At 44.0% G+C, this 72,089-nt stretch overlaps 1 protein-coding gene across 1 annotated transcript; it reads right to left on the bottom strand.

Moving 5' to 3' along the window:
* Positions 1 to 18,543: 18,543 nt before the first annotated feature.
* On the bottom strand, positions 18,544 to 57,147 carry WNT3A (Wnt family member 3A). Its single transcript, XM_042477272.1, has 3 exons — positions 57,006 to 57,147; positions 20,223 to 20,488; positions 18,544 to 19,023 (listed from the first exon to the last, which is right to left on the bottom strand). The coding sequence occupies exons 1-3, from the start codon at positions 57,130 to 57,132 to the stop codon at positions 18,544 to 18,546; spliced, it is 873 nt and encodes a 290-aa protein (XP_042333206.1). The 5' UTR covers positions 57,133 to 57,147.
* Between the last annotated feature and the right edge of the window lie 14,942 nt (positions 57,148 to 72,089).

The raw sequence follows: 72,089 nt of genomic DNA, 5'->3' as shown, positions 1-72,089 counted from the left end.
TGTAAGAGCTGTTCAACGGCGGAATAGATTGTCTCAGAGGATGGTGCTTTGATACTTTGGCCATATCATAAGATGGCATGACTCATTTGAGTAAAGTGGAAGGCAGTAGGAAAAGAGGGAGACCACCCTATGGGTGGAGAGACTGTGTCAGGAAAGCCATGGCCCTGAGTCTGCAAGATCTGAGCAGGGCTGTTGAGGGGGGACTTGGAGATCCCTCATTCATGAGGTCACCATAAATTGAAGCTGACCTGATGACAATTAACAGCAAAGGACTGTGGTATGTTGAAGCTAACTTGACAGCACATAAACACAGTGACAAGTAGGGCTTAGTGGTAGGCCATAGATCAGGCAGTCACAGTTAGTGGCAAACTAATGGTGCTAATTAAAAAATTGGCATGTCAAGACTGGCCAGAACCTTGTGAGGAGAAGCCACCAGTGAGATGTGGAAAGAGCCAGAAATTTGTAGACATCTAGTGATGAAACAATGGTCTGAATCCTGTTGTCATGGCCAGCCAAGAGCAGGTCTCGGAGGATGAGGAGGAGGATGGGGCTCCTCCTGAGCAAGAGGTAATTGAGGCTACACAGGTGCTAATCCTGCTCTGCCAGAATCCAGCCCTGATCTCCCAGCCCCAGAGGAGGAGGCTCAGCCAGGTCCTAGAGCTGATGGGATTCCTCTGGTGGCACAGCAGCCTAGTGGTGACTCTGGGGAGGAACCAGGCCTGGAGGTTCCCTCCTTTAAACAACGCAGGGCTGAGAGTGCTGGCAGATGCAGGTCTATGAGGATTGCTGAGAGACAATTGGCAAACAAGCCTCAGCTGGCACCGAGGAGAGAATCTCCTACTTAAGAAGCAGGGAGACTCCAATTCCATGCCAGAGTTTATTGCATGATCCTTTGGTGTGATTGCTGCTTGCACTGGCTTCCTGTATCTTGACTTAACCTTGGAATGGACTGGACTCTTGCTACTTCTGGCTGCCCTGACCCTGGACTGGACTGACTACTCTGACCTCTGTTTTCCTGACTTCAGCTCTGGCTTTCGGCTTGCTCCTTAACTATCGCTCCTTGCAGGTTTGCAGACTATTCCCAGTTGCTTGCTAATTACCTAGCTGAGCCATCCTTATCGGTGTTGTTTGTGTGTGCTGGCTGCAGTCCAGGACACCTGTTAGTCAAGTGTGTGAACCATGCAACCTTCCAGATGTTGTTGAACTGCACCTCCCAGCATCCCTCACCATTGGCTCTGCTGGAAAAAGCTACTGGGTCTTGCAGTCCACCAACATCTGGAGGACTACATGAATCCCACCACAGCAGTTTGGTAGACCCATTGAATTCACTGCAAAATGGTGACTTGTATTCAGCAGAAGCAGCAAGGGATGACCTGGAAGGGTCTTCACTGGAACCCAAGGGCATACACTTTCCATGGATCAATATTTATGTAAATTCCATTGATCCAGTGGGTTTACTCTGGTTGGGATTATTAAAAGGATTCAGTGCAATGAAGCATTTGGCCTCTCTTTTGGTTGACAAAACAAACATGATGCAGGACCATGACTCTGACATCATCCCTTTTCTTCTCATGCATGATTATTTACATCTTTCCCTGAAGAAGAAGCTTTGAAAGCTAGTGGGCAGGGAACCGTCCAATTAAAAAGATTGTATGTACAGTGCTGTGTAAATTTACAGCGCTTTATAAATAAAGGATAATAATAATAATAATAATAATAATAATAATAATAATAATAATAATAATAGTGTAAGGTATTGTCCACTTTTTGTTTGGTCTCATAAAGGTGTTACCACAAGGTGTGTTTGGGGTTTGGATGTATTTTGTCTTGCCTTGGGTCACCGGAGGAAGTTCTCTAGGTGAAAATCTTTCTCATTCATCCTCCCCTCCTGCCCACAACCTGCCAAACCCACAAAAGAAGTTGGGAATTGCAAATGACCAGGCGGCACCAACTGCTGTCTTACACCCTTTGAAAGGAATTTTATGGCTTTAGGTTTCAATGAAGCCCCCCAGTTCCATCTCCTCTGCCCCCTTCCCCTCCTACATTCTCTATTCTTCAAGAATATGGACCCTGGGGCGTGACATTTTGGCCAAAGGGAAATGGAGGTGTTAGCAGGTACTTGAGAAGGAGTGAAGTGGAGAAGGAGGGCACAGAGGTGGAGGAGGAGATGCCTGAGAAATGTAGGCCTGAGCAGTCTTCGCTCAATGAAGAAAGCACCGTAACACCATTAAAAAAAATGCCTCGAGCCCCACTTTTTGCTACTCTAACCTTTTAGCTTCTTCCCTACCTGATAAGATGACTTCCACCCTCCCAAAATGTTAACAAGGCCAGAGAGCTACATTTTGCATTGCTTTAATTCTCCCCATCCTCTAACAGCATTTATTTGGTGCAATATTGGCTCCTGGCCCTGTCTTCCCACTCCCACCCCCCCAAGCCAAACCAAATATCACACAGTCGAGTGAATCCAGTGGGTGTTCTTTCCTTAGAGCCTTTGATGTGCATCCTTTACAGCTCTTGGGAATCTCCAGACAATGGTCCATGGGTAGCGTTTGTCATATTGAAGGGCTCCAGCTCCAGCCTACATCTTGTGACCATGAGACAGAAACAAGGTCTCCCAAACTAGTGGCCTCCAGACTCCCAGTCCCATCAACCCCAACCAAGATGGTGGCCCCAAATAGCCAGGAGATGTCAGGTTGCAAGATGTGGGATAGAACAGTTCAATATTCAAGTATGAGGCCCTTTCAAACTGCTGAATTAGAGCACTATGATTCTGCTTCAACTGCCATGTCAACATGCCATGAAATCTTGGGATTTGTAGTTTAGGGAGGAAAATGTTACAGAGCCTAAATAACCTAAAGTCACCAGATTCCATCTGAGCTTGGAAGCTAATCAGGATCAGTCATGGTTAGTACTTGGATGGGAGATTGCCAATGAATAGCAGGTGCTGTAGCCTATATTTCAGAGAAAGCTACTCGCAACTGAGAGTTCCTTGCCTGAGAAAACCCTATGAAATGCATGAGGTCACAATAAGTCAACAGGTGACATGAAAGCACATAAAACACATTTAGAATTGTTAGCCACAGAGCTCTAGTGCTTCCCTAAACTACAGGACCCAGGATTCCATGGGATTTTGCCATGGCAGTTGGTGGAAGCACAGTACTGTAATTCAGTAGTGTGAAAGGACCCCATATTTGCACCCATTTACTACAGTGATGTTTTTCTTTCCTGAAAACTCTTCATGGACCAGCACCACCTTTGAACACCACTCAACCACCACGTTGAGTCGAGCTGGTGTTCTATTTGTATTCTACAAATATTGTATTGTAGTCTACAAATATGAACGAGAATGCTAGTGTAGCTACAAAAAGGAAGTAAAGGGGGAGGCAAAGGAAGGGTCTTGGAGATTTTCCATCTGGATCACGTGTCCCATCACTGATCAACTAATGTATGAATTGCTGGGTGCATCACTACATGAGGTCCATTCAACCCAAAAATGGACATCAACAAGTAAACAGTCAGATCATAATGGAGATCACTGTACCTGCAGGGTTTCTCCATCAGTATCTGGAAGTGACTAGTAACTTCCAGGTGGGATTTAAGCCAAGAACCTAGCCAAGAGCTGAACTCTATCGCAACCTAAATTTGTTATTATCTGCCTTTAGGTCAACCTGGATTTATGGCAAATCTATCTTGGCAAGAGTTCTTCAGAAGAGGTTTACTATTGCCTTCCTATAAGGCTGAGATAGTGCGAATTACAGAAGGGCACCCAGTGGGTTTCCATGATTGACCAGAAATTCAAACCCTGGTTTCCTGGAAGCCTACTACACCATAAAAGCTGGTACACCATGCAGGATTCCTACTCAGAACCTGAGTAGAGGTTCGATGGCCATCTGTTGGGAGTGTTTTGTGTCTTTCTGTATGGCAGAAGGGGTTGAATTGGATGATCCTTGGGATCTCTTCCAAGTGTATGATTCTAGTTTATGAATTGACCTGCTCAGTTCTTGCAAACTCAGGGCTGTGGCTTGCTTGTGCAATTCAGTCTAGTGTGGTGCAATCTTCCTCTCTGCAGTAGATCCATTGAGCTGATGGGCTTTACAAAAATCTTGATTAACCTTGACTAGCTCCTTTAAACGTCAGGCCAAAGCATGGAACGGATTCACCATCCCACTGGCATGCAGTTCACCAGCTACCACTGGGATCCATTAACCAAATGTAACATTGGAGGGCTGGGGGGAAATAGTGGCTCTAGTTTTAGCTATACACCGATGGCTTTTGTGAGTTTTCTGCCTGCTGTTTGAAAGGCATCTATGCTCACTATCACCACCACATCCAAGCCCTAAATTAAAGAACATGTCACGGAGAATTTAGAAATGTTCTTCTTTTAGATGATGATTCTGAGAATCGCCCAGCCAGCATAGCAACCGGGTCAGCCATATTATCTTGCAGATCCTGGGAGATGTGGTCCAAAAAAGTAACCGCCCCACTTTTTTTTGAAGATGCTTTTTATTAATACAAACAATTATGCATATTTAAAAGCAACCCTGAAAGAAACCCACACATTAATAAGCTACATCAGTCACAATTGTAACTTCTTTTTTCTTGAATATTTATATATATATATGTGTGTGTGTGTGTGCGTGTGCGTGCGCACACACACACACATATGGACATGCCATTTACCTGTTGCTTCTAACATTTTAAAATACACTTTCTCCCGGATGTTCTCTCTAATTTTATTTGAACTTCTACGTACTTCCCATCTAGCCTTGTTGCATTCTACTTAATTCCCTTGTTCTTCATACAACCTTTTCCAAGCTGTCAATGTATGGCATTAAAAGACATGATTTTTCCTGTTATTTGGTTTATATCTTACTGGCAGCCAGTTTCATCTTGCTGGACTGGTTTATGTAGTGAGAAAGAAATCTCATTCCTCTGGAATCTCTTCTTCTCAGAACAATCAGAATTGTATGAACTGCTATACGGTTCCCTCTTTCTTTCTTCCCCTTTAAAGGCTCAGGTCTGTTAGCTTTTCAGCTCTTTTGAAATGTGGAGCTACAGGAGAATTCTGCAGATACGGTGGACTGCCAAAAAGACAAATGAACAAGTCTTGGAGCAAACCAAACCTAAACTCTCACTAGAAGCAAAGCTGACTCAACTGATGCTGCTGTATTTTGGCTATATCACGAGACAACATCATGACTCATTGGACAAGAAGATCCTGTGATAATGCAAAGTAGAAAGCAGGAGGAAAAGACAATTTCCTAGACAATGAGGGAGTTGAGATAGTAAAAGAGTTCCCATACCTTGGATCAAACATTGATCAGAATGGGGACTCCAGTCAAGAAATCAGAAGAAGACTAATAATGGGGAAGGCAGCTATGGAAGAACTAGACATGATCCCAAAGAGTAAAGATATACAGCTGAGCACTAAAGTTAGAATCGTCAGAGCCATTTGATTTCTCCATCACCATGGATGAATGTGAGAGCTGGACAGTGAAGAAAGTGGATAGGAAGAAAATAAATTCATTTGGGAAGTGGTGCTGGAGCAGAGTGCTGAGGATCCCATGGATGGCCACAAAGACAAGCAAATGGGTCCTTTAACAGATCAAGCCAGAAATCTTCCAGGAAGCCAAGATGATAAATTTGAGGTTATTGCACTTTGGTCACATCATGAGAAAGCAGGGCTCACTGGAAAAGGCAATAATGCTAGGAAAGGCAGTAGAAAGTTATGAAAACTGAATGCCAGATGGATAGGCTTAATTAGAGAAGTCACAGGTAGGAATTTCCATGGCTGAAGCAGAGCAGTGGAGGACAGAGGGACTTTGAGGTTGATTTGAAGGCAACAACAAAGTTGGAAAAGAGGAAGACTGCAGTACAGGTGGATTGATTCAATCTACGCAGCCATGGCTGTTCTGAGTTTGCAAGACCTGAGCAAGACAATGGTTGACTTGGAGGTCTCTCATTTATAGGGTTGCCATAAATCGACTTGACAGCAATAATGACAACAAAATGTTCCCTAAAAGTCCTTATACACTTTAATAGCTTCCTCTGAGAGCTTGAAAAATTACTTTTGAGGGACTGTATATTTCTGTCCAGAGAATTCTGGGAGTTGTAACCAAAAAGTGACTTTTCCAACTCTTGCTCTCCCCCTGTATCCCTCCAATGGTCTGGGTTCAGTCTAAGGTGGCCTTCTCTTTCCTCCCCCTGTTGAAAATGACTTGAAGACACACTACAAGTACAAAATACAAAGTAAAATAGACACCAGCACAACACTCTTCATGTCTGAACCAGTTTTCAGTCCTACAATCTCAGTTAGACCAACATCTGGATCCCTTCCATGTTTACTCATGTATGTGACTGATGAGAACAGAAATATTGGGGGAGTCAGGAAGTGACTGGGGAAGATGTGGAAGCAAGACACACCATCTTCCTTCCACACTGGAGCAACTGAACCATTGATAATCTGGTCCTGAGTAGACCAGAAACTGCCATTTTCTTGCTGCTACCCTAAAATATCAAGCTCTCAACCTGTATATGAAGACTTGACACTTCTTTGCCCAGTTTTTGCCCATCACTTCTTCATGGGCCACAAATCAGTACTGTCAGCCCCCCATATTTGTGGCTTTGACTTTTGCAGATTTGATTATTTGTGGATTTTATTAATGTGTTCTCTCTAGGAATCTCTAAATCCCCCAGCATGACTCTATGGCCAACTTTTTCCAGACGTTGCACTGGAGGACCTCAAGAGAACACTTTTCTAGGCATTTGTAGGTCTTCCAGCACAATTCTATGGTCAACCTCTGGTGATCCACCTCTGGTGGATGTTGACCACAGAGTTGCGCTGAAGGGCCTAGAGAGGCATTCTCTCAAGTTAAAAATAATAACTTTTTTCGGGGCAGTTTTTCCACTTTCATGGGGATCCTGAGTTCCTAACCCCAGCGAATGTGGAGGGCCCACTGTACTAGTCTTTTCCAAGAGGGAAAGTCTCTGGACATCTCTTCAACCACTTGGAAGAAGACTGAGATGCCAATATAACATCCCGATATGATCACAGAATCATAGAATCATAGAGTTGGAAGAGACCACAAGGGCCATCCAATCCAACCCTATTCTGCCATGCAGGAAATATCACTCAAAACATCCCCAACAGATGGCCATCCAGCCTCTGCTTAAAGACCTCCAAGGAAGGGGACTCCCCCACACTCCGAGGAAGGAGTGTGTTCCACTGTCGAACAGCCCTTACTGTCAGGAAGGTCCTCCTAATGTTGAGCTGGGATCTCTTTTCCTGGAGCTTGGATCCATTGTTCCAGGTCCTAGTCTCTGGAGCAGCAGAAAACAAACTTACTCCCTCCTCAATATGACATCCCTTCAAATGTTTAAAGAGGGCTAGCATAGCACCTCTTAATCTTCTTTTCTCCAGGCTAAACATCCCCAGCTCCCTAAGTCTTTTCTCATAGGGCATGGTTTCCAGACCCTTCACCATTTTAGTCGCCCTCCTTTGGACACATGGCTCCAGTTTCTCAATGTCCTTTTTAAATTGTGGTGCCCAGAACTGGGCACAATATTCCAGGTGGGGCCTGACCAGAGCAGAATAGAGTGGCACCATTACTTCCCTTCATCTAGACACTATACTTCTATTGATGCAGCCTAAAATTGCATTGGCCTTTTTAGCTGCTGCATTGCACTGTTGACTCACATTCAACTTGTGGTCTACTTGGACTCCTAGATCCCTTTCACATGTAGTTTCATTCAGCCAGGTGTCCCCCATCCTATATCTGTGCATTTCATTTTTCTGCCCTAAGTGCAGTACCTTACATTTCTCTGTGTTGAATTTCATCTTGTTAGCTTTGGCCCAGCTTTCCAGTCTATTCAGGTCATTTTGAATGTTGATCCTGTCCTCTGGAGTATTAGCTATTCCTCCTAATTTGGTGTCATCTGCAAGTTTGATGAGTATGCCCCCAATTCTCTCATCCAAGTCATTGATAAAGATGTTGAATAGCACTAGGCCCAGGACAGAGCCCTGTGGGACCCCACTGGTCACTTCTCTCCAGGCTGAAAAAGAGCCATTGTTGAGCACCCTTTGGTGCGAGAAGGCTGGACAATTTCAGACTGCCAACTTTATCTCAGGTGGTGATCTCAGGTGATGGTCAACCTGAAACAGACGATTACCAGCTCTGGGAAAGAACTGAGGCTTTGCCCACCCATGTGTGGGTCAAGAAGGCCACTTAAGGGACGTGTCAACACTCCAATCTTGTTGTGACTGTTTTCGCCTGGAAGCAGGAGTCTCCTTCCCTCTTGACCCCTTGCTTTGAGCTCATCTTCTGATGGATGCTGTTGACCTTTCCTTCACTCCCACCAGAGAGTTCATTGCTTCATACTACCCCCCATCCGGCTGACGCACTTCATGTGCAGCCCGGCACACACAGGTAAGCCTCTGAGTGGCTTGATGAAGCTCCAAGGAATGCATTCCTGCTGAATGCCTGCGAGTGCATTTACAATGGAACACACACAGAGAATTCCCCACCTGCCGGCAAGGTGAGGCGTCCTGAGCGAGTAAATTCCAAAACCAGAAGGAGACGTCCAGCCTCTGCTGACTGTCTGTGGTTACCTTCACACAGACAAAGTCCAATGAGGTTTGGGGATCCTGCAGGGGATGGCGTTAGACAGGCCAACAGCATGCTAGGGCTGGAAAGAAGTGGCACTGCTGTTCATTTTCTAACTGAGGAAAGGCATTCCTAGCACACACACTGAGGAGAATAACACAGCAGATTTTGAGAGAATCAGTGTGGTGCAATGGCTTGAATGGAGGACCAGGAGACCAGGGATCAAAACCCCACTTGGCCATGGAAACCTACCAGGTGACATTGGACAAGTCACATTTGCTTAGCCTCAGAGAAAAGGCAGTGGCAACCCTCCCTCTCAAGAAATCATGCCAAGAGAACCCCATATTAGGTTTGCTTTAGGGTTGCCATAAAAATCAGCAATGACTTGATGGCACACAAGGACAACAAAGATGCTTTGCAGAGTTCTTGCCTGAATTATGATGTGCAGAAATGCCCATGTTTTTTGTGCTGTGTGTGTGTGTGTGTGTGTGTGTGTTTGGGGGCTTATAACCTGTGTTAAAGGCTGGCTTGGAAGTTTGCTGATTCAGTCAAGTGGCTGCTACACACCTTCAGGGGACCTTGTATGCACTAGTGTGTGTCTTTCTCTTCCCAGGCTGTGCATGGATTGCTCAGTGAGTGCACATTAAAAACATAAATCCTTGCTCATCTCATTCACACTCACTTGTGAGAATAAAGACACCACAACATTTCTTTCTTTGCCTATGAAAAAGCAAGAACTTCATGCATTCATGAGAGCTGTTTTTGTGCAATGTTTGGTGCGAAACTGCAATAAAGGACAGTAGCTGCTACCTTGTTGCATGGGCTTTTTAAAAATTAGAAGCATGAGATGTGTTGTTTGTTTCCTTTTGGTTCATCAGCCAATCTTCCTATGCCCCATGATAGGATTGCCTTAGGGTTGCCATAAAGGTACACAACAATGTGTGCTGAAATATTCTGAAAGCACCAGATCCTATCTGATCTTGGACACTAGGCAGGGTCAGGCGCCATTAATACTTGGAAGAGGGACTGTAAAGGAATACCAGGTACTGTAGGCTGTATTTCAGAGGAAGGCAACAGTGAACCACCTCTGAGTGCAGAATTTATGCAGTTTGACACCGCTTTAACTGTTGTGGGTCAATGCAATGGAATGTTGAAATTTGTAGTTTTGTGAGGTATTTAGTCTTCTCTGTCAGAGAGCTCTGGTGCCACAACAAACTACAAAGCCCAGTAGTCAAACTGCATTAATTTTGCAGTGTGGCAGCAGACTAAGAAAAGCCTATAAAATTCATGGGGTTGCCTTAAGTTGACAGGCAACTTGAAGGTGCGCACACACACACACACACACACACACGACACCAACTAGAATGTGGCCTTTGTGTCCAGCTGCATGGTAAACACAACCCTCCTTGGGCTGCCTGTTAGCAGTAGGAAGAAAGTTGAATGCAAACAGAGTGCCACCTATATCTGTATCAGTATGCCAATGTCTAATTCCCAAAGTATTTACTTTTTCTTACAATCGTATTTTTATTAAGATTTCATAGAAAACAAAAACAGCCAAACATACCTCTCCAAACAATCCTATCTGTGATGTAGGCAGAATCCTGTTAAGTGACATAAACAGAGGAATGTTGTGCTATACATGCAGAGTAAATTTTGTGGACAATCTGCAAAATATCCAGCTGATGGTGGTGGGAGCAGAGTTGTACGCATGGCACATGGAGATGTACAATAACATACACAGAGTAGCAGGCAATCTGCACATTGCATTTGACCAACAGATGTTGGCCGTGTGCGTTGATCACTTAGCCGCACAGAATCATAGACTTGGAGGAGACCCCCAGGGCCATCCATTCCAATCCCATTCTGCCATGTAGAAGACACAATCCAAGCACTACCTATGACAGATGGCCACCCAATCTCTGTTTAAAAACTTCCAAAGATGGAGGCTCCACCACACTCCAAGGCAGCATTTTTCACTTTCCAACAACTCTTACCATCAGGAGGTTCTTCCTAATGTTTAGGTGCAATCTCTTTTCTTGTAGATTGAATCCATTGCTTTGTGTCCTAGTCTCTAGAACAGCAGGAAATAAGTTTGCTCCATCCACAATAGGGCAGCCCTTCAAATATTAAACATGGCTAACTTGTCACCTCTCAACCTTCTCTTCTCCAGGCTAAACCCAACCAGTTCCATTAAGCCACTCCTCATGGGGCTTGGTAGTTTCCAGACCGTTCACCATTTTGGTCGCCCTCCTCTGGACACTCTCCAGCTTCTCAACATACTCTGTGCTACCTTGATATTCTGTTTCGGGATTGTGTCATCACCAGTGTAATGCTGTCAATGGATATTTATGCCATGTTGAAGCAACTGGAGAGTCTCAGCCAATAACTGAAAGCAACCAGCTTAAAATTAATGCATATTTTTAATTTTCATTATAAAGTTAAACACATCTATGAAACATAAGGGGTACCAAAAACAAAACAATAATAATAACAATAATAATAATAATTACAAGACATTTCTAGCAGGTTGTCAGTAGAAAACAGGATAACAGGGCCACAATTCAGAGTTATACAGGATTCCGGCACACATATGGAAAGACTCCCCAAGAACATGGAACATCTGAGTTATGACAACAAAGCCACTCCAAAACTTGGGCAGGGAATGTCCAAATACAGAGGAGAACTCAACAGATCCTCGTTCTTGTCTAGTTCCACATGTGCACATGAACCTCTGGATCACTGCCTACCCAGATGACAACGACAGTGGCACATTGACAACACTGTTACCAAGGAGTTACTTCTGCAAATATATACTCTTACTAATATATACATTTATTCATAAAATAAATAAGCATAAAAAACCCATCAGACTTAACAAAATACCAAAACAACAACAACAACAACAATAACAGAAGGTCAAAGTAAAAAGTGACAACTCTACTTTATATAATAGCTTTGGAATTTTAGGGCTTTTTTCTTGTTCATTTTAATCCAGAAATGCATTTCAAGATAAAGGGAGTTGAGCAGGAAGTAAGGACAGCCACTAAGATGTTCTCAAGAGGACTTAATGTGCACCACAAAAGTATCATTGGCTGGGGCAGAGGATTTGAGATGTCGGGGTGGCTTTTCTCCAATATTGAGGCATGTTCATGTTGAATGCTGCTTCTTGCACCATGGCTAGGGTTAGCACTGCTCAGAGAGGTGAGATGTAGACCAAAAACATCATGCTAAATTCATTAGTAGTTGGTGTGTCTTCCACTGAGATGGCCACCAGCTGCCACTGGGCAGGACTGGCAACCTGATATTTTTCTGCTTGAGGTGAAAAACCAATATGACTCCCTCCTTGTGCCAGTGATCACAAGGCACAGTCCATCATGTGGACCTTTCCATGTACAGGTTTCTCTTCAGGACAATTGGGTCTGCTTAGGAGGATGTTCTGGTGGATTGAGCACTACAGGTCAAACTCACTTGTATTCCTCAGTTGTCTGATATAACTAGGAGACATTCTAAGATTCAGTTCTGGAATTTGTGCATGCTCAGCTTCCCACAGTTTTCCAATCATATCAATTCACACACAGGGGTGTCATCAGGGGTGTGTGGGGAGTATGAACCACACCGGGTGACACCTCAAAGGGGGTTGTCACTCGGCCTATTGTTGGGAAGGGAGTGACTTTCGGGGCTTCTGGCTGGGCAGAAAAGTTATTCTCCTCCCTTTCCCACCTGGCCAGCAGCTCTGCCAGATCCAGAAAAGGAGTATTAAAAAATTATCTGCATTGGGCATCAAATATACTACATATGCCACTGTTCATACATACCTCCTATCATTATTAAGGATGTTTGCATGTGCATGTGTTGCCTGCCAATGGATGGCACACTAGAAAATCCATCTGGTTTCATAGATATCATGTTACAAAGAGTCTTGCCTCTGTTTGTCATTTTATGTGGCTAGGTAGCCCTACAAACTGGTTGAACTGGGGAGAAAAAGAACCGTAGTCCAGAGAGTTGTACATCACAGCAAGATGGTGTTTTTATGTGTGTATATGTGTGGGTGTCAACACATGACTGCTTAACAGTTATGCCAGAAAGGAAACAGATATGAACTGTGTATGCAAGTGCTTTTAATTTTTCCAGCTCATATTGTATTGCAGGTGAAATTTACCTTAAAGTTTCTGTCTGATCAGAGAGAGGAGTTACTTTTGAACGATAGCAGTTTCAGAAGAGCTTGAACTCAGCATAGGGGGAAAACGTTAAACTCTGGGGGCAACAAGTTAGGCAGGACACAGGCTCAGCTTATGAAGTCCGCAGATCAAGACAATTATCTGTATCCTTGCTTGGTGGGAATATGGAAAGTGGGACCCTTCCTTGGAGCTCCCCTTCATCTGTGAAGGAATGCTTCAAGGACAATACTACAGTCAGAAACCCTCTTCCAGGGATCCTTTTGCACTGCATTATTATAACACTGATTCCATTTTAACTGCCATGGCTCCATCCTATGACATTCTGGTATTTGCAGTTTAGGAAAGCACAGTTAGAATTCTCAGCCAGAGTCCTTGAACGTCTCAACCAACTACAGACCCCAGAATTCCCTAGGATGCTGCCATGACAGTTAAAGCATGGAATCATAGCACTGTAAGTATGTAGTGTGAAAGGGCCCCAGGTGATGCTCACTGTACTTTCTTGAACATGGGAGTAAGGAAACGCCGTTTCTCTCCATCACCGCTTTTTTAATGGCTGGGGCTTCTCTGTCAATAGGCTGGGAAATCCTTCTCTGGGTTTTAGCCTAAGCTTGAAAGGAGCTATCCAAAATGCTGAAATAATCTGGGAGGAAAGGCCTCAGTGCCTTGGATATCTGTTCTGAATTTCAGCCTAAAATGTGGAATGCATTCACCGCCCGACTGACAGGGAAGATACCAGCCACTGCTGGTGAGAAGTGTTAATTCTGAAGATCTCCACAAGATTAAGAATTCTGGACAATCAGGGATCTTGCTCGCATTGATAGGCTCCACATGTGTATTTTTAGTTGCATTAATTTCCATGTGAGGTAAATGACAATGGAGAGGGACGCAGATAGCCAATATGGGGTGATAGTTTGAGTCTTGGGCCAGGGCTTTGGGAGACTAAGATCTGAACGTTTGTTCAGCCATGAAAACCTATGGGGTGACTTTGGTCAAGCCCCATTCTCTCAGCTTAAGAGGAAGGGCAATGACAAACCTCATATGAAGAAAAGTTTTGTTTTAGCCCTCCCATCAGAGTACAGTTTGGAAAAGTTATTTTTGAGGAGTCTACAACTCCCAGGATCTCCAACCAGCATGGTCAAAGCCTCCCCAGGATTCCAGAAGACCATCTTTATAGGTTGAGCTATCCTGCATCATCTCCTTGTCTACTTCTTTGTAGGTTTTTAAACAGAGGCTGGATGGCCACCTGTCCAGAGTACTTTGATTGTGGATTCCTGCATGTCAGGAGGTTGGACTGGATGGTCCTTGTGGTCTCTTCCAACTCTTCTATGATTCTATGATCTCTTGGCAGGGGAAGGAAAGCGCAAACCCCACTCTTAATAAATCTTTGCTTTCCAAATCCTTAGAATAGGGTCTCTATAGTCTGGAGTTGACTTAAAAGTCCCATATCAACAACAGAGGGCAAAGCACATCTCTACTCGAGTGTTCAAGAAAGCACTGGGAGGAACTGAATAGGGCTACAGTCACTTCAGTCAATGAACAAAAAGCTACAGGTCGAGTTTCCCTTATCCAGAATTCCAAAATCTGAAATATTCCTAAACCCCAAATGTTTTTCATGGGTGAAAAAGAAATCAGATAGTGACACCTTTGCTGTCTGACAGTTCAGTGTATACAAACTCTGTTTCATGCTCCAAATTATTAAAAAATGCTGTATAAAATGACTTCATGTTATGCGTAGAAGGTGTATATGAAACATACATGAATTTAGACCTGAGGCCCATCTCCAAGATATCTCATTATGTGCGGATATGGAAATACAGGTATTCTGACATCCAAAACTCTTCTGGTCTCATGCATTTCAAATAAGAGAGACCCAATCTGTATTGGTTGTTCTAGGCTGTTCCCTGTGTGAAAGCTATGATTCTGAGACAGTAGCTCCTAGCAAACAAATACTAATAAATAAATAACTGACAAACATGGCCAAATGGGAGTATGGAAGAGAAATCTTCCCGAGTGTGGCTTTGTGGGGCTTTTCAAAGTCTCCCCAGATGCAGGAAAATGGAAGAAAGAGAAAGAGAGATTGAGATCTGATCAAAAGTGAAAGAAGAGAAAAGGCCACACTTAACCAGCCCATTCCTTTTGAAACTTGACAGATCATATTCCTGCAGCTGCGTTTCTGCCTCGGGGTGAATATGCAAGGATTCCTAAGCTTTCCATCATTCAAACACATATCTGACATCACTGGGGGAAGGGAGGTTGGGGAGGAAAAACCTACCATCACTGTGTGATCCCCACAATGCCATCTCTAAGGTTGGCATTTGCTGACTGCATACTCTGGCAGAAGTGCCATGACATCAGGGCACAATCCTGCCAGCACTAAGCACTCATAAATCCCATTTCCATGGTAGAAAGCTAAGTGTTCACTTATGTTTTCCCCCCCTCTCTGATGTAATGCTGACTGGATTCAACTTGCCCTGAGTATTATTCCTCTGGTTGTATATCCAACCGGTAGTTGTACTTTTGGGTAGCTGTGGAGCAACTCCATCGCCTGATAATTTTTACACCTGGTTGATATTTTAGGCTTCCAATCACAACTGGAAGGAGTCAGGGTGATGCAGTGGTTTAAATGTTAGAAGCTCCAGGATACCAGGGTCTGAATCATAGTAAACCTCCTGCAAATGAACGGTGTCAAGGCAACTCTATTATATTGGAGTTGTGGTGGTCTTGTGGTTTAGTGCCACTTTAGTTACCATGATTCCATCCTACAGAATCCTGGGATTTGTTGTTTCGTGCAGCAACGGCACTCTTCCCCACAGAAGGTTAAAAACCTTGTAAAACTGCAAATCCCAGGGTTTCATAGGATGGAGCTACAGCACTTAAATTGGAGTCAAACTGCATTTATTATTATTATTATTATTATTATTATTATTATTATTATTATTATTTCTACCTTGTAGATGCACCGTTTGAGAGGATGTGGGATTGTGGCCATTGTGTGAAGGCCGGAGGAGCTGGTGCTGGCATTTTAACACCTTTTCTGTAGAGTCTAGAGATTAGAGAGTCTACGCTAATATTGATACATGTTGAGAAGAGGAGTTTAAAGCTGGGAGTTATAGGGCTTTCAACTTCTGTTTTGGTTGTCACCTTTTGACTCAGAGGATGCCCTTTGACTTGTGATGTATTCTCTCATTCAAGGGAAACTTAGAAAGAATGCATATGTCCACTTCTCAAGGGATAATGTGCCACACTTTGCTTGGAATCCCTTGTCGTTCTGGCAAGGAGACATGGATGGCCCTTCTGTGACTGACATGTGGAGAAGCAAGAGACCAACAGGTGAATTCAATAATTATATAAATCAGGTTGGTAATTAAATGGTCGCTCACCTTTTTAGCTCACCTATGGTGAGCTGCAACAAATGAATCTCATAGTCCCCATAGATCATGATAAGACAGGGTTGTCATAAAAAAAGATCCTTCCCAAGCTCTGGTGGTGAATGAGAATTACCTCTGAATAATCAAAGCAAAAAGAACATTCAATAAGTGGAAAGCAATTGGTCCCTTCCTGACACAACTCTTTTGGGGGTTTAATATATCATTAATTTAGGATTCTGTGGACTTCTTTGGAAGGATAAGGTCAAATGTCATTGGTATTTACCCTCAAGTGCATCCTTATTGCAAACATATCCTGCATCTTGAAACATTTTTAAGGGTCTTCAGGTTCTGTAGGCTTGGTGACTCCCAACCTTTGGTCTTTCAGATGTTTTGGATATCAAGCATGGCCAATAATCAAGAGTCTAAAATAATCAGAAGGCCAAAGGTTGACCCACTGATGAAGCACACACTAGGAACTTGGTTCACAGCAGCTCTGCTGAGAGGAGCTAGAACCCGTAAAGTTCTCTACATTTGAAAAACTATTTCCAGTGCCTATACTTTCAGCTGCTTGGCACCCAATGATCATTTCAATAACCAACCAAAGAAAGAAAGGTCTTTGTCTGGGAAGATGAATCTCCCTAGATCTGAAATATTTTCTTCTAAAGATGTGGATTGACCAGAAAAAACAACACCTTTGCCTTGTTGCAAAGGTTTTGATTTTACTGGCAGCGAGGGCATGCCAGTAGGGGGTTTCTCATGGGAAAGCAGCTAATTCAGGGGTACTGTGTGGGCAGCAGCTTTGAGAATCTGGCTTGAGGGTGGACCACTGGGCAATAGAGTGTCCACACTACACAATTAATAGCAATGCGATACTATGAACTGCAATGGCTCCATCCTATGAACTCTTGAGAGGTATAGGCTCATGAATCAAATGGTTTTGTTCAAAGGAATGGTTTAGAGCAGCGGTTCTCAACCTGTGAGTCACAACCTCTTTGGGGTCGAATGACCCTTTTTCAGGGGTCGCCTAAGACCATCGGAAAACACATATTTCCATTGGAAAACACTTTAATTTTATGGTTGGGGGTCACCATAACATGAGGAACTGTATTAAAAGATTGTGGCATTAGGAAGGTTGATAACCATTGGTCTAGAGAGTTCTAAGTACCACCACTCTAATCCCCCCCAAGATTCTGGAGAATGGAGCTATGGCAGTTAAAGTGATGTTGAACTGTTAAAACAGTGTAGTGTGGGTACACTCCAGAAGTCTCCCTGAGCAGTGGTGATGGTGGACACCAAGAAGTGTGCATTCAACATTTTATTTCACATATTGTATGGGCTTGGTTGAAGATTCAGGACTCCTGTGCTACAATGTTGTTCAAACAATCTTTCCAATCTAATAAGGAATGGCAGCCATTTTGTCCCAAGGAAGTATCATATTGAAATCTCAATGTCATATACTTAGCTGAGTAGCCCACAGCTGTGGAATTACTTTCTGTGATGTGAAACTCACTTCCTGTGGGCTGCTCATTACAAATTGGGCCAATGAATCTTACCTTCATAACCCAATTGACTTTGCGTAGATTTGCCTGCATGCGTGTGCATGCATGCATGCACCCACATGCATGATCTGATAAGCATGCCATACAAGAATGACCATGATACTTCACTTTCTGTCCCCTTTTCTCATGGCAGAAATATGGTTTCCATCGTCACTTCCTATGCATATGTTACAAACCGCTATGCCAACCTGATCCGGGGTGGGGAAGGGGGAAGACATTTGGCAGTTCCACTGAATGCAGTTTGCAAGTTCATCCTGCTCCTGTAAGAAGTTGAAATGAGGGCGTCAGAAAAACACCAGCACACCACCGTGTTAATTCTATACACAGAAACTTAGCAGTTGAGATAACAGCCCTGCAGGATGGGCTGGATCACTCAAGAGTCATTGAGCAGAGAAGCTTCTTCCATGCTCGTAATGCACAAGAATCAGGCCATGTTTCAGGAAGATCCACAACTTTCAAAAGGACACTTAACAGCATAAGTCTTGCCGTACGCTTTGAGAGAGGAAAGAGCAGAGATTGAAGGCGTCTCAGGAAACCTGCTAGTCATCCATTATCCAACTCTATGTTGTGGACTAGTTACCAAAAAACAAAAAAAACCCTTCCATAGTCCTGTGTTGGTTCCAACAGTCCAGTTGGTTGGTTGCTCAGTTTGCCTGGAGTGGTGTGGCTAGCCTCCAGAACTGACAGTCAAGGAGAAAAATATATATGTATCGCTCCACCAATTTTCGAATCTGGATATGCGTATGTGTGTGTTTGCTTCCAGTTTCCATTCGATCTCAAGGTTGACTTTCCCCACAGAAAGAAGGTGTTTTCCACAAACGGAGGACCTCCTCTTTTACTTGCATGTGTGAACATCATAGATCCGTATGCACTCCTGACAGCTAACGTAGCAGCACCAGTGGAAGATGCAATGGCACTTCTCTTTCCTCTTCTCAGTCCGTGTATTGTGGCCCCGGCCACAGCACAAGAGGTCACAACCGTCAATCCCGTGAGAGGTGACGTTGCAGATCCGGTCACGGGTGCCAAAGGAGCCGGTCTCGGGGTTCGGCTCACAGAAGTTGGGCGAGTTCTCATAGTAGACCAGGTCTCTCTCGGTTGGGGCTTTGAAGAAGTTATATTTAGGCCGCAGCGTCTCTACCCAGCCGCGGGACTCTCGGTGTTTCTCCACCACCATTTCTGAAGCGCTGTCGTATTTGTCCTTGAGATAGTCGCCAATGACCCGGAAGTCAGGTTGCGACCACCAACAGGTCTTCACTTCACAGCTGCCCGACAAGCCGTGGCACTTGCATTTCAGGTGCAAGTGCTCCATGATGGACTGAAAATGAAGGTGGAAGGAGGGAAGGTAGAAGACAGAGAGACAGTATTAGGTTGCTGTGTGAGAAAACATAACCATTGAGCATTTAGAAATAGAGTTGAGGCATCCAGACAAAAGTGGCAGGCAAAGTAACAAAGGGAATGCAAAGTAGAGGAGTTTAAAGTGTGAACAATTTTCATTGTCTCACTCTCTGCAATGCTAGAAATTTGGAGATTGAAGGAAATTTGAGGGGCACAATTCTTATTTGGCCTCCCAATAAAAGGTACATAGGGAGTGATTGCTTCCAACTTGTTTTATTTCTGTCATCAAGTGAAGTCTTTTTTCCCCCATTTTGACAACCTTTTAGAAACTGACTTTTTACATGTTGTGCTGTTTTTCCTGATTTTTTAAAAAATATATTTTAAATGGTTTTGTTTTGAAATGTTTTAAACATATGGGTAGTTTAATTGCATTTTTAAAATTTCATCATAATATAATAATTTCAATTAAATAATTAAACTATTTTAAAAAATTTTGTGAGCTGCTTTGAGTCCCAGGAGTTGTACACACATTTCAAGCACTCATTCTAGTGGATTAGAATGCAATCTGGCCACATGCAATTCACAGGAGTTCAGGGTTTTTGTTCCCCTCACCTCATAAAATCTCTTTAAACTCTGGAGAAAAAGGTTTCATGGTTGTGATGTGCATGTTTGTGATGTGCGTGGTTGTGGTGGTGATTTCTTTGTGATAACACCTGGCTTCCTCCTGAATTAGGACTGAATCCAGGAAAGGTAAAATGGGGTTTTAATCCCAAGCGATAGGGTCCCAAGGCTGCACCTGCACTGCAGAAATAATGCACTTTGATTCCACTTTGACTCCCATGGCTCCATCCTATGAAATCCTGGGGTTTGTAACTTCTCATGGCACCAGAGGTGTCTGGCAGAGAAGGCTAAATATCTTACAAAACAAATCCCAAAATTCCATAATAATGAGCCATGGCAGTCAAAGCAATATCAAACTGCATTATTTCTGCACTGTAGATGCAGCTCAATTGAAATGCATTGAAGTTTTCCCAATTGGGCAATTCGGCATCAGGTTTTGTTTTGCAAGGGAATGGATAAATTGTTCCAAGGGGTTACAATCTCTCATGAAAGCAGGCATCACAAGCATTCAGATGGTATAAGGAAATCGCACAAAACACAACTAGTTTGTTTTCTTACCGTCCTTCCAGCTTCATTGTTGTGTCTGTTCATGGCGGACCGAGCATCTGGCCTGTTCTCCCGTGCATCCGCAAACTCCCGTGATACCATGCTCCCGAATTCGACATCCTCACTGCAGCCACCCCATTTCCATCCTTCACCTGGAGGGCCCTTGTGACGGTTGTCACAGCCACAGATGGTGGCTGAACCTTCTGCGCAGGATCTGGTCACTGCAAAAGCTACACCGGCAGAGGCAATGGCATGGACGAAGGCTGACTCCCTGGTTGCTGTGGGGTGGAGAGGAGAAGAGAGATAGTGAGAGGTTAAGCATCCATGGCATGCCCTCCAACATTTCACAAATAAGAACCAGAGCACATGTAGCCAAGCTACATCTGAGTGTGGTCAAGATGGGAAAAGCCTATTGGGAAGGATTGACCCTGTCAAATTGGGACAGTTGGATTGTATACCATGGTTTAAGAAACAAATTGGATTATGTTGACAAGTGCAAGCTGGATGGAAAGGTTGGAGAAAAACAAGAAAGAAGGGGGGGAAAGGAAGAGAGGCAGTGTGGTGTGGTGGTCTCGGAGTATGACTCTGGAGATCAGGGTTTACTTCTCCACTCAACCATGGAAAGCCACTGGGTGACCTTGGGCAAGTCACACACTCTCAGCCCCAGAAAGCACCAGCATAGGGTCATGATAAGTTAGAAACAACTTGGCACACAACAAGAAGCCAAAATAAACAGGCAATAAAATTGATTTTAGTGTCTATTTCTAAAGGAAGAGCCAGTGTGGCATAATAGTTTGAGCATTGGACGTTGACTCTGGAGACCAGAGAGGGAATTCACCGCTGAAGTGGTTCAAAAAGTCAGCGGATGTTAATGGCTGCATCTGCACTGCAGAAATAATCCAGATTGACACCATTTTAAATCCCATGGACCTATGCTGTGGAATCCTGGGATTTGGCATTTTGTGAAATATTTCACCTTCTCTGTCACATAACCCTGGTATCACAGCAAATTACAAATCCCACAATTCCATAGCATGGAGCCCCAGGTAGTTAAAGTGGTGTCTAATTGGATTATTTCTGCAGTGCAGATGCAGCCTGTGTCAAATACATCCCCCCTAGAGATGTTCATGTTCCACCAATGGGTTTTCCAGAAGCTTCAGAATGAACTCTGGGTGAAAGGGAGAGCTTCAAGACAAGTGGAGCACGTTGAACCTGGGGAAGGTTGGGGATTTTTGGACTATGATGTCCAGAATCCCCAGGTGGCTGGGGGATTCTTGGCGCTGTAGTAAAAAAAAAGCACCCAACCTTTTTCTTTCTCTGGCAAGGTGGTGGTTTTGCCTTCCTCTGCCAGGAATGCTCTGTGTACCCTCTAGGTAAAAAGCCTTCCTCTTGCTCCTCCGCGACCCAGCTGATTTTCCACAAGGCCTCCACCTCTCAAGTCACGACCTGCTGCCTGTCTCTTCTGCGGCTACCAAGAAAGAACCACCCAAGCTGGCTGACAAATAAGCTCTCCACACATACCCCAACCTCCAGCAACACACACACACACACACACACACACACACACAGAGCCCTGGGGCAGTCACCCTGTTCCACTCTCCTCTTATCTAAGGCTCTTACATTTTTATATGGCACCTTAATAACCCCTCATTTCCATTACAAGTGCGTGCTTTTCCTCCTGTTTATCTCCAACTCAGAAAGTGAGGCTGAGATGGGAGAGAGAAAAAGAGGCCATTTTTGGGCTCCCTCCAGCAGACCACTCTGCCTCGGGCAAGCTTTGGGAAGCTAAGAAGAGGGTCAGAAAAAGCTGGCCTTAGCAAAGGACTGGAGAAGGAACCAGACCTCTTTTCTCAGGGAAGGAACACCTTCCTAAATATCCCTGGAAACCCATCCTTGCCCTCCATCCATCACTTTCTTCTCCTCTGAGCTTAAACCTTCTACCTCCAGCTGTTGTTGGACTGCAACTCTCAGCATCCCCCAGCCAATTTAGCCAATGGTGAGTAATGATGGGACTTGTAGTTTAGCAACAACCAAAGGGATCCAGTTCCCATCTCTGGTCTAATTCCAACTGTTGCAGTTGACCCATTGAATCAAATGAACCAATTCACATGTTGATTTACATGTTCAATGAGAATTTATCATTGGAACTAAGAATTAAATTTAAGTCATGGTTGCCATTTTTGTGTGTGTTGTGTGCCTTCAAGTCATTTCCGACTTATGGGGACCCTAAAGCGAACCTGTCATGGGGTTTTCTTGGTAAAATTTGTTCAGAGGGGATTTTCTCTTGCCTCTGAGGCTGAGAGAATGTGACTTGCCCAAGGTCACTCTGAAATATCATTGACTGTATTTCTTTTAAAAGAAAAATCAACAGAAGTCCCCCCACATTTTTTTCTCCTTATTACAGGCATTCAAAATATTTACTCCTGTTTCATAGCCATCAGTTCCCAGCTATAAAACAGGAGTAACTACAGCACTAGTCAGCTGCTGGCTGTTACCATAAATACTGAAATTCCCCAGAAGAAAGTTTATTCTACTGTTGTTTGCCACTGGTTTATTGAATCACACTTTGAGAGAGTAAACTAAGGCGCTGGGACAGACGGTCCCAAAGTGCCTTGGACAGTTCCCAACTCTAGTATGTGCCGGCGGCATTTTGATGGCGGCCCCCCATCCACACAGGGGCCACCATCTTTACGTAAGCGATGCACAGTGTCTGTATGTCGCTGCGTGTCGCTTACGTATCAAGTGCGCCATTGGCACACTAGTGACATCTGCCCGGCAGCACAAAAAGAACCAGGTTTTTCTGGGTTCTTTTTACTCCGGAGGGACGCCGCACAGTCCAGCGGCTGCAGTGTCCCGCTGGAGGGAAATAGGCCGCCAGCAGGCCGCCCTTTTGAGGTGGTCTGTCCCCATGCCTTTATCTGATAAGGACTGGAATTTTGTATCAGCTCATACTTAACCAAGTATTATTATTATTATTAACCTTTATTTATGAAGCACTGTAAATTTACACAGCACTGTACATGCAATCTTTTTAGTTAGATGGTTCCCTGCCCTTGGTACTAAACTAAGTAACTTCTCCTGCCAAACTTGATGGAAACATCACTGAACCTTTCTTTGATTGTGGGTAGAATTGACTTCCTTCTTTCAATGCCACTGATGCTGGTAAAATAGGTTTAGGGGGCGAGTTACAATTGGGGCAATAGTGTCAAAAACAAGACTTAAGTAGCAATTGTGAACATGAAACAGTTATGGTTAGGTAATTGTTTTATATTCAATGACCACTACTTAGGGCTCATCTCCACTGTAGAGTGATGCAGTTTGACACTACTTCAACTGCCATACCTCCATTTTACAAGAACTTGGGATTTGTAGTTTGGTGAGGCCTTAACTAGCCTTAACTGAGAAGGCTAAAGACCTTGTAAAACCACAAAACCCAGGATTCCATAGGATGGAGCTACAGCACTTAAAGTGCTGTCAAACTGCACCCTATGTCATGATTTTGACACTATTGGGCAAGGAGAAGTTAGTTAAATATATGAATTGATACATGATTCCTGGTGTAATTTTTAATTTCCCCATGCTGCTTCCAAATACAGAATATTAGTGGAGTGTTGGAACTAGTAAAACCACCTTGGAGTATTTCCTTGCTTAACAAAGCCCTATGAAACACAGGGATTGGTATAAGTAGACAAGTGACTTTAAGGCACAGATATAATATCTCACATTGGTCCCTTTTCTCCAAATGCTGCAGGTTGGAACTTCCAGAGTATGAGAAAAGGTGTCTTTTGGGGCTGTAACTCCCAGAATCCCACACTGGCTGGGAGATTCAGGGGGTAACTGTCCAAAAAGGAGAACCTTCCCCAAGCCCAGAGGGACTGCCAATGAATCCCAGGTTCTGTAGGCAAAACCACTTCTGAGGATTCCTTGTCTAAGAAAACCCTATGAAATGCATGGGGTCACCAAGTCTAACATGTGACTTGGAAGGAACATGTGTTGCCATAAGACTGACAAGTGACTTGGAAGACACCTAGAGTGACCATAAGGTCAACAGGTGACTTGGAAGTCACATGGGTTGCCATACATCTGACAGGTGATTTGGAAGGCACATGGGTCACCATAGGTCTGACAGGCAACTTGGAAGGCACATGGGGTCACCATAGGTCTGACAGGTGACTTAGAAGACACACAGGGTTGCCATAAGTCTGACAGGTGACTTGGAAGGCATATGGGGTTTCCATAAGTCCAATGGGTGACTTAGAAGGCACATGGGGTCAGAAGGCACATGGAGACAAACACAGAGGACACACATACACAGAGGTATCCCGATGAAACCTCCCATCTGCAACTCTTCCGTGTTCTGCCATTACGTTTTCCATCCTTTTCCTAACCAGACAGTGGGAGAATTGGGTAGGAGGAAATCCCTGGAAGTGGTGGTAGCTCCCATGTCAGTGCGGGGGATTTTCGCTTTATTTTCCATGTCAAAGCGATGATTCAGTGCCTTTCCCTCAAATAACTCCAGGGATGTGGGGGAGAGGAGCTACTTCTCTGAAGCGATGCTCCTTGAACAACACCCTCTGCACTCTGTGTGGCCTCACATGCCTCTGCACCTTTGCCTCTTTCCTATTAGGAGACATGCCCTGAAGAACGTCTCACACCCAAGAAGTCCTATCATTTAAAAAAACAAAACAAAAACCTCTTAACTCAGTTGATCTGGGTCTCTTTCCTACTATTATTAAAACTGTATTTCCAAGAAAACATTAAAGAAGAGATCTCTGAAATAGAGCCTAAAATGCCTGGTATTCATTGGCAGTCTCCCATCCAAGTACTAACCAGGGCTGACCCTGCTTAGCTTTGTGTGTACATGTGCTTGAGTGCCTTCAAGTCACTTGTTGACTTATGGCAACCCCATGAATTTCACAGGGTTTTCTTAAGTAAGGAGCACTCAGAAGTGATTTTGCCAGTTCCTTCCTCTGAAACAGAGCCTACGGTGGACGATATCACACAAATGAAATTGGAAGTATAATCCAGTGTCATCATGAAGGCAATCATGCGTATTCACGTTATTGCATGAAAGGTTACCACACGTGATCGCTGGAAGTCTGAACGCACTCTGAATGCAATCACGTGTCAGTCCACAGTTAAGTAAATTTGGTGAACTAGCGAAGTCACAAACCCTGTTCCTAGGCAACTTCGTACTCAGTGCTCTGTTGTTTGGTGTGACATGCATGTCTCCTTTAGTCTTGGTCCCCCCCCCCCAATCCGGAAGGGGAGGTTTCCCATGAAGCCACACTGCAATCCCACTTCCATTTTGCTTCCACTTGTCCTTCAACATTGCTGATGGGGGGGGGGGGGGGGCTGCTGCCTACTAATGAAGAGGCATGGACCCGGAGCTATTGGATAACCATTATATTCACATTTCACATTTTAACATGACAAGAGTGAATATATGCTTGTTTTAATAGAGCATGTTCTTTCAGCCATTCTCCCTGCTTCCCCTCCAACTTCTTTTGTAAATTGTGGGGTTCCTTGGTTCCTCTCTCTCACTCACCTAAATACGCTATGCTCCAGTCATCTGGAGTCTCACTGAGCATGCACAAGGGTGCCCATTCACAATTAAGAACCCACCGATATGATGGCTTACTTTGCACAGGGTCGCGTTCAGGGAGGCCATTACGGCCAATTTAAGCTGTAATAAGTAATCACGTAATTGTGTGAATTTTTGAATTGACCTTGCTATCTTCTCTTTCGAAATTGAGAGCCTCCCGTTGTCATGGCCAGCCAAGAGCATGAGGAGGAGGATGGGGTTCCTCCAGTGCAAGAGGTAATTGAGGCTACACCAGGTGTTAATCCTGCTCTGCCAGAAGCCAGCCCTGATCTCCCAGCCCCAGAGGAGGAGGCTCAGCCAGGTCATAGTGCTGGTGGGATTCCTCTGGTGGTACAGCAGCCTAGTGGTGACTCTGGGGAGGAACCAGGCTTGGAGGTTCCCTCCTTTGGGCAGCGCAGGGCTGAAAGTGCTGGCAGATGCAGATCCCAGAGAATTGCTGCAAGGCAATTAGCTAACCAGCCTCACCTGGTACGGGGAGGGTGTCCCCTATTTAGGAAGCAGAGAGACGCCAACTCAGTGCCAGAGTTTATTGCATGATCCTTTGGTGTGATTGCTGCCGGCACTGGCTTCTTGTATCCTGACTCCTTGTTGCCTTGACTTTGGAATGGACTGGACTTTTGTTACTTTCTGGCTGCCCTGACCCTGGACTGGACTTTTGTTACTTTCTGGCTGCTCTGACCCTGGACTGGACTGACTATCATGATTTCTGTTCTCCTGACTTCGGCTTTGGCTTTCGGTTTGCTCTTTCTCTCATTCCCTGCAAGGTTTGTGGACTGTTTCAGCTGCTTGCTTTGCTAATTACCATCCTTATCAGTGGTATTTGTGTGTGCTGGCTGCAGTCTAGGACACCCGTCCCATTTGATAAACTCCAGTGCCTGGTATTGGTTGGTGGTCTCCCATCCAAGCATAAACCAGGACTGACCCTGCTTAGCATCAAGTTTGTATGTAAGTGCCTTCAAGTTGTCTGTCAACTTATGGCAACCCATTTTATGGGGTTTCCTTAGGCAAGGAACACTCAGAGGGGTTTTTTGCCAGTTCCTTCTTCCGAAATAGAGCCAAGGCAAAAATGCACCTCAGCAAATTTATCCTAAAAAAGCAGCCCAAGAGTCAATGTTTGGTTTCCAACGTTCCCAATATTTTTGCCATCAGCAAAGTCAAATTCCCAGCATCCTGGATTTTCCCTCCGGCTTTTTTTTTTTTTTATGGAAGCAATGCATTACACCTTTCTTCCCGCTTTTGGACCCCCCTCCTTTGCACTCCAGGCATTTGCCATAAATTACACACATGCCAAAGACTTCCAACATGTTTCTAACAATCTCTCCCCCCACATTTCTGGGACGATTTCAATCTCTCAGCCTGGTGACTTGCCAACGTTTAATAGTTTTGATTACTAAACTATCTGTTCCTGTTTAATCATAAACACAGTAAAAAATACATTTATTCGCTACCTTCCCTTTGCTCCAGGGAAAAAAAGGGTGTCTGAGAAAGGGAATTTCCCATGTACTTCCATGACTTTACAGATCAATGGGATACCTACCAGCAGGTTGCTGCCCAAGGCCTGCAAAAACAATCCTTTGCATACCTTCCAACATTTCACAGATGACACATCTGGCCAAGGGATATTAGAGTGTGGTCAAGATGGCAAAAAGTTATTAATAAGGAAGAGCACACAGGCTAGGAGAAGCTGCAGCAGTTTGCCATTCAAATAAAAACAAAACCACACGCAGTGTCTAACAAATGAGGAATATATATACGTTTGCCTATCTTTCAAGATAGTGCTCTCACCCTGAGATTCCTTCCCCTTGCCTGAGATTCAGCCCAGCCCTTAAAATATGGCAACCTTGCTTGTCCTGTCCATATGTATCAAAAACTACATCAGAGAAACTTGCATGGCGTAAAGGCAAGGGTAGGAATGGAGTGGTCCTCCAGATGTTGTGGGACTACAACTCTCTACATTCCTAGCCAGCATAGTCAATACTGAAGAATGTTGGAATTTGTAGTTGCCCACTCTTGGTGTAGCCAATGGGCATCAGTGTTTGGACTTTCAGGGATTTTGGACTTCTAATTCCAGAAGCTTCATTCAGAATGACCAACAATCAAGGCTTTAGGGAGCTGGAGACCCAAACATCTAGAGAACCTCCTGGTGTAGCCCAGTGGTTCTGAAACTGTGGGGTGAGATGCCAGGGGGTGACAAAAGATGTTCAAGCAACTTGAAGGTTTTGATTCATCCTCGCTGGCATCCACCATTATTTGGAACTGCAGCAGGGCCCAAATCAGATAATCCTTCTCGATTGGCAACAACCACCACCATTCAAAAGGGTTTGAACTTATTTGGTACATCACCTGTGCCATCTGTTTTTGATACAGCTAGAACCACTCTAGGCTCCTGGCATGAAATCGTGTTCATGCCAAACTATTAACTGAAGCAGATCAGGCACTGTAGGTGTGCCAGTAACACTAGTGCTGATAACTGGGAACAACCTACCTGCTTGAGGGTGTCACATGCATTGAGTTAAACACTGAATTTACTTAAATGTTAGAATATGAATATACATGAATGTGCGAATGAAAATATGCACACTAAAGAAAATATTTTTATTCATATACTATGTCAAGTAGGGGCAGACGCACAATGTCTGTATGTAGATGTAAGGGGGGGGGGTCCCAAGGGTAAAAAATCTGAGTACCATTGGTATAAACAATACTGTGCTAGATGGACAAATGGCACATTGCAAACAGCCTTCCCTTGTTTCTATATATTTAGCTTGCTACTGTACCTTGCCAAATATATTTTACAGTCAGACCTCCACTTTTGCAATTTGAATATTCACAGGTTTGATTAATATGTTCTCTCTAGGTCCTCCAGCACAGTTCTAGGCCCAACTTTCGCCAGAGGCTGCACTCCCCTCCAGTAGGATGGACTACTGCATTTCAGCAATCTGGAAGTAACACCACATCTCTTCTGCCTGCCATTATGGCCAATTTTCCACTTTTGGGGGCTGGCGTTGGAATCGAGAGTTCCAGATGCAATGTAAAATCATGTATTTATGGCTTGTTTGGGTTGCTGAAAACAAGCACAAAGGGACTTGGTGTTCTCCTAGAATTCAAGAGCAACATTTTGGGGGTCCCAAAGGCTTCATGTGACCCACAGGTCACACTTTGCTCGCTCCTGGTTTCTTATTTCTATGTATAGTTGTGAAAGCCGGACAATGAAGAAAGCTGATAGTATAGCATTGAAATATGGTGCTGGAAGAGAGTTCTGCAGGTATCACGGACCACCAAAACAATATAAATAAATAGATCCAAGAACCAATCAAGCCTGAATTCTCCCAAGAAGCCAAGATGACTAAACTGGAATTGTCATACTTTGGACATATCATGAAAAGATACGACACATTAGAAAAGCCAATAATGTTTAGTAAGGTAGAAGGCAGTAGGAAAAGAGGAAGACCACCATACAGATGGATAGACTCAATCATAGAAGCCATAGTTTGCAAAATCTGAGCAGGGCTGTTGGGGATAGGGGGACATGGAGGTCTGTCATTCATGGGTTTGCCACAAGGCTTGGTGGCAATTAACAACAATGACAACAACAACTGCCTGAATAGCAGGTCTCCTGGGTTGAAGGCACCCACCCCCCAAAGGGCCAAACAACTGGAATCTGGGTCCTCAGGGAAGAACCAAACAAAGGACATTGAATTGTGAAGGTGTGATTAATCTCCCATACTAATATGAGAACTGTTCAACCCGGTTGCTAACAGGAAGAGTTTCTCCGCTGGTCTGTTCCCAGTCTTGAACTACACGCTCAGCTGAAACTTATCTTGCTGAACACAAATTAATCCGTGGAAACTCACTGGGTGACCTTGGCCAAGTCAGACACTTGCAGCCCCAGAAAACCCTACAATAGGCTTGCCCTAGGGCCAGCATAAGGCAGAAGTTACATGAAGGTACAGATACCACTGTGTGGTGTAGTCAACCTGATGCTCATTTCTCCAAATGTATCAACAATATTGAAAGATGCAGCAGGGGACCCTTCTGGTGATTGGAGCAATTTGTTGTTTCTGGGGGAAAATTGTAATTGTTCATGCTCAAGTGCTGTTGTTTTCTTTAAATGGGTTTCCTAACTGTTGGAAAACACCATCAGGAAGAATAATAAACCAGCAAGAATTTTGCACATGAGAGCTAGAGTAGTGTCATTGTTGGAGCGTTGGGCTATAACTCTTGAGACAAAGCCCCAAATTCCCACTTAGCCATGGAAACCAACTGGTGACCTTGAGCCAGTTACACACACTCAGCTTCAGAGGAAGGCAAAGCAAACCTCCTCTAACCATTCTTGCCAAGAAAACCTCATGACAAGTTTGCCTTAGGGCAGCCATAAGTTGGAAATGACTTGAAGGCACACCACCAACACAACTGCCCCTGTGTGACATAGTAGTTTGAGTGTTGGACTACAACTCTGGAGCCCGTGGTTTAATTCCCTACTTGGCCATGAAACCCATTGGGTGTCCTTGTGCAAGTCACACTCTCTCAGCCTCAGGGGAAGGCAATGGCAAATCTCCTCTGAACCAATCTCTCCAAGAAACTCCTGTGATGGGTTTGCCTTAGGGTTGCCATAAGTAGGAAATGACTCGAAGGCACACAACAACAATAACAACAGTGATGCTAAGAGGGACTCTAAAACCTTTCTCCCTGGTAGCAGGTGGCCAAATTTGTTACATGGCCTGATCTTATTACCATGAAAAGTTGTCCTTGTAGGGTCTTCCAAGCATCTTAAGCATGCACACATAAGAAACACACACACACACACACACACACACACACACACACACACACACACCAAGCAACCATACAAATCTCTGTCCCTCCCCTCCTATCGGATGGACCCCCATCTCCCCCTTCCCAGTCCTCTGTGATCAGTAGGCTGTGCTCTGACAAAAGGATCGTCCCCTCTCTTGGCCTACCTGAGAATGGAATGCAAGGCCTCCATCTCCCTTGGCATGATTCCTCTTGACAGCCCGGCTTGGTTGGTATGGCAAGTCGTCCTTATTACCTGCTGGGGGGAATGAATCCCCTTTTGTCCGGAAGGTGTCACGGCGCGTTAGTCCAACAATGGCCCCAGATATTTTATATGAAGTTTGCCCTTGCCACTGATTAGCAGGAACCAACCCAGTCATAGCAACCTAGAACTATGCGTTGGCCGGGCCCCGTCGCCGGCCGAAAGGGAAATCCCTATTCAAATGGTTTAATAAAACAATCTAAAGGGCGTGTGAATGGTGAAAAGCATTTTCACTTTTTTCTCTTTCGCTTAATCTCCTGGTCTCTGGGATATTGTGCTCGGAGCAGACCCCAGCGGGGTACAGGCTAAAGTCCCCCATCAAGTGTTTTTTAAGGGCCCCCTTTTCTCTGCAAGTTAATGATATACTGGTGTCATTGCCTCCCACAGCAAGGAGAAACACGCCTGGGATGAAAAGGATGGACCTCCGAACACATCCTAAAAGGCGACAATTTCTCATCCAAAGGTCACAGGTCGTAACCTGCCTTTTTGGGGGGATGTCTAACCAGTCCGCTTTCAAATGAGGGCTGAAGCTCAGGGTTGTTCCCAAGGGCTTGACTTATACACACAGAAAAAGAGAGAATGAGAGAAAGAAAGAGATAGATAGATATGTAGAGAGAGACATCGTCCTCCTGTAAGTGAGTCCCGACAATTAATTTCTTCATGCTCCTGGAATGAATTGATTCACTTCTAGGTCCATAAAAGTGATGCATATTTACCAGGCTGTACTGAGAGAGGTCACAGATCAGAGGCATGCTCATGGGGAAATGGGATGCAAAGGGGAAAAGCAAGGGAAAGCAAATCCAGGTACTTGTTCTTGGTGGCAAAATTCCATACCAACTGGAACTGAAAGGACCTCATGGCAGAGAGGAGCCAAAAATGGTTGTTTTCTCAACTAAAGAAAGGGCATGGTTCTGTACCCCATCTCTTTTTCATACATTGTCTGATATACCAGGAGTGGTCAAGTTCTGAGCTAGAAATGGCAACATTTTAAAGCTACTCCAAGACTTTGCTACACCAAAACATGACATACAAGACTACTATCATTCAGAGATATAGCATTGTTAGTCTGAAATAAGAGCATGCAAAGGGATCTTTTAGCGCCTTTGAAAGTAACTGTGTGAAAGCAGTTGTAGCATAAACTTTTGTAGACTTGGTTTACTTCCACAGATCTGTGAATTTCCATGCGTAGCTTGTGTCAAAGCTGCTGCAAGATACCTTGCATGACTACTATAAGGGAAACTGTACAGGTGGTAAACTGATTACAGTACTAAGAGGTTAACAGCAAAGGAAGACATCTCTACCCGTTAGTTGACACATTTCAGTATCTTCAGGACAACTGGGGTATCCTGTATTACTTTGTTGTTGCTGTGAGCCTTCAAGTTGTTTCCAACTTACGGTAACTCTAAGGTGGCCCTATCATGGGGTTTTCTTGGCAAGATTTGTTCAGAGGTTATCCATTGCCTTCATCTGAGGCTGAGAGAGTGTGATTTGCCCAAGGTCACTCAGTGGGTTTCATGGCTGAGCTGGAAATCTAAGTCTGTTCTCCAGAGCCAGAATCCAACACTCAAACCACTATTCTGAATTTTCCAATACAATTCTGTGGACAAAAATGTATGTGTAATATGCGTATTAGGGAAAGCTGCACACAAAAATGGATATATTGGGGAGGGGGGGTAATGTGCTAAAAACAGTGCATCAGATGAAATTGTTTACAAAACTGCATCTGTTAGATGCATTAGATGTATACAAAATGTCCATACATAAAGGGGAAAGCAAAATACAGATGAATACAGACTTTTAAAGAAAATTGTAAACTGGTGTGGAAATGCTGCGAAACAAATGGAAGTACCGAAGAAAAATGAGAAATCAAAAGAAACTACAATTGATTCATTTTCAGCGGATGGAGACCTGTAGGCAAACATGGCACAGTTTTCTTGACAAGATTTGCTCAGAGTGGGTTTGCCTTTGCCTTTCTCTGAGGCTGAGAGAGTGGGACTTGCACAAGACCACCCAATAGGTTTCCATGGATTTACAGGGATTCAAACCCTGGTCTGCAGGGTTCTAGTCGAACATCCAAACCACTATGACTATACCATGTTGACTCCCTAGCCTAGTCTAGCATAGTCCAAATTTACTGGCAAGAATTTTTAGAAGGACAAGTTGCTGACCTGCACCCAAGTTGTTGTTTTCACATGCCTTCGAGTCTGACACTGGCTTATGGCAACCACATCTTAGACTTTTCTTGGCAAGACTTATTATGAGGAGGTTTCCCATTGCCTTCTTCTGAGGCTGAGAGTGTGTGAGTTGCCCAGAGTCAGCCAGCAAGTTTCCATGGCTGAGTGAGGATTTAAATCCTAGTTTCCTGGAGTCTTAGCCCAACACTCAGATCACTGTGCCATGCTGGCCTGAAGCCAAGAAGTGGGTAGAAAAGATAATGGTTGTGTCTGCGAAGGGTCTGTAAATTATTGAAGAAGAGCCCTAAAGAGAGAACAGATAACAGGCCAATTCTTTTGCCACAGTTGCCACCTGAATGCCAATGGGAAGCCCACTAACAAGAGTGTGTAACAGCATCCTCCCAGTCACACCATCCAACATCTGATATTCAGGGGCATATGGATTCATATTCAGGAAAACACAGCCATTATGACTAGAAGCCATCAGAAGCCTTTTCTTCCCATGACAATACTATGGAGTTTATCAAACGGGGGTGGGGTGGTGGGGGGTGGTGAAATCCCATGCAAAAAGGGGTTTAAATCTGGGGAAATCCTGCAAAAGTGGGATTGTTTTCAGACGGCATCGGGCACATTGAGCATTAACTCGACTTTAACCCATGCAGAAAGTCACAAAATCGTGCCACTTTTTACTTTCAGGAAAATCCCAAAAGTAAAAGAGCAGCACAATTTTGCCCACTTTCTGCATTGGTTAGTGTCGCATCAATGCTCAATGTGCTCGATGTGTGTGAAAACAATCCCGCTTTTGTGGGATTTTCCTGGGATTTAAACCCCGTTTATGCACAGGCTTTGGGCACTTTCCCTCTCGTGTGATAAACTCCTATGATCCAAATATTGTTGGGACACTAGGCTACCATAAACAATAGTTGTGCAAGGGGTTGTGCTTTCTCAGGGGTTGTATGTGTGTGATCTCTTGTGCAGCCAAACAATTCACAAGCACACTTGGACTCCCTTCTCTCACTTTTGACTCCTATGCTAAGTGACCATTGTGTAATGGGTGGATTCAAGGTGCCGACATCCACTGTGTCATCAGTTACACAACTGTTGTGCCTGCCAAGGGGTTGATCCTTGTGGTGTCTTCCAGCTTTCTATTATTCTATATTACACAACAATAAGGACAGTGTCATACTCTTTTGCTACACTAAACAGTCAGTCGTCCCTCCATATCCACAGATTCTTTATCCACAGATTCAACCAAAAACATACAGTTTCCAAATGGCAAACCTTGATTTTGCCATTTTATATTAGGGGCACCATTTAACTATGCCATTGTATTTAATGGGACTTGAGTATCCATGGATTTTCGTATTCCTGGAATCAAACCCATTGTGAATCTCATTGTGGGAGAAAGGCAAGATATAAATCCTTGAAATAAATAAAATAAAACATAAACCCCAATGGATATCTTGCATGAGGATACCACTGTACTATAAAATGTTTGTCCCAGTACTCTATCACCTTTGATAGATGGCCTTGATGTTATTTTTGATAATATCCTTGATACTGTAACAATATCTTTGATACTGTAAATCAAAGATATACAACTGAGCGAAAAAGTTAGAATCTTAGAAGGCATTGCATTCCCTGTTACCATGGATGGATGTGAGAGCTGGACAGTTAAGAAAGAAGATAAGAGGAAGATCCATTCATTTGAGATGTGGTGCTGGAGAAGAGTGCTGAGGATCTCATGGAGAGTTAAAAGGACAAACAAATGGGTCCTAGAGCAGATCAAGCCAGAAATCGCCCTGGAAGCCAAGATGGTCAAACTGAGGCTGTCGTACTTTGGACACATCATGAGAAGGAATGACTCATTGGAAAAAAACAATAATGCTGGGAAAGGTAGAGGGAAGCAGAAAGAGAGGAAAGTTGCATGCTAGATGGATGGACTCTATTAAGGAACTCATGGGTATGAATCTGCAAGAACTAAGCAGAGCAGTGGAAAGTAAGGAGTCTTGGAGATGTCTCATCCACAGGGTTGCCATGGGTCAAGATCAACTCAAGGAAATTAATAATAACAACTCTATGAGCCAATTGAGAAACTAGGGCGCATTACAGACCACTCCTTTGGGGCGGCCTGTAGGCGCTCCTTTCCCCGCCGGATCGGAGCCTCAACTGCCAGAGCGGCAGCCTCCGAGGCCCCGATCTGCTGCTTTCCAGGCCGCAGGGAAGCGGCAAAAGACCGCTTCCCCGCAGTCTGGAAAGGGGTGTCCTTGGGGCTTCATGCCCCAAGGAGACCCAACGGCGGCGGGGAGGAGGAGAAAGGGGCTGCTCAGCCCCTTTCTCCTTTGCGTTGCTGGCGCAGCCGTCTAAAGGCTGCGCCAGCGACGCAAATCGTGGAAGGAGCTCCATTTCAGAGCTCCTTCTAGTGCCGCGGAAAGGGCGCTCTATGCGCCCTCACGTGGCGCAAAGACATTACGTCTGCGCCGCCCCTTTTGAAGGTGGCACGTTCATGACGTCGTAACGGTGGCCCCCGTGTGGAATGGGCGCCGCCATTTTGTACTTCCTGGGGACGTATTAGGGTTAGGTGCGGGCGTAAGGCACACACTTTCCCTAACTCTAGTATGTCCCCAGGACGTACTTTACACCCGTCTCTAACGGGCCTAAGAAAGGAAGGGGTCAGTGAAAATAGTGAAAACTAAGCAATATTTAACCGGGATGCCAGCTAATTAAAACATCTGAGCTGATGAATAATCTACTTTTTCCACCTCCTAGATCTGTCTATGAACCACATGGATCCCCATGGGCCTTCTGGTCTAACTAGTCCACTAATGGACCTTGCAGATCCACCACTTCATTCCTTATGGAGTTCAACTGGGGAACATCACTCAATGCGGGAACCTTTTGTCCTCAGATTTTGTGGCATCCCATTGCGGTTCGACACATTTCCTTCTCTGACGGTTCCCCCCCTGACTTTATCGCCTATCGTTTGTATCCATCTCCATTTAATTATCCACCTCCCTCTTCCAGCATCCTTTACATCTTCTTCAAAGGGAAGGGTGTTCCCTCAGCCCTCCTAATGTATGCCTCCTCGGACTGACTCACTTGTACATGATTAATGCTTGTGCCAGTTCCCTAAACGATTTCTACTCCTGCATGCTTAATATGTAAAAATTTAATTAAAGTGTTATTCATTAAAGACCATATCTGGGCCAATTTTCAAATATCCAAGGGGTGTATTCCAATTAGGAGATCTATGCCAGCAAACTACTGCAAACAGTCTCTCTCCATGTCTTTCGTTCTCTCCTTCTCTCTCTCCTTCTCTCTCATTTCTTTCTCTCTCCCCCTGCCAAAATCAAAGCCATCAATTTCAATATGATAAAGAATGTTGGGGGGGGGGTGGTGAGGAGGAAGAAAGAATTAATAAAAACCACAACCATATTTTCAGGAATGTGTTATGAAAAAGGCGGGTATTTCTTTCAGCAAGACAGCTAGTCTCCATCATGCCCACAACACAATCAGGGAGAACCATCCAAAGAGCACTTTCAATCTTGACTTGAAGTCTCTCCAGGACTGATCAGGGAGGCTGGAAGCAGTAGTACAACCAGCCCTCCTTATTCATGGATTTTTTATTCATAGATTGAGCTACCCATGGCTTGAAAATATTCCAAAAAAATATAAATTCCCAAAAGGAAACCCCGATTTTGCCGTTTCCTATATGGAACACCAGTTTACTGTGCTGCTGTATATCATGGGATTTGAGCTTCCATGGATTTTGGTATCCATTAGGGGGAGGGTCCTGGAACCAAACCCCAGTGGATACCAAGGGCCCATTGTACATGTTCCAGGTGGTCTGGAAAGGGGCCAAGGGCATGACAATGTGGTGTGTGTTTTTGCCTTGCTGACCATTGGAATAGCTTCACAGGTGCTTCAAGTACTGGGAATGCGCTCCATACCCTCCACTGTTCCAGTTTGGCAGGGATGGCCTCAATCCATCCTGTGCCTTCCCACTTTTTCAGTTGCTTTTAAAACGTCCCAGTTTCTCTCCCCTCCTCCCTCCGTGCCCATTTGTCCTCAGCATCCTTCAATACCTGCAAACTGAGTTCAAAAAAAGTAGTTTGCCCAGTTAACAGAGAGCCAGTGTGGGGAAGTGGTTTGAGGATTGGGCTACGGTTTTGGAAACCAAGGTTCAGCCATGAAAACCTACTGGGTGACTTTGGGCAAATCACATGATCTCAACTTCAGGGGAAGGGAAAGCCGCCTCCTCAGCCAAAGAAATATTGCCAAGGAAACCTTCTCCTAAGTTTACTTCAGGGTTGTCGTAAACTGGAAATGACTGAAAGTCAAACAACAATAATAACAACAGCAGCTCAGTTAACAATGAAAAGATAGCATAGAGTCTTGCCCTTTCCAGTAGGCTTCTTTCGGTTTCTCTTTTTTCCATTTCTCCTGATTTTAGTATATCCATCATCATCATCATCATCATCATCATCATCATCATCATCCTGCTTTGCCCTCAAAATCTGGGCTCAAAGCATCTCACTATTTATTTATTTATTTATTAAAGAGAGAGAATGATAACCTCACAAAAAGCAGCTTACAGCAATACAGCAAAAAAGTTTAAAAACATACAGGTGGTGAGCATTAAAACAGAAAGAAACTATTATAACATTAAAACAAATCTCACAATAAAAGAATAAAATGAGATTTGAAAAGATAAAAAGCTCTTAAATGAGGTAGTTAAAACATTTACTCCGTAGCCTTTCTGTTTTAAAAACTTATCTGAATAAAGAGGTTTTAGCCTGCTGATGGAAGGACAAGGAGGGGACCAGTCTGGTTTCCTTGGGAAGCGAGTTCCAGAGTCCAAGGGCAGCCACCAACAAGGCTCTCTCTTATGCCACCACCAACCAAGCTTGTGATGGTGGTAGGACTGAAAGAAGGGCCTCTCCTGATGATCTCCGGCTCATACATGGAGATATGGTCTGCCAAATAGCCTGGACCTGAACCATAGGATGCTTTACAGGTCATCACCAGCACTGAATTGTGCCTGGAAACAAACTGGCAGCCTGTGCAGCTCTTTCAATAAGGGCATTATATGTCAGGGCTCCTCTGCTTAAAATAGTAATTTGGGTGCTTTACTTCATTAGTAACTTTTACCCTCTTGTTGCCTGGATGCACTTTTTGACTTCACTCTAATACTGCTTGGCCATGCATGTGCTTTTATCTGTGAATCTTTGGGAAGTATGGGACTGTACAGACAGCCCCTAAGGGGTGGCAGGACACCACCTCTTTTCTTGCCAGATTGGAACCGCATCAACTGCACGCCACAGCCCTGATCTGGCCTTTTTGCAGTGCAAGAAGGAGCCGCAAAAAGCAGCTTCGTTTTGCGCTGGAGAAAGAGCGCTCTAGCTGCTGCTCTGGTGCCTTTTCACTGCTTCTTTGGCACAGTGCATCTAAGTGCTACATCGAAGACACAGCATGATGCTGCCCGCTGTCTGGTCAGGCTGGTGGCATGGGGGCGGCATGGGGATGGCATGAAGATGGCATGGGGCTGGTATCCAGGTGGCCAGCGTGTGGACACCACACCCCCACTCTGCCTCAAGGCTGGCTTTTTATGCCGGTCTGTTCAGGCCCTATGTCTACTGTTTCCACAACTGCCCATTGCACGGCTGGACAGAGCCAGCATGGCGCGGTGGTTTGAATGTTGGATTATGACTCTGGAGACCAGGATATGAATCCTGGCTCGGCTATGCAAACGCACTGGGTGACCATTGTAATTCGCACTCTCTCAGCCTCAGTGGAAGAGAATGACAAACTGCCGGTGAAGAAACTTGCCAAGAAAACCTCAAGATAGGGTGGCCTTAGGGTCGGCATAAGCTGGAAACAGCTTGAAGGCACACATCAACAACGAACGCCTACTGTTTCCCCACCTGCCTACTGCACAGCTGCCTTACTCTCCCCCTCCCCATGCCTTATCTACCCACCTTCCTAACCACTGGCAGCAGGACAGGTGCACCAACCAGGGCAACCGCTCTGGGCAGCAGCTCTCATCCTGGCTTGAAGAATGTCAGGCAGGAAGGGGAGCAGGGGAAAATCCTGTTCCTCAAATCATCCCCTTCCTGGACAGCTGGGAGTCCCTTTACTGCTCTGCCCAAACCAACCACCTCCATGCACAGATGCTTACCTGGCTGGCCTGTGATCACCCACTAGCAGCCCCTACCTGTTCTGCTGGGGCCCCTTCACACTACACAATTATAGTCTTATGATTCCACTTTAACTGTCATGGAAACATCCCATAGTATCCTGGAATGTGAGGTTTAGAGAGGGATGTTCAGGATTCTGTGAGCCTGGAGAGTAGGATTTGAATCCTCACTCAGCCATGGAAACCCACTGGATGACCTTGGGCAAGTCACACTCTCTCAGCCTCAGAAGAAGGCAACAGCAAACTTCCTCTGTACAAATCTTGCCAAGAAAACCTCATAATAGGTCAGAAATGATTTGAAGGCACACAATAACAACAATAACACAAGAATCCAAGAGAATAGATTTGGAAGTAAGCAATCTAACTATTTTCCAATTGGACATCCCAAATTTTCAAGAAGATAATCTAACTGTGATGACAGAATGCATTAATGTTTCAGGAATTCTGCAAAAATTAAATATCGAAACAGACTTGGACAAACGTTGAACCGTTTCCATTTGTGAAATGTTGGCGTGTACAGGATCTTCTTTGGTCCAAGTTCCAGAAGCCAAAGACAAGTGCAAAAATAGGGCTCAAGAGACAAAATTTGGTGGAAATAGTGGCTTTGAACAGAATTATATCCTATTCTCCACAAGCCATGCACTGGGATTGTATTCAGGTACAATGTTAGTACAGATCAGAGATTCCAGCACAAGCCTATAGAAGTAGAATATCTTGTATAAACTTGAGGGATTATGCCCTTAAGCGTATACAAATACAATCTTATTCCAGATCAGAGATTGCAGCAGGAACAGATAGACACACAATGCCCTTAATATGCCCTCAAGCAACTACAATCTCATTGCTGATCAGACAGTCAAACACAAAATTCTACAACTGGGTGCCAGAGTTGCACAAAGACATAATGAAAGGCAATCGATTAATGCTCCTGTTCCATCACTAAGGAACACTGGGGCTGTGAGATAAGTGATTTATTTGATTGTGCCACACAACCCCTTGTCTTGAATGTCAGTGTTGAACAACTGAATGCATAACCCAAATGCCCATGTGCATTGAGGATTTGCACTGCATGTGCAAATCCACTTCAAGATCATGTCAGACAAAAATGCCCATTTGCTTCCCTGAAGGAACCTATGCAAGGGTAAGACACCAACAGCTTTCTAGGCTGTACTTGGTGGCCAGTGTTCAACATTAGATACATTTGATATCTGGCAAGATGTATAAGACTGACATATCTGAAAATTATCAAGATGGATTCATCCACAAATACAGCTGGCTCTTCACATTTGTGGCTTTGACTTTTGTGGATTTGATCATTCATGGGTTTGAATATATTCTCTCTAGGAATCTCTAGGTCCTCCAGCACAACTCTGTGGTCTACTTTTGCCAGAAGTTGTGATGGAGAACCTACAGGTTCTTAGAGAACACTTCTAGTTGAGGCATTTGTAGGTCTTCCAGCACAATTCTGTCCTCCAGCAGATGTTGACCAGAGTTGTGCCGGAGGATTTAGAGATGCCTAGAGAGATATTCTCTCAGGTGATTTTTTTGGAGTTGTAGTCCAACACTCAAACCACTATGCCTATGCCCTTTATCTATTCTGGGCTCATAAAACTGAAAGGGATCCCAAGGACTATCTAGTCTAATCCACTTCCAATGTGGGAAACTGCAGTTGTTGTAAGTCAGCCCTGAGACGTCCAATGAAGGGGAGAGAGTCTACTGCCTTCCAAAGTCGACTATTCTACTGTGAAACACCAATGGCCATTCAGAAGCTTTCCCCCCTTTTTCATGTGAATGCATCAGTTTATGTTGGGAGCTGAAAAAACAACAACCCTGAAGCTCACTATGTGCCACCTGACTGCCCTTCAGATCTTATGACTCATTCTATACTATTTTGGGTTTCTTTGTGTCAGAGCAAGTAAGGAAATAATCTGAATCTCTCTTTCTTAGATTTGTAGAAAGTGAGAGGAGGATGGAAAAATGCTCAGGGCAAGATCCTTCCAAAGTCACTAGGCCTACTCTTGGTATGAGATGCTAATGAAACATCTTGCAGTTGATAGAAGGTACTGCTCTTGGACAATTTTGTTTTACAAAAAAAAAAATCATTATTTTAATTGCTCAGAAGCCCATGACACAGTGATCTCATAGGGCTATAAATTCATAGAATCATAAAGCTGATGATATCAACACTATTTGGTTTTTATTATATCTTTCACTGTCATTAAATTAAAGAGAGAGAGAGAGAGAGAGAGAGTTATACTGCAGTGAAAGCCCAAGGCCTGGAATTCCATTCCAAAGGAGGTTATCCTTGTACACAATTGTTACCTTTCTTTTTTCAACCAGCTCCTATGGCCTTAATAGTATTGAATCACTGAATCACAGAATCATAGAGTTGGAAGAGACCCCAAGGACCACCCAGTCCAACCCCATTCTGCCATGCAGGAAGACACAGTCAAAGCACCACCTAAAGATAGGCATCCAACCTTTGTTTAAACACCTCCAAAAAAGGAAACTCCACCACTTTCTGAGGCTTTGCCTTTCATTGCTGAACATCTCCCACCATCAGGAAGTTCTTCCTAATGTTGAGGTGGAATCTCTTTTCCTGGAGTTTGAACCCATTGCTCTGTGTCCTATTCCCTGGAGCGGCAGAAAACAAGTTTGCTCCATCCTCAATAGGACATCCCTTCAAATATTTAAACAAGGATATCGTGTTACCTCTTAATCTTATCTTCTCCAGGCTAAACACCTCCAGCTCCCTCAGCCACTCTTTAGAGGGCTTGGTGGTTTCCAGACGTTTCACCATTTTGATCGCCCTCCTCTGGACACACTCCAGCTTGTCCACATCCTCCTTGAATTGTGGTACTCAGAATTAGTCATAGTACAGTAGCCTGAGGGGATGTTCCCACTAGGGGAAACCCCGCATTCTGAATCGAATCCAAGGAGTGGCGTTCATATTAGGATCCGATTTAAACCTAGAACGGTTCTAGAGCAACCCACAATCGTCCCCACTACAAATTGAATCGTAGAGCGGGATAAAAATTTGAATCGAGTTTTCGTCTTTTAACGCGCGTTAAAAAAACACTAGGGTCCGACCTACGTTTTTCCATTGATTCGAGTTAGGAACCGGAGTATTTAAATAGGAACGACAGCCTTTGAATCGGGTTGGATGGATGGGAGGAGCGGACTGCGGTGGGGGCTGTCCTTGGGGGAGTTGCCCTTTCTGTCCCCATCCGTCGTGGCTGTCGCCATTTTTGCTTCCCTCACCCCTTTGTTCGCTGTGGTCTTTCAATAAGAGATAAGGATTATTTTTATTTTTTATTTCAATGGTTTACAGGCGCTTAATCTCTTCAGCGCTTTAAGCGCCTGAAGTCCCGGCTGCTCAAGCGCCTGCATCTGCAAAGGACTACAAGGCTTCTCCCGGTGGATTGCAACCTCCCCTCTGTGTGGGGAGAGCCCATTTCTAACGGAGGAGAGGCAGGAAGGGAAGGCTCCTCTCAAAGAGGCATTCCCTGCCCGCTTGGGCTCTGATCTCGCCCAGGCAGGGAAGGGAAGGCTCCTCGTGAGGAGGCATCTGATCTCGCCCAGACAGGGAAGGGCTCTGATCAATGGGGGGGGGGGGGGATAGAGCCTTTCTCCCTCTCTTTCTCAAATGGAATCTGCCTTCTCCTCCAACCCTGGAAAGAGAATCTTTGGGAAGAGTGCTCCCTCCCTGCTTTGCCAGAAGCCTCCCCCATTGATCTGTGGGCTCTGTGAAGGGATACTCCCTGGCTGTCTTGGGAGACATGAAGAGGGGGTGCTGTCATGCAAAACCTATCCCATAGTTCCTCTGGAAAGAGCTTGGGTTTCCTACTAAATTCGGAGGGAAAATGTATATAAGGCTGACAGCGCTTATGACGTTTGATCGTTTCAGTGCCTTGATTGGTTCATTTAAAAAAAAAAACCGCCAAAAATACATCATTTCACAAACGGTCAATGAAATGGAAACGCTGACGAAAGTTAAATCGCTTCCAAATAATCCGGGTTAACGTTACGTCATTCTGACGTACTATTGATTGACAGCTCCAAATAAGGTATGGAAGAGAAGAATCGCTTTATTTAAACACCGATTTCATGCCAAGTAGGAACGCTTGCAGGTAAAAACTTCGATTTAAATAACCAGATGGGGACGAAGAATAACGCGTTTCGGAACGCGAGATAACACCAGGGTTATTTTGAATCGGTTTTATTAAAAACGTTGTATTTTAAATCGTTTCAAATATTAAGTGGGAACACCCCCTGAGACTTAGGCAGTGAGCGAGGAAGGCTTTCTCCAAGGCTTGTCTCCAAGACGGGATATTCTCCAGAGCATGGAAAGTCTTTCTAGTGCTTGGAAAAGTTGCTTTGAGAGGAATGGAGCTCCCAGAATCCCCCAACCAGCATCAACAGTGGCTATAGCTGCCAGAGAACCCAAGACTGATACCCCTTTTTCTGCCATGGCTCTACTCTACGGAATCTTGGGACTCGTAGTTTGTGGGGGCACTACAGCTCTTTGGCAGAGAAGTCTAAATATCTCACCAAACTCCAAATCCCAGTATTCCATAAGATGGAGCCTCAGCAGAGAAAGGGGGAACCAAATTGCTATAATTCTGGCTGCATTTGCACTGCAGAAATAATGCACTTTGACACCACTTTAATTAATTTATTTATTATTTATTATATTTATTTGTATCCTGCTCTTTCCCCAGGACTGGGACTCAACCTTTAACCTTTGTGGCTCAATGGTGTAGAATCCTAGGATTTGTAGTTTGTTGGGATACCAAAGCTTTCTGACAGAGAAGGCTGGCTATCTCATAAAACTGCAAATCCCAGCTTTCCATAGCACTGAGCCATGGCAGTGCAGATGCAGGGCAGATGTAACCTCTCCATAGAGAAAGAGTTTTTGGTTTTGTTTTCTGCTTCCCCCTTTCTGAGCTCTCTTGGAAAAACGTGAAAAGACTAAAGACTATAAAAAAGATTTTTCCCTAAGAAATTTGAGAGGAATGCAGACTTTCTGAGATGACCTGAGCATGGTCTTCAGCCACTGTCAACATTTTAGTCATATAAAAGTGCAACACACACACATATTGTGTTTGATCGGCGATTTCCATACCAGTGGTCCCATTACATTTGAAAACTGGGGGGGGGGGGGGGGGGGTTGCCCCGGCTGTTTTTCGGATGCAAGGGTGTCCCAGACATGCAGGGGGGATTGGATGGGGCCAATCCAGAGCTGCCTGAGAATGATTAAGGCCCAATAATGATTTATGGGAAGGGAAATTCCTGACAGTTAATGACCGGCTTGGGTTGAAGGCCTCAGGCTTTTTGGGAGGGTGCTCCAGTCTTTCATTGGATTGTCTGTTGCCAGGAAAGGCCCAACCCTCCCAAAATACAGATCCTTTATTAGAAACTTTGGCAATATCCACGCGAAGGGGACCCTGCCCTCACACGACTGAGTAAACCAAAGGTTGACTAATCTCAAGAAGGCACCACCATTTTGAGATCAGGTCCCATCCCTGAGGTGGATGAAATGATTCACCGAAAAACCACAGGCCCTGTGATTTCTCTCCTCCCTCTCCTCCTTTAAGGATGATTATACTTTCAACCGCCCTTTTTTCCTTCATTTTTTCTGTTATCTAGGCGAGAGAAGCAACATGATGTATTGGTTTGAGCGTTGGACTACAACTCTGGAGATCAGGGTTCAGATCCTCACTCAGCCATGGAAACCCATTGGGTGATCTTGGGTGCATCACACATTCTCAGCCCCAGAAAACCCCATGATAGGTTCACCTTAAGTGGGAAACAACTTGAAGGTACACAACAAGAACACATCGTGTGTCCTCCTCAGTAGAACCAACTGGAAAGGAACATTCCTGAATATGTTGAGTGCCTTCAACTTGTTTTACCCCTAAAGCAACCCTATCACGAGATTTTCTTCACAATCATTATTCAGAGAGTGTTTTGCCATTGCCATTGCATTCCTCTGAGGCTGAGAGATGGTGATTCCCACAGGATCGCCTAGTGTGGTTCCATGGTCCAGCATTCAAGGCACTGCATCATGCTGGCATTCAGATTTACAGTGATTTATGACAGAGGCTGAGAGAGTGTGATTTGCCCAAGGCTACCCAGTGGGTTTTCGTGTTCAAGAAGGGATTCAAACCCTGGTCTCCAGAGTCATAGTCCAGTGCTTAAATCACTACACCATACTCGCTCTCATTATTTATTCAACATTAATTACCAATTAATTATTAATCATTACTTATTTAATGCATCTAAACCCCATCTCTCACTTTCACACTCATCTCTTAGCTCACTCTGACTCTGACTCAAACTCTCCTAACCACTCAGACTCCTAAACCCAATTAACTCCTAACTAATCCCTAAACCCCTTCTAACTAATCCCGAATCCTCACAGAATACCTCTCTTATCCCTGACCAATTGTCATTCAGACATTCTGCCAATGACCATTCAACCTTTCCCGACAGGCAGATCCTTACCTTATAACACCTAACACATGTTGCAAGCCTCCTCTGAAGAAACATGCCAAGAAAACCCTATGATAGGGTTGCCTTAAGACTGCCATAAATCGAAACGACTTGAACAACAGAACAATAATAAACAACATTGCTTGCGAGCCAGAGTGGTGTGGTGTTGGACTAGGACTCTGGAGATCAGAGTTCGATTCTCTGCTCAAACGCACACACACACAAAAACCCCACTGGGTCACACTGGGCAAGCTACACTCTCCCAGACTCAGAGGATGGCAAGGGCAAACCTACCTCTGAAGAAACCTGGAGAGAAAACCCTATGATAGGCCTTAGAGCAGTGATTCCCAAACTTGATGTTTTCAACTTCAGGTCCCAAAATTCCTGTTGGCCAAGTTGGCTGAGGCTTCCTGGGTTTGAAGTCCAAAACACCTGCAGGACTAAAGTTTGGGAACCACTGACTTTTAGTCACCATAAGTAAAAAACTGACTTGGGGGCACACAACAACAACAGCATTGCTTGTGACAAGCAGGATGTATGATCAAAATGACCTCTTCTCCACAACCATTACGGGTTCAGGAACGGTCTCCAGTTGTGACACTGGCAACCCTATCTGACATAGGCGCCCGAGGGCCAATCCGGCCTTGCACGCGTGGTAGATATACAAGTATTCTCACATCTTCTTTCCTTCCTTTTGCACACAAGGCCACAAAAAAGGAACACAAGGCCACCAAAAAGCCCTTCCTTCTCTCAAAAGATGGTGGGAGTGTTAACCGCTAATCGACAAGCTTCGTCTGGGGAGGGCCCAGAGGATACAGCCTCCTTTGCAACAAAGGGCCTAATCCCTTTGGGCGCGACACTTTGACACTATTAGGGTTTGCAGTGACCCTAATCCAATCAGATTGATTAACTGGAGCAGAGACCCTATAAGTTGACCCCCTTCTGTCCTCTTCTCTTTCTGCCCTGGCCAAACAGTAGGAGGGAGTGGGTTGCATTTGCACCACAAAGGCCTGAGAGTGAGAATCTGCTTCTTTACAGGGGTGACTTCCAGCAGCCATGGTTGCATCCACTTTTCCAATAGTTCATTAAAAGCTGCTTCTCCACAATGACTCTTGGCCATTTCTCAGTCTGCTTGGCAGGTTTAGAGCTCTGGTCCTGTGCTTAGTGGAGCGAGAGGAGGGGTTGAAACAAGAGGAAACCGATGGACAAGGGGTCCCTTTTGGAAAGGGGGGGATTAAATGAATGGGCCGGGAAGGGAGCCCAAGAAAAGAAGAGGACGGTTTAAAGACTTTGGTGGGTAATTTACTTTTGAGTGGAAAAGAAGGAGGGCTGAAGGGAAGGGAAACTTTTCTTCTGGGTTAATTATGTGCCGTTGTGAGGGTTTTTAAAGAAGGAGCTCTCGGAGGGATGGAGTCTCCCATAAAAGCTGTTTTAGGAGATTGGTGGCATTAAGGGAGGGAGAAAGAAAAAAAACACCATTGAAACTTTTGGCATCTTGTAAATGGAGAGACGAGGGAATTTAATTGAATAATGAGTCACTCTCATTCTCTTTCTCTTGGGTTTGATAGTGTGGCCTAGTGGCTGCGGGTTTGCCAGTTTAAGATCATCCCAACCCCTGAGGTTTGTGGACCAAAACTGGAGATTTAGCGATGCCTCTTGTGGATGCCACTAAAAAATAGGCATAAACGTGAAGCATTATGTGCTTCGTTCATTACAGCCAAGCCTTTGACTGCATGGATCATGAAAAACGATGAAATGCTCTCAAAGGAATGGGTGCCACTACATCTGATGGTCCCGATGCATAACCTGTACCCAGGACAAGAGGCTACTATTAGAACAGAATATGGAGAAAAAGAATTGCCCCCAGTTGGCAAAGGGGTCAGGCAAGTCTGCATCCTTTCATTCTATTTGGTCAGCTTGTGTACAGAAAACATGATGCTCGGCAGGCTTAGACTGAAAGGAAGGAGGAGTGAAGACCAGGGGAAGGAACATCAACAACCTAAGATCTGCAGACAACACAATACTCCTAGCAGAAAACAAAAAAGACCTGGAACAATTACTAAAGCAAGCCAAAGAAGGAAGTGCTAAAGCAGACTTAACACTGAACATTAAGAAGTCAAAAATAATGACCACAGAAGATCTATATGAATTCATCCTAGATGATGAGTAAATTGAAATTGTCAAAGTGTTCCCATACCTTGGATCAAACATGGATTAGAATAGAGATTGTAGTTAAGAAATAAGAAGAAGCCTACCAATGGGAAGGACAGCTATGAAAGAACTCAGCAAGATCCTAAAATGCAAAGATAAAACACTGAACACCAAAGTGAGGATCATCTGCTTCTACAACATGGTATTCCTCTTCACTATGGATGGATGCGAGAGCTGGAGAGTGAAGAAAGCCAATAGAAAGAAAATAAACTCATTTGAGAGGGATACTGCGGATGGCCAAATAGAGAAACAAATGGACCCAGGAGCAGATCAAGCTTGAACTCTCTCTGAGACTCTGGCTGCATCTATACTGCAGAAGCCAAGATAACTAAACCAAGGCAGTCATATTTTGGCCACACATGAGAAGGCCTGAATCATTTGAAAAAAATGTAATGCTAGGGACAATAGAAAGCAGCAGAAAGAGTGGAAGACTGCACAGCAGATGGCTAGATTCAGTCAGGGAGGCCATGTGTCTGAGTCTGAAGAAACTGAGCCAAACAGTTGAAGACAGGGAGACTTGGAGATGTCTCATTCATAGGGTTGCCATGACTTGAGGTCAAGTCAAAGGTGGTTAACAGCAACAAATCAACTACAGTTGCTTAGAGCTTGTCATACACACACACACACACACACACACTCAGAGAGAGAGAGAGAGAGAGAGAGAGAGAGAGAGGACAGAAACAGCAACAATAATAAGAGAGGTCCAGAAGGTAGAAGAAGAGAGGCAGAAGGAGGCTCACAAGAAACACAGACAGCTAATACCACAATATGTAATGCTAAAGACCTCAGGAGGGAACAAAATGCCATGGTAGGGAAATGAACAATGAAGAAAGCTGATAGGAAGATCAGTTCACCTTTGATGTGGTGCCGGAGGAGAGATCTACGGGTACCAGAAAGAGGAATAAATGTCAGAGAACAAACCCAGCCTGAACTCTCCAAAGAAGCCACAGATATTAATCCAGGCTATTGTATTTTGGGCGTATCATGAGACAAAATGACTAACTGGAAAAGATGAACATACTGTACTTGGCAAAGTGGAAGGCAGTAGGAAAAGAAGAGACTGTAGAACTTATTCCATTAACCAATAAACTGGCTTACCTCTCCTGGCTGGAATTCAGGATTCAGGATGACCCCAGATGTTATCATATCGAAATCGCCGCCTATCTAGGCCGGATGCTGCTGTCCGGATGCATCCCAGGTCGAAGCCTCACTCAACCGGCCAATTTTTGAAATTGGAAGCTCCCTGGTTTTGAAAAAGTAAAGGCTGAGTGAGGCTTTGACCTGGGATGCATCTGAGCAGTGGCATCCCAGCTAGATAGGTGGCAATTTAGGTATGATAACATCCAAGGGCATCCTGGATCCTGAATTCAAGCCAGAAGAGGTATACTGACTTATTTGTTAATGCAATAAGCTCCAAAATGACAAGTGGATTGACTGCACCAAGGAAGCCACGGATGCTGTGAGTTGCAAAACTTGGGCAGTGCTGTTGATGACCATAAGTGACTATAAGTCACATAGCTTTAGGCTTGCCATATCCTGCCTGGGGGTGGGACTTTCCCGGTTTGGGATGGGTCAGCACGGTCCCGCCCTGGTTTGGCCCCGCCCCCCAGATTCCCCCCCCCCAGCGAGGCCCTGGAGGTGGCTCCGCGATTGCGGAGTCCTCCAAGGCCTCGCCGGGGCCTGGGAGGAGGAGGAGGCTGCTTGCCACCGCGGCGATGGCCGCAATGACGGGCAACCCCCGCACCCCTTCCCAGCCTGAGAGGAGGCTGAGACTTCCTCCCAAGCCGGGAAGGAGGACAAGGTTTTAAAATGTAGGACCTTTCTAAAAAAATTTCTGGCCAGTAAATTTAAAAAAAAGTCCTACATTTTTAAACCTTGTCCTACATTTTTCCCAGTTTGGAGGTCCTCAGGGATGGCAACCCTACACACACTCAGCCTTCCTAAATCCCTGTGATAGGATTGTCTTAGGGTTGCCATAGGATTGAAATGACTTGAAGGTGCCCAACAACATGACATCCAAGCCAACTTGACCAAACAAGCAACAACCACAGCAGCAATGAAAGACGGGACCATAATGCCACACTTTGTTCAGGCTTTAGCTTCCAAGAGTGGAGAGATTTGTCTGCAAAGGCCTGGTGTTTCCATTAGCTCTGCAATCCAGCTTCTTTCCTTGGTAGCAAAAGTATGTTCTTTCCCCTGAGGGAGCCCTGAAGAATGTGTCTGAGATGTTTATTCCCTTTTTCCCTCTCCCGCCCCCTCACCTTGCCTCTCTTGCTGTAGGTGAAGCAGAGCTGAAGGGTGGCTGGATTCTCCCTCAAGGGACAACATTCTTCAGTTATGAAATAGCAGTCCCCTCTTACAACCCAGTCTCTCACCTTCCTTTTTTCCCCTTTTGGTCTGACTGGTTTTTGAGGCATCAAAATGAAGAAAGGTGTCACTTTCCAGTGTGGCGGATCGGTGCACAGGGTGAAATTTTGCATGAGGCAGACCCTGGGACTTCTTCTCCTGTTTGGCTCCAAAGGAAACTTAGGGTGCATCTGCACTGTAGAAATAATGCAGTATGGCACTGCTTTAACTGTCCTGGCTCAATGGAATTCTATAATTTGTAGTTTTGTGAGCTATTTAGCCTCTTCTGTCAGTGCACTGGGATGCTACAACAAACTACAAATCCCAGGATGCAATAGGATGGAGACATGACAGTTAAAGAAGTGCTAAGCTGCATTAATTCTGCAGGGTGGCAGCAGCCTTTAATTGTGATAGTTCCAGCCTATGGAATCCTGGGATTTCCAGTTTTACAAGGTCTTTAGCTTTCCCTACAAAAGTGTGCTGGTGCCTCACCAAACTACAAATTTCAGGGTTCTCTAGGATAGAGCCATGACAATTAAAGCGGTATGAAACTGCATTATTTCTATAGCGTGTAGATGCACAGTAAGTGACTCTGGCAGCAAGTCATGATCTATCTTAGCCTAAATTGCTGTGGAGGGTTGTTGTAATTTAAGAGTGGCATGAAAAGATGTATCATGAAATCAGCTGTCTGCATCCAAATTCTGCATTTACACATGCCCCAGGTGAAAGGGTTTTCAAATGATACATTTACAGGGATAAGCTTCATTCTGAGAGCCAGATCTTGCCAGGGTATCGGCACACTGTCTTTAAATTGCACTATGCTTTTAAAATGCTTTTTTAACTGGTACTTTGTCCTACTCATTTTTGAATTGTTTTGTGCTTTCATAACATTGTACATTGCCACATATTGGGAGAAAGGGAGGAATCTTGGGATTTGTAATTTGACGAAAGTACTTGAAAACACACATACACACAAACAGATTGTTTCCAATCAGCAAAAATCATTCAGCTTCCAGATCTTTCCCATACATTATAGTATACCCTTATTTAGCAAAAAGGAGCCATGCTTTTTAACAACAACATTTCTGTTGTAATGCTCTTTTCACCAAAGGAGTCTTGCAATCATTGTTAATATGAAAAGCCACCTTTCCTCAGGTGGCAGATGTTGAGGGGCAGCAATGATAGTCTCCCACATGTACCTTACAAACCCTCTAGCCATTCCCTGAATTTTGGGGGACTGAGCCCCTAAACAACTCTGCTGCCTTCAAATGTGATAGAAGACTGCTTGATTTCACCACTGGTCCACCTGACCTCTGTACTTTTATTATTACATTATTGCCATTTTATTCTGTCTTGATGTCTGTCATGTAAAGCACTGTGCAAACTTTACAGCACTCAATTAACAACAACAACAACAACAACAACAACAACAACAACACATGGCATGGAGGAAAGCTTCTCAGGTAGCAAAAATATAGTTGCTCTGAGATTACATTGGGACTGCATTTGACATGTTTTACCCAAACAGCACCTAAAATTTTCCTAATGCAAAAAAGCATGGAGGGTTCTCAAGAAAGTCAATGTTCTTTGCCTAGCGAAGGGGTTTGTGTCCTCACAAACATCCTGGATCTCAAAGGAAATATCTTTCTGTGTTGCTAATGGCATTTAACTTTTCTCTCCCAGACTTTGAAATACTTTGTCTCCCAGTACCCACATGGCCAGAAGGAGGAATGGCCTGCCTGCATAGATATCCCTCCATATTTAGAACAACACCAACATCATCTTGAAAATAATGCAGCCTTGTGATTGCCCAAAAATTTCCCCCCTCCTGTATGATTTTAACCATATTTGCCTGCTGAAGATGTTAGTGGAGCTTTGAAAGCTTGCAACATGTATTTTGTGAATTTTGGTTGGCCCAGGAAAGGCATCACTGTTTTGGGGATTTGAGACCTGTCTGGTGAGCTTCGTGATGTGAAGAGAATGCTGGACTAGTTTGGCCCAGAAGTGACTAGTAGTTGCCATGTTGGTGAGAAGGTGAACCCACTCTAGGTTTTAAGCTGAATGCTTCCCAGAGTCCTGAACCCTGATTTAGAAATACAGTTCAGCACCCTGGACAGATTCTGTGGAACTTGAATTAAAATGGGATGGATTCACTCCTCCCTTGACATAGAAGACACTTACAGAAATGGACTTTGGTGTGATCCAAAATGGCTCTTCTTATGTTTTTAGGATTTTAAGAACAACCCAAAATGTTGACAGGTATTTTTGGCTCCTCTCTACTGAGTTGTTGTCATGTGACTTCAAATCGTTTCTGACTTATGGCAACCCTAAGATGGCCCTATCATGGGGGTTTCTTGGCAAGGTTTGTTCAGAGGAGGTTGGCAGTGCCGTTCCCTGAGGCTGAGAGCATGTGACTTGGCCAAGCTCACCCAGTAGGGATCACGGCCAAACAGGGAATTGAACCCTGGTCTCCAGAGTGGTAGTCTAATGCTCAAACCACTACACCTTACTGGGCTCAAGGAGGGACAACATTATTTAATAACTGTGTACAGGTTGAGTCTCCCTTATCCAATGGCAAAACACTCCCTTATCCAAAAGATGGCATCTGGTGCCTTTTGGGTACTTATTCCCTGCTAAATTGGTATATGCAATCCTCCCTCCAAATTTGTGGGGGATCTGTTCTGAAAATGCATGTATATTCAAGCCCCATAGCTATGAACGGCCATGATCCCCTGCGTGCAGCCATGTGCACGTCTCATGGGTGCGTGCACCATTAACTTTAATGAAGGTTGCCCCTCCGTGAATAATCAAACCCACAGATCTCAAGTCCGTGAAAACTGAGGGGCGACTGTATATAAGAACTGCAAATAAACAGAGAGAAAGTGCCCACTTTAGCCTCCTTAGGTGCACACAAGGGGAGGGAAGACTCTTTCCTCTTTCTGCAAGACCCCCAGACTGCTTGTTACTGCAAAATCCCAGCTTTTCCAGCCTCCCAAGGGTGAATTTAGAAGGTCAAGTATACAAACAGCCACCAGGACAGTCTGCCTTTCCATGCATTTGGGAGGTCACCTTGCACTTCTGACAGGAGGTCAATTGGTGTTTGCTCTGGCATTAGGCTAAGCTAATCTTCCCAGCCCTCTTGGTCCCTTGGGGAGGAGAGGAGTGGAAGGGGGCTGCCAAGTGTTTTGATCATTACATCCTCAAAGGCTTATGTCTAGACCAGTAAAACCAAGGCTGCCGTGAAGGGGAAGGGCGTCTCGTTCACTCTGGGCCACCTCTTTCCTAGGACTATGGCTTTTGACCTCAATGGAGGTCATGTTTGAAAAGAAGAATTGGAGGCCTATTGCTAAACATGATGCCTGGCAATGGGAAGAGTTGATCTAAGGATCTAAGGCTGCTTCTCTTGCCTTGGAGCCCTACAGATTTGTCAAATCTCCCCTTTCATTGCCAAAGGACTGGTACCCCATCTTTTCAGTACCTTGTAGAGCAACCCCACATCATGACACATTGGGTCCTATTCTGGGCAAAAGGCAGCATACAAATGAAATGATTTTGTGCCAATATGCACATCTGAAAGGGCACCAAATCCATTCATTTGTTATCTATATAATACAGCTGGTTTTTACACTCAGAAGTTATATTTTGAGATGTGCCAGTTTAGATCCATAACCCACTTCTTCAGATGTGGGGAGCATTCTTCAGATAAAACATCTGGGGGCCGGATCAGTTATCAATCAAAATGGAGACTCTAGTCATGAAATCCGAAGGCTAAGAGTGCATCTATAATGTAGAAATAATTTAGTTTCACACCATTTAAACTGCTGTGGCTCCATCCTACAGAATCCTAAGATTGGTAGTTTTGTGAGGCATCAGCAGTCTTTGACAGAGAAGGCTAGAGGCCTTGCAAAACTACAAATCCCAGAATCCCAGAATAGAACTACCACATTTAAAGTGGTGTCAAACTGCATTATTTACACAGTGTACATACATCCTAAGAAGACTTGCAAAGGCAGCTATGAAGGATCTAGGTAAGATTCTCAAGTGTAAAGATATAACACCGAATAATATTTCTGTATGAAAGCTGGACAATAAAGAAAGCTGACTGGAAAACAATCAGCTTACTTGAAATGTGGCATTGGAGAAAAGACTTAGGGATAAGAAGGACCATGAACAAGACAAATAATTGAATCCTAGACCAAATCGAGCCTGAGCTCCTCATAGAAGCCAAAATGACCAAACTGAGGCTATTGTACGTTGGACATAGCATGAAAATATGTGATCCCTTAGAAAAGATGATAACTCTGGATAAAGTGGAAGCAATAGGAAAAATAGAAGGCCACTTTGCAGACAAATGTATTTAATCAAGAAAACGACAGCCCTAAGTTTGCGAGATCTCAGCTGCGCTTACAGAGCACCATCTCTTGGCTAGCTTTCCTTTAAAGGGTCGGTGCCAACATGATGTAGTGGTTTGAGTGCTGGGCTAGGCCTTTGGGAAACCAGGATTCGAATCCCTGCTCAGCCGTGGAAATCCCCTGGGAGATCTTGGGCGACATGTAACCTTTCTGTCTCAGACAAATGCAAACGCAGACCCCTTCTGAATAAATCTAGCCAGAAAGACAACAACATTGGTTTGCCTTGGGGCACCATGAGACAAAAACAACTTGAAGGCACACAACAAAACCAAGCGGTCCTGATGGCACAGAACAGAAGCAACCTGGAGTGTCAACTACCTTGTTAACATTGGCCCTTTATGAAACCGCCACTGATGCCTCTGCTATTCCTAACAGTTTTGTGATGGGCCAGGGTTCATAAGGTAATTGTCACCATTGGTACTTCTTGCATTTTAATTTCCTTCTAGTCTCAGTGCTAATAATCCAGGCTCCCAAGACTTTGTAGTATTGTATTTCAGCCTGGGCATATATATTTGATGCTTTAGGTATCTGAGTAATGGCATATCTGCAGTGTAGAAATAATGCTGTTTGACACCACTTTAACTGCCATGGCTCCATCCTACAGAACTCTGGGATTTGTAGTTTTGTGAGGCACCAGCACTCTTTGGTAGAGAAGGGTAAAGACCTTGTAAAACTACAAATCCCAGGATTCCATAAAATGGAGCTACAGAACTTAAAATTAGTGTCAAACTGCTTTATTTCTACAGTGTAGAAGCACCCTAAGTGGTCCTAAACCCATGACAACCCATGCTACAATAAATTTGCCAGTCTTTAAGGTTTCACAGAACTCTTTGCAATATCTGATGTAGCATGCAAGAATCATATGCCTCATTCCTGTTGTCCATCCCACCTGGAGTCGATCTACTAAATCTTTAGCTGTTTGTTGGCTTGCCATTCAGCAGTTGATTGAACGGGTTCATCTTGCTAATCTATTGGATCAATGCAACAGAATCAAAGAATTGTATATTTGGAAGGGATCTGGGAAGTCGCATATGCCCAATGTGCAGAAACCCACGTTGAAAGCATTTCTGACAGATGGCTATCCAGCCTCCGTTTAAAAACTTCCAATGAAAGTCATCAGTCTTCCAAGAAAGTAGACTTAACTCTGTGACTCATTTGGGAATTCATCTCTTGAAAATCTAATCTGTGATGCTAATTCTCACCACAGAATGCTTGTGAAAATCACATGGTCTTAGCCAAAGCTGAGTCTGGCATACAGGTGCCACTGCTGGCACCCCATTAGTGCAATATATGTACATTATTCTTTCCCCAACTACCATAGAAATTAGGTCTTCAGCATTTATATTGTCAACTGCACACCATAGCTCTGACCAGTAATGTTCCAGTCCCTAATTCTACAGCCACCATCACTGACCCACAGCCATTTTGCAAACTTGACCACACATTTATGCTGCATTGGGCCATAACTAAAGCTACAACTACAGTCTGGCCAGGATCCTGTGGGTGTCTTATGAATACATATGCTTCCTTGTAGAAATGTTTAGGCATTATATTTGATACTCAGCATCCACATTAAGTTCAAGGTTGTAGAGATGAAGTGGTGCATGCAATGCTATTGTGCATGGGATTCTCAGTCAATGCCCATCCATCTGCTGCAGCTGAAACTGGCAACAGGACTTATTTAGTTGTATGTTTGGTTGTGCTTCAATTGCTCATTCAACAATAAAATGGCATGGCATAGTAAATCCTCATAACTCTGCATGCAGGGATTCATACTAAATCTCACCAAACATTCACTGCCTCTGACTCCCAAGCTGGTTAGACAGAAACAGAGAGAGGCTGCATCTACATTGCTGAATTAATGCAGTTGGACATTGCTTTAACTGCCATGGCTCAATCCTACGGAATTCTGGGATTTGCAGTTTTGGCATACATTAACCTTCTCTGCCAGTTGGTCTATGACCCTGGAGACCAGGGTTCACATCCCTGTGTGGCCATGGAAACCTGCCTTTGAGCAAGTCACCTTCTCTCAGCCTCAGAGGAAGAAACTGGTAAAACTGTCTCTCAACAAACCTTGCCAAGAAAACTCCATGATAGGCTTGTCTTAGGATCACCATGTCAGATGAAGCCATGACAGTTAAAGTAGTGTCAAACTGCATTAATCCCACATTGTGGCAGCAGCCAGAAACCATTGCACATTTCTCAAGAATTTTCACCAGTTAGACTCTTGACTTCTTCCTCTTCCTCTTTCTCCCTTCTTGTCTATCTCTGGCCAATCTTTCAACCAAACCTTTACTCACCTTTGTCCAACACGGGTCCAAAGATAGCCAAACTATCATTGACAGTCGTGCAGTTCCATCGCCTCCCACGAAACTGGTGCTGGCATTCCTGGATGCCAATCTTCACCCCTTCAGCTACGCTGGGCATGATCTCCACGTAGTTCCGGCAAAAGCGGAGTTGCTTGGGCACCAGGCCAGGAATGCTTCCACAGAGAATGGGCTGGGTTCCCAAGGAGGAATACTGATGGCCGATAGCCAGGGACCTGCAGAAAGAGAAAGGACGAGAGCGGTCATTCCCTTCTCCAAGCAAGTCACCCTTGCCCACTTGTGATAGCTCCACCAAAATAAATCGCTTGGTTCCTTCCCTGATAACCATCAGTCTCTCACACTTAACCTGTCTATGCAAATCTGGGAAATCCCACAGACAATCCTCGGAAGATAAATGTGGCATTTCTACTCAGGTGTTGCCTTTGGGCCTCAAGGAAACGCGCATTCCTGCCCAGAGACATGTTTATGGCAGGTCTTCGGTGCACCATATTTTGTTTTGTTTTGTTTTGTCTGTTTGTTTCCCTTTTTAATTTATGGCTTGCAACTAGTTTGAACCCGCCTTTCATCTTAAAACAACGGGGCAATAAATAACAACAAGAAAAGAGCCAGAATATATACTACAAATATCATACAGTAGGCATATATTGTACCTAATATTGTACCTACACCACAACTCAAGAAGCAGCTTAAATTGGGAACCACAGTTCAAGGGGGATGTTGGCAGGCTGGAGCATGTCCAGAAGAGGGCAACCAAAATGGTGAAAGGTCTGGAAACCCCCAAGCCCTATGAGGAGTGGCTTAGGGAGCTGGGTAGGTTTAGCCTGGAGAAGAGACGGTTAAGAATGACATGATAGCCCTTCTCTGAATCTCACCAGTCATGGCAATATGTTGTGAGAAGATATGGGACAGGGCCTTTTCAGCTGTGGCATCCCTGTTGTGCCACTCTCTTTTGAGGTCCCATGGGTGCCATTGTGGCTCTCATTCCAACACCAATTAGAAACATGGGTTATTGAGGCATGTGCCCTCACAAAGGATGGAGATATACTGGATTGCAAATGGATGTTAAATTTCCTGGACTTTGAGAATCTCCCAGTTGCCACATGGTCAGAAGGTGCAGTTGCCAGCCTGCAAAGGATACCCCTCCATACCATCAGAACTGAGAACAAAAACTGCAAAATGCAGGCATACGACTAATATCTTCATTTCCCCTCTCTTGTATGGTTTGTAACACCTTGCCTGATGAAGAAGCTGGTGGGATATCAAAAGCTTGCAACATGCATATTGGGCATTTTGCTTGACCCAATAAAGGTATTGCTATTTGGTGGATTTCTGATGTCATGGGTTATTCACTAAATCTTCTGGAACCACATTAGTTTTACACAAATGTTTGCATGTACCTGGCTTGAATTGGGTGAGACTGGATGGCCTTTGAGATCCCTTCCAAATCAATGATTCTATAATTCAGTGATTCTATGAAAAAGCATTAGAAACAAATGTGGTAATGATCTGAACAATCAAACTATCTTCCTAGATATGTTTGGGGAGGAACAAGGGATAGCTGTGTTGGTGCCAGTTGACCATCATAAAGAGGGCATTGCAGAGTCTGGGAACCCAATGCAAACAAGACCTAGTAATTAATTAGTAAGTTGTTATTAGTAAATAATAATAATAATAATAATAATAATAATAATAATAATAATATCTTTAATAGTATTTAATACTTAAATAAATGTGCATCAAGGCAGAGAACTGTAACAGATTAAAATATGACCCAAAATATCAGTTAAAAACATATAATACCAGTTAAAACACAGCCTCAATTTAAAAAAAAACATATAAGACCAAAGCAATCAGCCCACCATTTGCAATTCATAATTTAAAATTCATAATTTAAATATTCATCTGGACAGGACTGGTCTTTAATGCTGTTTTAAATTCGGACATTGTACATTTGCCACTTACGAAGGTGTTGGTGTCAAATAACAGAGAAGCCAGAGTCAGAGTCCAACGCTTGGTTCCATAGCCCTGGCTGGGAGATCTAGTCCATCCTCTCTGGAAGGTTGCATTATTCCCATCCTGGAGGTAAATGGTACCTGGGCAATTGTCACATCTGATCTATGCCATTCCTATTTCCCCCGAAGCTAGTCTGTGACCTGGAGGTGAACCAGGAGAGTCCACAATGGGTGTCTGTGGGGGTTTTTTGGATACGCGCTGGAATTCCTTGATCCTGTAGACAAGGGCTGAGAGAATGCCACCTCTGCCTGACCCTGCTGCTCCCCCTAAATCTCCTGGCAAACTGACATCTGTTTTATGCCAAGGGATAACTACCTATGCATCACATCAACAAAAGAAGGATGATTTTAAAAGGTATGGATTTCCCTGGGTTTGGCACAGGAAAGGAACTAGTTACAGTTGTAATTTCACCTCCCTCTTGGAAAACTGTTAGTTACTGCTCTTGTTACAAATTTGTAAAAGTAAGTCTTTTATCTCAAAATTAACTGTTACAGATCTAACACTGAAGCTCACTGGCCTATACTAGAAATAATAATAATAATAATAATAATAATAATAATAATAATAATAATAATAATTTATATACCACCTTTCCAAAAGATCGAGGCAGTTTACAAAATTACAAAAGCAAATCCATAAAATACAGTAAAATACAATACAGTATTGTACAGAAAGAGCCTTCTCCTCTGGTGTGAATTCACTCTGCATTTTAGTACAAACTCTGAAGGAAATATTCAAGGTGCTGAACCCAGTTTTGGCTAATTGCACACCTCCTTTAAAGTTTAGAAAGAACACCACTGACTTGGAAACAGTCCAGTGTAACAGGTGCTGCCTTGACATTTACAACAGAACATGAAGCACGGCACAAGCCGGCACTAGCACCATGTGATATTCCTCCTCCAACATTCAGCAAGGCCATATCCCTGTAACAATTTAAAACATTATAAAATTTATAGTCCTACCTCAAGGAGGAGGGATTGGCTCCATCTGCACTGTAAAAATAACCCAGTTTGACACTGCTTTAACTGCCATGATTCAATGCTATAGAATTCTGGGATCTGTAGTTTGTTGTGGCACCAAAGCTCCCAGACAGAGAAGGCTAAATGTCTCACAAAACTACAGGTCTAAGAATCCCATAGCACTGAGCCATGGCAACTAAAGTGGGGTCAAACTGGATTATTTCTGCAGTGCACATGCAGCCTTTATCTCTTATTCAGTCACCATTGTAATGTAACTTTGGTATATCTTTGAGAAACTAATTACAATCATATCTTTCAACCTATCTATCATTTATCTATCCATCCATCTATCATTGATGATAGATAGATGATACATAGATGATAGATCGATGGATCGATAGCTCAATAGATAGATAGCGTCTGATATTGGAAGCTAGTACTGTACTTGGATGGGAGACTACCTACAAACCCAAGGTACTGTAGGCTAGATTTCAGAGGAAGGAACTGCAAAACCACCATTGACTATTCCGTGCCTAAGAAAACTTTTATGGGGTCACCATAAGTTGTCAGGCAACTTGAAGGCACACAGAGAGCCACAGTATAAAGCTTTGAGTATTGGTGAATGGAAAGGCACACTTATTTTAAAGAAGTAAAAAGCTATCCAAAAAGTGCATTGTGATAAGGCTGCAGGTCTGGGCACACCTCAAGAACGGTAGATCCCTCCCTTTTCCCCATCCCACCTTCCAGAAGCACCTTGACAAGCTAAAATGGGGAATTTGCTGATTAAGGATTTTGCAAAGAAATGCAAAATAAATACAGTGGTACCCCGGGTTACGAATTTAATTCGTTCCGCCGCCGCGTTCGTAACCCGAAAATCTTCGTAAGCCGAAAAAAGCCATAGGCGCTAATAGCGAAAGCCGCGATTTCGTGCGAAAAAGCGCCGAAAAGCACCAAAAAATTTTTCGTAACCCGAAATAACCTTCGTAACCCGGAACAGTTTTTTTCAATGGATTTTTTTCGTAACCCGGAAATTTCGTAAGGCGGCGCATTCGTATCCCGGGGTACCACTGTACATAAAAATATTGGAGACTTGACAGTATGAGGTGACATCCACAAGGCAGAGACAATTCAACGCCCAGAGTCAGAGTTTTTATTTGCAGATGGAAATCTCCTATCTCTTCTAGACATGCCTGGGGCATTTTGATATACAGCCCTGCTTGGGACCCTGTATCCATTGATGCCAGGGACCATCACTACTACTACTCCCCAGAGTTGGAAAAAGTCAGTTTTCTGAAGTATAATTCCCCAAATCCCACAACTAGGATTGTCTGTTGGAATCTGGGGTGCTTTACCTCTTCAAGTGTGATGCCCAAAACCAGACACAATATTTTAGATGCAGCCTGAGCAAAGCAGAATAGTATGGTACTATTGCTTCCCTCTAAACACTGTACTCCTTTTGATGTAGTCTAGAATCACATTGGCTTTCTTAGCTGCTGCATCACACTGTTGACTCATGTGGTCTACTAAAAAAAGACTCCTAAATCCCTTCCGCATGTACTGTTGTCAAGCAGGTATCACCCACCCTATATCTGAGCCTTGCATTTTTTCCCTACCTTACATTTCTCCCTGTTGAATTATATAGCGCAACCACTGTGTACCTATAATATATAATAATAATAATATTTATTTATTTATACCCTGCTCTTCAGCCAAAAGGATATCAGAGCGGCTTACACATTGTTAATTAGACCTCTTGGACTGAGTGTTGTCTCGGTCTAGGTTTTGGCCACTCCCTCACTAACCCCCAAAACCCTTATTTATAACTTTGTATGTTTTTAAATTTTATATTTGTAATTTTAAAAATATTTTTATGATTTCAATTGTTGTTTTAATCTGTTTTATATATGTTGTATATCTCACTTTGGGATATGTTGTATATCTCACTTTGAATCCCACTTTGGGAGAAAGGTGGGATAAAAATAAAATAAACAATAAATAGTAATATTTAGGGGAAACTCACTGGGCCCATCCTGAAATGGGAGACTTTGGATCAGTGATGAAAAGCAAGTCGGTCAAAGTGTAACGTGAAAGGACGCGATTCACACATCTTGCAAAGAACTGCTCTAACCTGAGATTCCTCTCTCCTGCCCTGAGGACTAGGAACAAGGGTCCAAACCTTGGAACTCAGGACAAGGAATGGAGATCTGGCAACCATAGTCTGTGGAGTTCTCCTTGAGCCTTGACTATCTTAATCAATGCAAACTAATTGGATGTAATTTCTAGTAAAGTAGTTTGAAAGCAGCCTCCATCTGGGTCCTGCCCTAAAAAAATGTAGATAAGCATTAGGTCTAACTGCCTCCCCAGCTTTTAACTGGATTATGAGCTGCTTTGGAAGAGGATCTTGTTTTGCATTTGTGATGGGTTCCCCAGGTACCAGAAAAATGTCTGCCTCGAACAAAGTCATGGAAGGAGAAACATATATAAATATATAAATATAACAAATTGATTTTTCACTTGCAGGCCAGAGCATGCTGTATAATTGGAGGCATTGACTTGTCAACGTAGACCGGTCAGACCCGACTCGAGACATACCTTGCAGCTCTTTATGGAACCATAAACATTCCCCTGCTCAAAACTCCCTCCCTCCCTCCCTCCCTCCCTCAGTTAAAGCCCTGAAAAATCTTTTTGAGTTCACTTTCCATAATCTTCTTAAATTTGGAGAAGGGACATTATTGAATCTCACAACCAGTGATAGATAGATAGATAATTTTACATCCCAGAAGAGAGATGGGCAAAACGTGGCCCAGGGCCATGTTTATGGTTGCCCCAGATCTCTCTAATGTTTTTTTCCCTGACAAAAGAGGGCAAGTTGCTGCTCTTGGAAACTTGAGTGAACAGTGTGTGGGTGGCTATGTGCCTTGAAGTTGCCTGTCGACATATGGCAACCCCAAGAATTTCTTAAGGTTTTCTTAGGTAAGGAAGCTACAGAGGTGGTTTTGCCAGTTCCTTCCTCTGAAATACAAACTACAGCACCTGTTATTCCCTGATGGTCTCCCTTCCAAGTACTAACTAGGTCTGACCCTGTGTAGCTTTCCAAGATCAGATGGAAAATGGCCCCTTTAGGGTATTTGTATATATGTACTTTCAACTCAACTGTGCGCTTATGGCAATTCCATGAATTTCATAGGGTTTTCTTAGGCAAGGAATATTCAGAGGTGGATTTGCCAGTTCCTTCCTCTGAACTACAGCCTACAGTGCCTGAGATCCCTTAGTGGTCTCCCATCCAAATACTAACCAGCACTGTCTCTGCTTAGCTTCCAAGATCAGAATGGATCTCTGGTACCTTCAGGGTAGTTAGGAATCCCTCAAGGAATGGTGATGGAAAGGCACTTTTAAATAGGTTTCAGGTCCCCACTGATGTAATTCCAAAACACCAGTTTTTCCAAACGGGAAGTAGAATCCAGTCACAGCGCGCTCTCTCTCTCTCTCTCTCTCGCCCTCTCTCTCAGTCTCCCCCCATCTCTCTCTCCGCTCACTCTCATCTCTCTTTCTGTGTGTGTGTGTGTGTGTGTACCTTTAAGTCATCTTTCAACTTTTGGAAGCCCCATGAATTTCATAGGAATGTCTTAGGCAAGTAATACTCATAGCACCTAATATTTGATGGAGGTTTCCCCATCCAAGTACTAAGCAGAGCTGACTCTGCTTAGCTTCCAAGATCAACAGGCTGTGGTGCCGTGTGTGTGTGTGTGTGTGTGTGTGTGTGTGTGTGTGTGTAATTTAGGCTATTCAGGAAAAGATAATAATGCTTGGTAAAGTGGGAGGCAGTAGGAAAAGAGAAAGACCACATTACAGATGGATTGACTGTGGATGATCAGAGGTTTTTGGAGGTCTCTTTCAGCAAGGGACAAAAAAAGGTTCTTGTTAGAACATTATTATTATTATTATTATTATTATTATTACTATGAAACTTTATATATAAAGTGCTGTAAATTTACACAGCGCTGTACATACAATCAGTTATGGGCATCTGTCAGGCTGGTTTGCTTGTGTGTTCCTGCATGGATGAAGGGAGTTGGACTGGATCACCCTTGAGGTCTTTTTCCAAGTCTCTGTATCAATGTGTGCCCCAGCTATCCTAGATTTGGGGACTATTCTACCACTAAATGTTGCTGATGGGTGCAATTTTGTCAGTGATGGCTTCTGCATCAGGAGATCTGTGAACCTACTTCAGATTTTAGGTAGGTTTCAAAGAGCTATCCCAGGTCCTGAATGTATTTGGGGGTCTAGTGTTCAGCACCAGAGATAGCTTCTTCCATGGGCAACCTAAAACCTGGGATGGAGTCACTGCCCCACCAACATGGGAGTCACCTGCCTCCGCTCAGTTTTGCTTGGTAAAGTCTTAGCAGGGACTTGGATGTTTTGGATCAGTTTCAGATCTGTTTGGTCTTCCCTTTGCCCTTTTAATCCTCTCTGTAACAGGTTCCTAACCAGCCAAGGTGTGTGAGAGGCCATTTCTCAAAGCGATTACTACATCTATAAATACGCATGTGTAAAATCAGGGGGTAGGAAGGCACAGCCTGGAGATGTGTCCCTCAAGGCTGGATGTGAGGCCAGCAGGGTCCCCAGCAACCCTCCCCAATTTTCCAATACTTTTTAAGAAAACATTTTTAGCCTAAAATGCCTCCCACATCTTTTGGTTAACTTGCAAATGGACTAAAATATCTGTTCTGGGCCTCAAATGGTCCAGAGGAACCTTCAAAATGTGGCAAAATTGCTTTCCACAACTCCGGCGGGCGATGGGGAGAGGAGGGTGTTTCATTTTAATCCACTTTTCTTTTGACGTTTCTTTTAAAAATAATGGGTGTGATGGGATTGCGGCGCAGTCTTCCAAGGGTCTATGGTGGGCCAGTGCTGTTATCCACCCTAGTTTTAAGTCACACTGCCCAGCATTGCACAGATGAATACCGGGACACTTCAGGCCAAGCAACGCAAGTGTGTGGTCGAGACAACAAATGTTAGGAAGCTAGGTCAATCTGCAGCAGTTAGCTTTTGCCTGGTTTGCCTGGGAAGAGAAAGATCCCACCCTCTCTTCTCCTCTAATTCTACTGAGTTAATTTACAAACAACTCTTGCATTTTGAACTCAGTTTGCAGCAACTGAAGTAACTGAGGACAAAGGGCGAAAGAGAGGCAAGGAGAGAAAAATTAGGACATTTTAAAGGCAGCAAAAAAAGTGGGACAACAATTGGGACTGTCCCTGCCAAATAGGGATAGTTGGAGGGTATGTTAGATACACAAACCATCACACATATACACCCACATCCCTGCACATTGTATAGGGTTTATGGAGGTCCATGGTAGTCTATGGATTTTTAAAACAACCAACAGAGTTCTTCTCCTGCATACATTCAGGACTGATGTGTGTTTGTCATTTTTGGAGCATCATAGCTTTCCAGTTGTGCCTCTTCTTCATTCAAAATCTTAGACTTAAAATGGAAAAGCACTCATGCAACAAGAGACACAGGTAACACAAAGCAAAGAGGGATCGCTTGCAAGAACTTCAGAGCAGTAGTTCTGAACCTTTGGTCTTTCTGGTGTTTTGAAATTCATCTTCTAGAATCCTTGATCATTGACCAAGCTGACCAAGCCTTCTAGGAACCGAAATCCCAAACACCTGGAAGATCAAAGGTTCACAGCCTCTGCTTTAGAGGATAATGTGTAATCATGATATGCATCAAACAGCGCACTGACACCCATATTTCTCAGAACACCTCCCCTCTTTTTTTCTTTCAAATCCTTTGAAAGATGCTCCCAAGCCACAACAGACTCACACTGCCCAAAATGTGGCCCTAACAACACATAGGAGATCGGAAGGCTTTGAAGGCATGAATAGGGTTGCCAGATCTTAGGGCCTAACCCTAGGCCTCTAGTCATCAGGGCAAGGGGAAGGAATCTCAGAGCAAGAATGCTGTCTTGAAAAGTGCAGACATATGTTTTCCCCTCATTGGTTAGACTTTGTAGGTGGGGTTGTTGGTTTTAGGTTAAATGGTATATTCTGTACAACTCTGGTACACTGTGCAAATGTAATTATATTATGCACAGTGACATCACCAAGGGATGTCCCTTGTAATACCACCTTTGTAACAACATCAAGGCCCGTGACATCACAGAGCACCTTTGCTTTCAGCCACAACTCCAAGTTCAACCAGCTGCAACCTGGCACAAAAGAGGCAACAATTTCAATTACAGAATTTGAAGCCCAAGAATTTGTTTTGAGGACCACAACTGAGCAGAGCATGCAGCCAATGACACATATATAACACCGGTCCTTGGCACATTGGGGGAAAAATAATTGCCGATCCTCAACCTGAAGCAACACATGAGCTGACCTTGGGCAAGTCACACTCTCTCAGCCTTAGTTAGATGAAGGGGATGGCAAACTTCCTTGGAAATACCATCTTTCCAAAATAATGCTGCAATAGGATTGCTATAAGTAAAGGTTGACTTGAAGGTACACTGTTACAGCTGTTGTTGTTAGTACAGTGTGCCCTCCAAGTTCGCAGGGGTTAGGGGCACAGGATCCCTGCAAAACTGGAAAAACCACAAATAAAAAGCCACTTTTTTTAACCTAAGGGAATACCTCTCTAGGAATTTCTAGTCCTCCAGCGCAATTCTATGGTTAACATCTGGCTGTCTATTTTAATTGGATTATTTTAATGTATAATTTTTAATTGTTGTTTTAGGGGAGGGGAAAACGGGGATAGTGGGATTATGTATGAAGTTATGTATGTCCAGGGAGAACATATTAATCAAATCTGTGAATAATCAAATCCACAAAAGTCAAAGCCGCAAATGTGGAGACGTGACTGTACTTAGTCAGCTGGGAGTCAGAAATGTTTGTTGGTCTGCCTTCAGATCATCCAGATATTTGGATCACAGCTTGCAAGTCATTTTTGGACTACTGTAACCATGTTGACAGTGGGATTTTGGGAGCTGAAACCACCCCAAAACAATTTTTCTGAGCTCTGACCTGGATCTACCTTCTCCACATCCCTGCTGTAAACTTCTCAAAAGAAGCCTTGCGTGCTTCCTTGCACGGGAACTGGACTTCCCTGCTCCCAAAGAGCCTCCGGGATAGTTACTAATTAGAAAAAAATAGCATATTTTTGGGTCATCGTGTTATCTTAGCTCATCTTTATTACCCTCGCGATTATTGCTAATGGCGAAGGAGGCCAGAGGTGGGGTAGAAACTGCACCCAGGTTTTCAGACAATGATCTGCAATCACCGAAACGCATCACCTTTTTAGTCGCTAGAGGGGCTGGACATGAGTGTGCATCCAAGCATGCCTGTCCCTTTGGATGGATGCTTCACTCTCTTTGTTCTCCCAAAAGTGCAGGAGACATCACTTCGCACCTCGCAGGTGACTCAACATGCTGGACTTGCCTGTTGTCTCTCATCACCAGCTTCCAATTCAGGAAATTGGCCAAATCGCAGCTGTGAGGACAAGTCAGTACTTTGCCAAACAGATGTTTGGTAGTGTGGATGGATTTGCCTGGAAGGAAATCCCAAGGTGGATTTCTGAATTTCCTTAAAGAATGTTGATGACTCAAGGCAAACCCAGGGGCGGGGGGATCACATAAGTCTCCAGATGTTATTGGACTGCGTGTCCCAGCATTCTTCACCCTTGGTTGTGCTGGAAAGGGCTGCTGGGACTTATAGTCTGATCATATCTGGAGAGCCACACGATTACCACCTTGGTGCTAGAGAAACCATAAATAGCTTACCTCAGTACTGACTGCAAGCTAGTTTATTGGAGAAAACCAGAAATGTTTGGGTTGGCAGGTTGGTGTAGTGGTTTGGGTGTCAGGCAAGGATTCTGGGTGGCTGAGGTTCAAATCCCACTCAGCCATGGAAACCCATTGGGTGGCTTTGGGCAAGTCACACTCTTTCAGCCTCAGAAAACCCCATGATACGTCTCGCTTAGGGTCACCATAAGTTGGAAACAACTTGTTGGTACACAACAACAACAACAACAACAACAACAAAAACAAGGTTGGAAAGTGGGGACTAGCCCAGGCTATGAGATTTCAGGGCCAAAATATGAGACGAAGATATGACTGCCTATAAAGTCACAGGGGGCAATGCAGTGGTGTGTGTTAGCAGAGGATTTCTGCAAGGTAGGAGCTAGATTAGATGGCCCTTTAGGGTCACTTCCAATTCTGCAAGTGTATGATTTGATGGAGTTTATCACATGGGACGGATCCCGTGCAGAAACTTGTTTTAAAGTGAAAAAAACCTGCAAAAGTGGGTTGTTTTTCACACAATGTTCAGGGTTAAACAGAAATTAGAAATAACCAGCAAAAGCAGGTAGTTTTTCAAACAACGTTTGTGTCAATGAGAAATAATGTGACATTAATCAGAATGCAAAGTCAACAAAACCCATTCCTTTTTACTTTCAAGAACTTCCCGAAAGTAAAAACGAGTGTGTTTTGTCGACTTTGTGTTTGGATTAATGTCACATTATTTCTCATTGACACCAATGCGTCTGAAAAACAACCCGCAAAAGTGGATTTTAAAATCCCATTTCTGCATGGGATGTAACCAATTTGCTTCCAATTTGCCTCCTTGTAATAAAGTCGCAAGTCACAAAAGTGCCGTTTCAAGGGGAAATCCCTAGTGATTTCAAAAAGGAGGATACATTAAGTATCTCTCCAGGTTGCACAGAGTATGTCATTTGACTCCTGAGATTGAGGTTGGCTCATAATGCTGTATGGTGCTCATTTTTTAAGTTTTAAGGGCATGTATATAGTTTTTATTTTCATTGTTTTAATGTGTTTTAGTATTTTAACTGTCTTAATATGCACTATATTAAGTGCTTTTATTTTTATTGCCTTTTATTCTTTTAACGATTGATGTTTTAATATTGTGCTAGTTTAATTCTATTTTAATGTGCACTTTTATAGGTTTTTAATCGTACCGTTTTAATTTGTAAGCCGCTTTGTGTCCTGATTTTGAGAAAACAGTGGGATATAAATAAATATCACCATCATGATCATTTTAAAAAATAATGGCAAGTGGTGTCAAACTGCATTATTTCTGCAGTGCAGATTCAAATCACAATTGCGACATTATTGCCATGATGGTAACTCTTCCCCACAGTCTACTCAGTTCAGTAGCTGATGCATACTCAGCAAAGTAGTTGATGTCTATTGCTGGCCAATAATTATTAGTTTACTTGTAATGCCAACACAAAATTATCAGCACAACCATAAATCCATCACTATAATACACAAAAAAGTGATCAGTCAAAAGAAACCCTCACAGAGATAAAGTAAGTTTTCCAGCACAGTATGGTTATACATTTCCCCCTTCTTTTCCACTGAATAATTCTATTTTTTTTGAAATGTAAAGTGCAAAAGATGTGATTCAAATCATTCAAGTAAAAAACAGCCAGCCCAGAAAATGTAAAATAGATATATACTTGTATATTTCAAGACAATGCACTTGCCCTGTGATTCCTCCCCCTCCCCCTGAATAAAGAAGAACCAGCTCCAGGCCAAGAGATCTGTGAGACCTATCTGGGACAGTCATACTCTCAATGGCAATGGCAATGGCAAACCTCTTCTGAACAAATCTTGCCAAGAAAACTCCATGGGTCACCATAAACCAGAAATGACTTCAATGCAAGAACAACAAAAGGTACAAACTAGAGAGACAGTATGGTGTAGTGATTTGAACCATTAGAATGCTGGACTATGACTCTGGACACCAGGGTTTGAATCCCCACTCGGCCATGGAAACCCACTCGGTCGCCTTGGGCAAGTCACACTCTCTCAGCCTCAGAGGAAGGCAATGGAAACCTCCTCTGAACAAATCTTGCCAAGAAAACCCCATGATAGGCTCATCATATGTCACAAATGACCTGAAGGCACACAACAACAATGACTGGAGTGTGTGGTGGTGAACTTGGGCAAGTCACACTCTCTCAGTCTCAGAGGATGATAAAGGCAGCTCCCTTTTTGAACAAATCTAACCAAGAAAACTCCATGATGGGTTCACATAAGTCAGGAGTGACTTGAAGGAACACAACAAGAAGATACAAACCATGTCCAAGTACAAATGCGCAGAAAGAGAAGGTATGGCTGTCAGAGTGAGGTAGAAATGGGAAGAAGGAACAAAGAAGGAAAACAGAAGGATAAAGATGTGTGAGGTCTGAATGCCTTACATTACCTATGGAGGGTGATCTCCAAAGTATCTGAGAAACTTGGGCTTCCACACACCAAACAGACCATGATCCATAGCAAGCAGGGAGAGAACTCTCGTGCTCCTCTTCTTCCATTTCTTCCTAAATCAAATTCATCAGTTAAGAAGGTGGCAGGAGGGAGCGTCAAAATTAGCACCCACCCAGTGGGTTATTGGCTTGATGGTGCATAGACTCACACAAGGAAACCTGTTGGGTGGCACCAGATGGGGAAGTGCAAACAGTAGCGAATGGGTATCCATCTCTGCTTTGAAAAATGGGTATTTCCTGGAAAATGGGTCTCTGAGGGTCTGCTTAGATGACATGGTTTGAAGTTAGCAGATTTTGATTGAACATTAGAAGGAACTTATTCATAGAGAGAACAGTTCAGCAACAGTTCAGTTGTCTAAAGAGGTAGTGTGGTCTCCTTCTCTGGACATCTTCAACAAAAGGATGGAGAGCTACCAGCTGGGGATACTTTAGCAGGAGATCATGCACTGGGCAAGTATTGGATGAAATTCTGTTCTGCAGGGACCTCTTATAATATGCCTAGAGATCTTAGCTGAGATACTGCATCTCAGGGTGAGGTGCATAACTTTACAGCGATGGAACTACATCACTGGCATGATACACAACCATGCTTGAGGATTCAGCTAATGAGCAACAAGGCACTCACTGTACAAGATGGCTCATCATATGTCACAAATCTGCACTGGGGGCTCTCATTGTTTGACAAGTCAGCCCAAAAGGTGGGGACATTTTGATGGCTGGGCACAGGGCACCCATGACTTTAAAATGCCATCGTTCTGGATTCCCAGTGCCCCATGGCTCTGTTGAGGGCCCCCCCCCCCTTGTGCTGCCATCGCACAAGGGCATCCTGCCCCAGAAAATGCCAAACTGCTGTGCATCATAAATGGTTGAGCAATGGTCACACTGCTCGCTCCATCTGTGTAATGGTCACAGCTATGATGCCACAGCTATGATAGTCTTCTTTTCCTGGCAATACAACCACAGTTCAATGACACTGCTCCAAACTGTGCCATCTCCAAATGGGTTTATGATGTAAATTCCCAAGAAGATGCCCTATGAGATGCTCCAGGAGGCTTCTTATATTCAATAGAGACATCTTTATGTTGTGCTTAGATGTCTTTTTATGCCCCACAAGATTTTATGCTCTTACAGGTCTCCATTCTACATTCTTGGAGATCTTCTTACATGCTTAGGGGTTCTTTTATGGAGTTAGGAGCTGGAAGGGTCATGTTCTATGGACATTTCTCACTCTCTTAAGTCTTTTTATGTTCTGGGGGGGAGTCTTCTCATGTGCTTAGGATGGAGAGAAGGCACCTGAGACCCTGGATCAAGGGGGGCGCAGAATCCAGCCCAGCACCCAAACGCCACTCTGCAGCACATCTCCCACGCAAGCTTTCTCTCCCAAAGTGAGTACAGAAGCTCTGGCCCTTTGCCAACTGGTGATCCATGAGTACACAGCTGCTGGCTCACAGTTAGAGGGAGGTATACCAGCTTTGACATGCCTGAGGAGGAGCAGGCAGAGGAGAAGGAAGAGTCAGAGGCTCAGCATCAAGCCTGTCGCACTGCACACACCATGCCAAGATCCCATGTGTGTTTACTTTAGAAACAAGAAATAAACCCACCCACCTTTTCTCCTTCCTCTTTCTTCCTTGTGATAAAAGCTACAGGGTCATTGAGTTTGACAGCCAGGTCTCTGTCAGTCCTCTGTGTGGTTCCAAAATTTTGGTCCTCCAGGTGTTTTGGACTTCAGCTGTGAGAAGCTCCAGCCAGCTTGTGCAACAGTCAGGAATTCTGGGACTTTCTGGGAAGGCCAGAA

This window comes from Sceloporus undulatus, chromosome 6 (assembly GCF_019175285.1).
Source record: "Sceloporus undulatus isolate JIND9_A2432 ecotype Alabama chromosome 6, SceUnd_v1.1, whole genome shotgun sequence".
Taxonomy (NCBI): Eukaryota; Metazoa; Chordata; class Lepidosauria; order Squamata; family Phrynosomatidae; genus Sceloporus; species Sceloporus undulatus.
This window is presented reverse-complemented; position numbering and strand designations above follow the sequence as displayed.

Excerpts from the sequence above, each read along its gene's own strand:
- WNT3A (XM_042477272.1), bottom strand. The coding sequence starts at position 57,132 with ATGCCCAGCGTAGCTGAAGGGGTGAAGATTGGCATCCAGGAATGCCAG. Across the intron at positions 20,489-57,005 it reads TGGACCCGTGTTGGACAAAG|CAACCAGGGAGTCAGCCTTC; the intron begins GTGAGTAAAGGT and ends TCCACCCCACAG. Across the intron at positions 19,024-20,222 it reads ACAATGAAGCTGGAAGGACG|TCCATCATGGAGCACTTGCA; the intron begins GTAAGAAAACAA and ends CTTCATTTTCAG.